This window comes from Saccoglossus kowalevskii, chromosome 10, assembly GCF_978046115.1.
Source record: "Saccoglossus kowalevskii chromosome 10, keSacKowa6.1, whole genome shotgun sequence".
In the NCBI taxonomy this organism is placed as follows: Eukaryota; Metazoa; Hemichordata; class Enteropneusta; family Harrimaniidae; genus Saccoglossus; species Saccoglossus kowalevskii.
In genome coordinates this window covers 9012301-9076165 of record NC_140650.1, presented here as the reverse complement: position 1 = coordinate 9076165, position 63865 = coordinate 9012301, and the positions used below count along the sequence as shown (strand labels likewise).

The window sequence follows — 63865 nt, the reverse complement described above, 5'->3', positions numbered from 1 at the left end:
ACGAAATTAGTATTACATTTATCATATACCTTGTATTGCCCGGCCTCGTAACACTATGGGAAGTGCGCCCTCATACCAGTGCAATCATTTCCCATATCACGCCTGGCCCAGCATGTTCTGTTTTCATCAATCAAAAAATAACGCGTCATTCTATATTACACCTTTTGTTTAAAGTCACACCATGGTGAAACTGTAATTACATATACGGTATATGATAAACCATTTATGGACTGGATACGGCTTTTGCAAAAGCCAAATCCAGTTCATTAAAAATTATTGGTCACCATCTGTCCATCCAAATATAGCCATGGTATCCTTCTCTATGACAAAAACAAGTAAATGCTCAGCAATATGATGGCCAAATGAACCATAATCACATATATATGACCAAAAACATGATATATCTGTAAAGTATATCAATTAAACTTATAATATGATAGTGTTGAAATTCGAGCATACAGGAAATCAAATCAGGATTTTGTGGCATCTCTGAAAGCAAAGTCACTAACACTCCAAAACCCAGCTGAAATGTTCACGACTACAAAACTTCATGATTTTTATTGAGAAGTTGGCAATTTTTTGGGTTTGCGAAAGTGGTTAACAGTGCATTGGTTGTATTGGAATTAGCAGTTGATGACTAAATGTAAATATCACCCACTCTAACAATGCTGTGGGTGCTGAACTGTCATGCATGTAAGCATATTGTAAGCTTTGCTTTATAACATCAAATGTGTGCTTTGCCATGAGACAGAGATATAGCGCCCTCACAGTTTTATCTAGTCATTTCTTCCTTTTAGATTGTCTCCTATAAAAAAGGCATGTATGTAACCAAAGTATTTCAGAAAAAGAAATGAAAGATGTTTACCATTGGCACTTCTTCTTCCTTGTGAGTACGGCCTTGCCTTCATCAATGAAAGCCCATAACAAAACCAATAGAGCGTTCGTCATTATTATATCACGTACATCTAGAGTAATGAGGAAAGATATAAATTCAGATCAGAATAATTTAAGACTAACAGCTCAAAGAAGAATTCAAAAACATCATTTTCTACCAGAAGTATTTGCCCAAAAAATGGAAATCTGCATTAAAACGGCGTATGTCGCCAAAGGAGACGAGCCCTATTTGCGAAAACTATAAGCGATATAGCAAATTCCAATGTAATGACTACTACAATGTTTTAAGAAATTCAAAATTTGAGAAGACCACTGCATTAAGCACCTTTGCTAGTAAACAATATACAGATGATGTTGACTAGCAGGAAGCCTGGAAACAAATTAAACAGATAACAATCAACGAAAAAATGCGTGGATTTTAGTATAAAATTTTGCATCGAATTCTCGCGACAAATGTTTTTCTATACAAAAATAAGAAAATTGACGATGACAAATGCAAAAACTGTGACCTAAAAGAAGATTTAGAACACTTGCTGTAGGAATGTGAAGAAAGCCAGTTATTCTGGAAAAAATTTAAAATATTTTGGATAAATATATGTGCTGAAAATATCAATATTTGTAAAAAAGAGGTAATCTTTAATTTTGGTGGTGAAAGTAACTTTCAAGCCCTGTGGAAGCACTTAATTTTACTTGGGAAAGACAAATTATATATTGCGAGATTCAATAATTCTAAACCGAACTTAAACTTATTCATTGAAAGAGTAAAACAAACCTTTAACCTAGAAAAATTGATCGCAGAACAATATGACAAACACGAAATATTTGTTAACAAGTGGGAAAATATAATGAAATACCTAGAAAAATAAAAATACTGTAAATATATATATATATATATATAACATGAGCGACTTTGACCTTGTTTTTTGTGTTTTTATATTTGTATTATGATCAACTGTTTGTGTTCATTTTTTTGTGTATTTGTATTTAAAAAAAATAGTTAACCCTTATTCTGTTAGTTAACTATTATGCCAAACTGCAATATACGAATAATTAAAATATGTGCATTGTATTTATTACATCACATTTTAATATACGAATAATTAAAATATGTGCATTGTATTTATTACATCACATTTTAATATACGATTAATTAAAATCTGTGGACTGTATATTACATCACACTTTAATATACGATTAATTAAAATCTGTGCATTGTATTTATTACATCACATTTTAATATACGATTAATTAAAATCTGTGGACTGTATATTACATCACACTTCAATATATGATTAATTAAAATCTGTACATTGTATTTATTACATCACACTTCAATATACGATTAATTAAAATCTGTGCATTGTATTTATTACATCACACTTCAATATACGATTAATTAAAATCTGTACATTGTATTTATTACATCACACTTCAATATACGATTAATTAAAATCTGTACATTGTATTTATTACATCACACTTCAATATACGATTAATTAAAATCTGTGCATTGTATTTATTACATCACACTTCAATATACGATTAATTAAAATCTGTGCATTGTATTTATTACATCACATTTTAATATACGATTAATTAAAATCTGTGCATTGTATTTATTACATCACATTTTAGAATACGATTAAAAAAAAAAATAAAAACATATCAAAGCAATTCAAAATATTTGCCAAAAATAGAGAATTGAAAATATCGTCTCACAGATGTCTACCCAATGTACATACAAATCAAATATCAAAGCAATTGAGCTAGTAGTTTTCAAGAGGAAGTTGAAAATGCAATTGTTGACAAATGATGGACAATCACCCATATGAACAGCTATGCTCTGTCATCTACAATGACAGCACAACTAAAAAATTTTCACATGGGTATTACCGGTACTAGTGTTCTCTGTTTATATACAATTGTCAGGACTACTGGATATAACATACATGTATAAACTCACTTTTAAATATTATACACAATTCCGAGCATAAATGTTTTACCAAATAGTGGATTTTATGGATTTGTTAGCTTCAGCACTGTTTCATTAGTGTTGAATGGTGAAAAATTTTGGAGAGATCTTTGTTTCTAAGGAAACAAACCTTGAGTAATGTATACCCTACCAATGACTATGTGCTGGTGACCTACTCTCCACTAGACTGGCGTACCAGTTGGGATGATTGGTTTTTAACAGGTTAACCATTAAAAACTGAGATGGTAAAAAAAACTCCAATCCAAACGATCTAGACAGATACTTTTTACATCACTCTCATCTCATTATAAGATGCATTTCACGAATGGTTATTTTGTGTGTACACTTAGACTGGCGCAGTCGGGGCGATTAATTTATTTTTGTAGTTCAAATAAAATACAAAAATTCGCGAAATGGAGGTGTTAGCGCGAAATCCCCTGTAACTGTGAAATCACCCCGACTGGTTTATTCTGCATGGCCCTCTATCGACACTGCAGGAACCCGTCGATTTATCAATGGGTAATTATGTTAATGATGTTCTAATTGACAATCATCTAAGCCAATCACAACGTCTCTTCAACTGATCTCTGACCGAGAAGACGTTGGCTGGTTGTAGCAGCCGATTTTTTTTAATTTTACGACTAGTACAAGTTACTTTTTTACAAATTGTGATGAATTAGAAACAACGACTACGACAAACTCAAATTTCAACGTGCCGCCATGTTATTTCAGCAGTGTGACTTTTACCATGTTCACCTCATTTGGCACGTGTTTCCGCGCCCACCTGTGGGCATTCATGAATATTTAATAGCAATGAATTTCCTGCAGAATAAACCAGTCGGGCGATTTCGCGCTAACACCTCCATTTCGATTATTTTTATTTAAACTACAAAAACAAATTAATCGCCCGACTGCACCAGTCTAGTGTACACTCCCAATCCACAATCATATCACGTAATTTATTATGAAAAAGGTTATTACTTTAATAATTACATCTCTCCAATATGGAAGGCTGATATTCTTTAAAATATTTATGTGCAAGAATTTTCTTTTATACATAAGACATGATTGTATTCGTAAAATCTTTATTTGTATTCTTGAAATTCATTTGTATATCAAAGCAATCGGGCTGGTACTTCTCAAGAAGAAGTAGAAAATAACTATTATCGCCTTTTGAATTCTTGTAATCGCCATTTGTATTCAAAATTTGCATTTGTATTCTTAATATCTCTGTTTGTAAGTGAACTTAGAGGGCGCTATATTGATGAAGCTGTATTTGTATGTCTTCATTTTACTCTCATTCCATTGAATAAATTCCATTACACTTCATTCATTCAATAATGGTAGATGAGCCAGAGATGCGGAAGCTTTATTTACAGACGTGGACAGAAAACAAATGTTACATTGCACGTTATACCAGGGTGGGTTTTTACTAGTTGTGATCTCCCTGTTATTTTATGTCCGCCACCTAGGAAAAACCAGAGGTTGAAACCCTATACTTTATAATGTGAGAAATTCTCTGGAAACCTGTGTCCGAAAGCAATGCAGTACATGGTACAGGGACAGTGTCGGACTACACTGTTATCACATAAGGGCGAAACTAAATGAACTTTTAAATATTTGAGGTAATTGAACTTGAACGTCTGTGAGGTGCTGAGTTGCTGACGAGACGGACTTCCTACAGCTTCCCGCTATCTGATTGCCCCACCCATCTCATCAATTACTGTCACCATAACATTGAACATTTTCCCCCTATACTATCAAAGGAAAAGATATTTATAACACTTATATTTATATTCGTAAACCTCTATTGAGTGAGTGGTGAATTGTCTGCAGATATCAGTGTTATTATTTTGTTTCAGAGCCAGCTGGCATGTGTGTCCTGGAATGTAGAAAGAATGCGAAAGCTGCAAAACCAGAATTTTCATCCATTTACATAAATCTAAATCTACTTTCTTCAGTTATTTTCCAATATGAACAGCTTTGATGACAGTAGAGTGAAACATAGTGTAACTATTTCAACCTTGCCCATTGAGAATGGACATCAAATACTGTAAAAGGGCTTAATTATTCACTGCCTTTTATTTGGCTTATTTTGCTGACTGCAAGATGTGCTAAATTAAAACCCAGTGAATATGTAAAATTTAGCATAGAACACATTATCTAAATGATAAAACTGTGAATTTAAAACCCACTGAATATGCCTGAAATGGTAAATCAGCGAAATTTAAACCCATTGAAAATTAGTCATTTTACAGTAAGAAATAAGAAATCAGGATGGATACTAGACTGTATTCATCACACTGGTGATTATCTAACTGGGATGACATAAATTGAATAAACACTTTGGTATGTATAAATATTTGTATGATAACATTTTGTATATTTTTAGTATACAATCTCAAGGTTTCTTAGAGAATAATATAACATGAATTGGATAAAAGTAGAAAAACAGTGCAGCAATTTATCTCTTGGTGGAGAAAAATATATGCCAGAATTTATGGCGAGAAAAAAAAAAAACTTTTAGCGAGTGAAAATGGCTTAGGGTATACTACATGAAAACAACATATCCAGTTACTGCATTATCTAATAACAGATCTAGTATACTAGTGCTGTCTGGTTCTCATGTTATTTTTTCCCTGATTTGCAGGAATCTGAAAAACTTGTTTGTCAACTTTTTATTTTCAAATTGTATTCAAGATGGCTGCTTCATGTAGTAAATAACGGTAGATTAATCCAATGCTCTCTTCAAATGGAAATCACAAGTATGAGGTTTGACCTGGGCACGACTAGCACTGATTACCGCCGGTGACTCCTTCGATACCTTCCAATCACATGAAAATTACCCAATTAAAGCTTGGAAATGTGTCAGTTCGTACTCGTTGATCTGCGCAACAGTCAAAGTCACCATCTTTCTTTATATGAGACTCATATATCTTGTACATGCGCGCTTTAATCACATTTATTTGATTATCACTTGTACGCCAGCTGACAACGACGACATGTAAATTTCCCTTCATTAACATTATGGGCAAGCTAATAAATGAGGTTGTTACTAATTTACATAAATTCCGCCCTATATCATATGCATCTCATGAATATTCAATAGCATCATGTGTGTGCATCATCAATCTGTGTGCATCATCAATCTGTGTGCATCATCAATCTGTGTGCATCATCAATCTGCAATCAAAACAACCAAATTTATAAGAGGTTGTATAATCGTTCCAATCAACTCTCCACTAATGTTAGAGTTGCTGCTAATATATTGTTCATTAACTTTGTAAATTTATCATGAAGAATGGTATGGTTGCTGTTGATATAGCAAATAGGGAAAATGTAAAAAGTGTCATTTTTTTTAGAAAATCGGCATAATCAGATTCAATCGTGTGCAATATTTGTCAACAAATCAATGTCACCTATTAATCTATTAGACATAGTGACATAAGCAACCTCACTGGAGAGCCCACCTGTTGTATCTTTACCATGCGTTTCTTGTACTTTTATTCATTGAGTTAGTGTTACATAATCACGTGTCATGACCATGACCTTATTAGCTCATCACATAACACCATGTATGTTGTCATGAGCTGATCACGTGTTACGCAATAAAAAGTGGCACTTCACCGCTAACCTACGACCCGTTAACTTGTGTGTGTGTGTCTCCCTCTTTATTCTGATACGTGAATTTTTCACGCAATTAAGTTTACTTTGTAGCAATGAAATCAAAACAGTTTCATCTATCTACCCATGTGGTTGTGCTCATATACAGAATCGTATGAGTCATGCATAATGCCACGGCTGTAACTGACCCACCAGGATCAAGTGATAACCAATCGATATATTTGGCCCGGAATTTTTTTCATTTACAAATTTGCAAAATCATCTGAAATAAATATTAACAGTACACTTAAAACATGGGACATCATATACTACCAGTTATAATTAATATTGCTAAATCTAAAATGTCACACTAACTTGGGGAGTGAAATATATAACCATATATGGCACCTCCCCTGGTGAGTGACCAACAGAATGTTAATCAAGAACTCAGGCTTAACCTCATGCCTGTGGATTAAAAAAATTAGGTAATACTCCACTAAAACTGTGAATGTGATGATTGCATTAAAAGATTTATATCAAACTCACAGGCACATTAGCCATTATATATTACTAGTAACAGTGTCAGCAGAGCTGAGTGCACCATGCACCAAAGTCTTAGCCTAGAAACCATAATATGTTACACGGATTAGTTCCCTCTCTACAATATGATCTGGACTTGCTTCATTTCAACTCCACAGACAGTGGATGACGATAACGTTCATTGGCTAACAAGTATTGCACACTGTTAATATGAACACTGAAGAGAGAGAAATATGCATCGTCTTTATTATAATACTATTAAAGTTTTACTTTTATTTAGTTAGTTTTATTATTTTAGTCTTGTTATTTGTTATTTTTACCATACTAAACCCCCTGATGGTAACGGTTGTGTAATAAAGTTATTATTATAATTTTTAGCGGATTTGATATTGCAAGAATATTCATTTAATTTTTAAATTCATTGGTTTGTGAAGGAGGCAGCGTATTGTATTGTTAAGATATGGCATATTCACTAGTTTTAATGTAGTACATCTAGCTATCAGTGAAATAAGTGAAAACAAAACACAACTAATAAATCATCAGGCTGTGTGTATAGCACTGATCAGGAAGCTGCACTGATATAGTGTTGCGTCACTTCCCTGGCCGGTTTTCCCGTCGTAATGACGTAATACTATCAACTAGAGGCAAATAAACAACATATATGTGTGATTATGCTATGATTGTTTTACAATTTTGTTTTTGTTTTAATTTCCTCTGCCGAACTTGACATTGTACGTGATTAACATAACTAACAATATCTTGTATCGGTAATTTATCATCAAAATATGATAAATTAGAAGTCATCCTACAAGAAAAGTTCACGTATTTGGAAATTTAGTAAACCATTCATGAATTTTGGAAAAAAACATCTAATCACATACCGATCAGCTGAGCGCGTAGCTCAAGTTCGCAGTTCCAAATAAATTACGCATGCGCAGTGACATGTCTTTTTCCGACGCGTTAAATAACGTAATATGAATAGAACACTCCGCCAAAACAAAAGCCGTGAAAGTCAGACGCTTTTGTAAGACATCCCGGATACTTTTAATTATCTGTATTCCCGAGAATATCACACTGTATTTATACTTTTTTGCCCATTTATTTGTTATTTGCGATTCTCTGAGCTGCGGGTTTATTTTACTGTATATATTTCTGGCTTAGGTTTATTTGAGTTAACCGTCAGGTCTGAATTTGTAAACAGTGCGAACAACGATTTTGGGAACCTGCCGGACCTGAACAACAGCTGACGACACAATACGACAAAGACCCGAGAAACGGACCGCGCACAAAGATACTGTAGTAATACTAAACTTACATAATTTTGAGGTAGGTTAATATATTCTGGTATCGAATTCATGTAATCATACAGAATAATATTTTATGATGATCGCCCAATAATATGTGGTGTCGTCTGTTTTTTGTAGTTTCACAATACTTATGAAATACATAATTCTGGGACTGTAATTCAATAAGGCCGGTTGAACCATGTCCCAGTATTTTTCGTATTCGTCTCGCAAAATAATTCAAATATTCCTATATAATGTTTTGATCATGATTTTCTTTGGGGTAAAAAAGTTGTAGTTGTGTACGTGCGCACTTTAAACCGTATGTTGACGCCTTAAAAACATCACCAGGCCGGACCCCAAATTTACGCCATGTCACCATTACAGTGACACTACAACAATATCAACATATTTACAAGGCATTGGACCAGTTTGTTCAACCATGGAGCTAAAAAAAAGATCTTTTTTTAGCTCCATGGTTCAACATTACAAGTAGTTCTGTGACTTTTATTCTCCCTTCCTAAATATTTCGTCTGTTGACATTTTCTTTTTAAAAAACAGCTGCAGCCGAGCATAACAAATAATATGTACAATTGTATGCAAATTGTGGTTTGGGTTGTATTTAGGTCACTGTTGTTTGTCAGAGTTTGTGAGAATCATTGAACTTGTACTATCAGTTATATCAGCTGGTTACTTTGACGAAACCCACTAAGTACATTAAGGAGTTTCTTACCCAAAACTATGTGGGTACCTGAAAACAAAAATACAGACACATTATGAATTATTGTATCCAGCTGTTATACACATTACAAATTCAGTTTAGTTCAATTCTGTGCTATTTATAACATGGAATGTAAAATAATAATATTTCTATTCAGTCACTTAAAATATCAAGCTAATTTGGATAAAAATTGATAGAGAGTCATTTTTGGCATTTCTCAAAAACACATTTGAATTGCTTGGATGAATGTCTACTTTTACTAATACATTTATAATTGTAAATTTAACCATGCTCCTAGACTACAAACAAATTTGTATCTGTGATTTAAAATCATATAGACACAATAAAATTAAATAAGATTTAAGAGTAAAAATTCTGTTACTTTGGACTTGCATGATAACATCATCTGTTTTTAAAATTTTTGAAATTAAAAAACACATTAATATATCTCGTCAATAAAATTGCTAGTATCTCTCACTACCCCATTTCAAAAAGTCCACCACTTGAATGCTTTGCTTTATAAAAAGAGATAATAAACATAAATCATCATCATAAAAATTCTTGCATTAGGATTACCAGGTATTTTGACATTGAATTTTACGCTGGTCTCTTCAATAAAATTCTTTTTCATATGTTATGAACCATGCATACAATTTCACCAGTGATAATGTAGCAATGAGAATTAGGAAAAAGTAACTGGGCATTGTGTTTATCCCAAAATTATATTACTGTAACCAGTTTTTACTTAAGTACCAGTACTTTTTTTTGACTGGCTGTTGGCATATTTCTACATTGCTAAAGAATGATGTTGAGATTAATAATGGATTGTGTATTAATCTTTATCTGTGATAATAATCTTTATTATCTATTTAAGTTGATTTTTTGTGCACGCTTTGCCTTTGCTGTGTTTCAACAGTTGATTCTAAGCAGCCCACAAGTGTTGGTTTTAACCTTTTCACCACCGGACTTTCTCGCCCAAATTTTTCTGCATTTTTTGTTTCTTATATTCTTCAATATTTCTTGGAATGAACCCTAAGTTTGGAGCCAACAGACAAAATTTGGCTATTTTTGTCCCAATCTTCTGAACTATTTTGTGGAATTGGTGGTGAAAAGGTTAAGCCATTCTCTAAAATTTTATTGCACATATCATATTTTCTGTAATAGAAGTGTGCACAAGGCAAAAATTGCATTTAATGCATGCTGGATCATAAAAATATGACTTACCCATGACAATAGACACACCAGGGCTGTTGGATTCCTAAGCTTCAAATTGTAAGATACTAAGAAATAAACTATATACTGTCAGATTGTAGGCTGCTTGGAAACCACTTCTTAAAGTTGTGTAGCATCATAGTGGCTGAATAGTGCTTTAACATACTGCCCACTGAAAGTCTCCAGTCGAAAGGAATGGGGAAAGATGTATCAGCGGGCAATGTGTTAATAAAAATGCTTTGATGTTCAATATAGTTTCACAAAGACATTGAGAATGTTCTTATTATAGGTGATACTTTTTTCTGAAAATGTTGAGATTTTCTGTTGTTTTGCGCAGAGATTCATGGCGTGTGGTGGTTGTCACACAGCGTATGTTTGAATTTCATGTAAACAAATCAGTATATTTTAAACGCTCTGTGTACGTTGCTATATCAAACAGGTCGCAGTGCGATGACCACTATTCTTTAAACTTTATACAGATGTGGAAAAACTAAATTGAAAAAATAGAATATTGCTGAGATAAAATGAAAAAGTGAGACTGTATCGTACATCCTTATAGTAGAGTGTTTAAAAGTAGTTTATAAATCATTTTATAATTTGTAGGATTGCAAGGCTTTGTGTGTTGATGCTTAGAGTTTCCTGCTTGTGTTTGCACAATTTGATTGCATAAAATGGCTCATAGGTTGGTTACTAAGCATGTTTCCTTTGATGACTGGATGGTTTATGATTCTTCAGTAATGGACAATAACAGACCAACCATGACGTACAGTGATGGAACAACTGCCAAGAGGTTTCGAAGAGACCCAGCACATAGGGTGTTTGTCAACCGGAGTCTTGGACTTGAGAAGATTAAGTACTTTGGTTTTGATATGGATTACACATTGGCAGGTAAGTGTTACATATGTCAATGCAAATGATATAGTTATAAAACTTGGACAGTAGGGGTAATGGTAATAATGGCAAATTCAAAATTTTATTTATACATCAGTTATTTTATATTGAAAAATCATAATGCATGTGATAGTTTGGATAAGGTACTCTAATGATAAGCTGCATCGTTTAACTGTATGGACACTTGTTACTTGATATCCTACTGTCTTTATTATTATATATTAATGAATTTCTTGATTAATTGCGTGTCATTGATGCACTCTGAAATGGTCTGATCATTTCAGACTTACCTGTTATTTGTTCTCATTTCAGATATTACGTTTGTGGTTCGCCACGTCCGTGTATATTTTGCAGGACCCTCAACTGCTTGAACTACATTGTGGTAGATCTGAGCAGTCTATGCCTGTCAGAGTTGAAACAGTAAAACATATGTAATCAATCTCTATTATGTTTAACCCTTTCACCACCAAGCCCTAAACTACCCCTCTCATGTGCAAGCACTCCATTGAAAAAATACAAATGTATATTCAAGTTTTTCAAAATCTTAGTACAGTAACAATTTTATTTTAATGAATTGTTTGTAACATTCTTTTGATATTTGCGAAATATCATTGGAAAAGTTAAGACAATTCAATAAACTAATATTAGCGCGAAATATACCGGGGGTATTACAAAATTGAAGCTGCATTCATTAAATGTGATTCAAATTATGTACATTTTTTCTATATAAAATCATGATCCATGAAACAATTTCCTCTCCTATTCCTCCTGTACATGCTACTCCAGTGAAGCGTGTGCAATCCCATTAAATTGGTGGAAAAGGGGTTAAAATATGATGCAGTGCTAACCAATCCTGCTATGAGAGAAAAACAAACAATCGAACATTTTTGAAAATCAAGCAAGTTTGTGAAAGTATCATCATGGCCTTTGTGTGTACATTTTAATTAACAACAACTCCCTTTTGTTCCCTTACAATTAGTACTGTCAATTTAAACTACAATGATGAAGTGGTTATTTGAGAAATTTATTCTCATTTGCAAAAACTTGTTATTGTTTATTGGCTTGGTAAACTAATTTTCTATGATACCTTATTCTCTTTATCTCTTATTAGTGTATAAATCACCACAATATGAAGCATTGGGGTTTAATCTGGTCATACAGAGGTTATTATCTATTGGATATCCACAGGTAAGACATGACTTTGGATGGTAGAATCAGTTTTGATATCTTAAGGTAGCGAGAAGGGAAATTTTCACTTTTTTCTTGATTTTTCAAAAATTGATAAAACGGTTACTTTAGACCTTGATACATCACCCCAGGTTTACAAAAGATCGAAATTGCGAAATAACGTTGCTCAAATTAGTGTTTTAAAACACTAGCAGAAAAGACTACAACTGCCGTTTCGTGGATATTTGCATAGTGTTTATCTTTGGAAGGAATTAAATGATAACATCTTATCTGTATACTCTGTTGTTGACGATTCTGATATAACGGGTGATAAGCTTCCAGTTGCAAACAATGCGTGTTTATCTAACGTCCATTGTCAGCATTATTGTCAGTAGAGACTTCGTCGGAGAAACATGGTCATACAGTACTCATTTCGCCCAACCTTCCGCTTTTACATCGACCGCTTATCGCTTAATTTCCGACCACGCGGTCTTGTCCGACCGGAAACCGACCGCATTTTAATCGCGTTTTTTTTTTCGCTCGCTCGCTCATTGAAAACATTGACCGCTCGCCCAAACACTGAAAACTGGCACATGGGTGGTCGAAATGGTGGTTTTGATAGTAAAGTGTGAACATACAACTAGTATTAACTATTATTACATTCTGAACGACACTTCAAATCTAATAGCTGTATTACACTTGTATCGTGAAAGCAACTAACCTGGGACTTCTTGTTACGTGTTTTGGGTGCTTGTTCTAGATGTAATATTTTTATTTTTATTTTAATGAGACAGTTACGTGAAAAAAAGCCTAGGTAACTCCTTTTGACAGAGCAGAGAAACGAGGAAATGTTAGTGATTAATTCCAAAAATCGGTCCACGTCTGGTAAAATTTGACATTCAATTTTTAAAATTAAGTCACGATCATTGAATGAGCTCGGTCTATACCGTATACGTACCGCAAAAGTGTTCCCACAAAAAATATTTTCGGCTAAAAACGGCCACATGCCCTGAAAAAATCGAACAGAGCTTGACATGTATGAATAATTTATTGGGCTTAAATGAAAAACGTGTCAAATTTAGTTATAGCCATAACTATTTGGTGGCCAGTCGATGAACAATTCAAAGTCCTTCAGGGCTGAAAATCATCGACGCTACTCTGGTTTACTTTATTTCACAACTTGCAGAGAAAACTGATTCGCGTGAGCTCTAATGTATCTTAGCCTAGTATTTTCTTTTTGAACTAAGGTCAAATTCCATCAGTTTGTCAAAATATATGTTTTTCAGCTAATAATTTTGAAGCCTGTCACAGCACAAACAACTATGTGAATCGACGCCGGTGATTGGATTGTACGACGACCCTTCAATTAGCGTCAAATATGCTTTGTTACAACATCATTGATTGGCTGAGAGTCACCTGATCGGAGCACGAACTGGGTCACAGAACCATATTTGTCCGTATTATCAACAGGACTTTGCAAAATAACCACACCCACATTTTCAATCCTTTTTAGCGCGGAAGTTGCCAACAAATGTAAAAAAATCGTGAATTTCATGGATTCGAATAAAATAAAGCAAGCGATTGATAAGGATGATTATTAATATTTTCCCCGATGCTCTTCGATTTTTTTTTTTTTTTTTCAAGGTAAGAAATGGCTAGCTGAAGTTGCATCGTCTTCAATGCGGTTGTTTCACCGCGAACAACTCTAGCTCTGTTTTGGGCATGGTTTAGTTTTGCGATGTAAAATAAAATATATATTAAAATAATAATACTTGATTAATTATTTGGGGTTTCAGCCCACAAATTACGGACATGATCTCCATGAATTACGGTCAATGTTTGTCTTCTCTCGGCTGATTGTCACGGTGTTGATCGACGCCCTTCCTAAACTCAGTATGGAGAAACCAACGGGGATCGACATTCCAAACAAACAATCGAAATTATCAACGAAAGACGAGATTTTTCTAGATATTTACAAACATACTGTCATGACAAACATATGTAAAATTAACAAATACACAAAGAGGTGTAATATTAGGTTTTATTTTAGGCTTAGAAATATTTTCTCTCACTCAGCCCATGCATGTAACTGCCATTTAGCTTTACGGTCCTTCAGCATCGGGGGAAACAACAATAATTATACAAAACACATTGCGAAGACTCAACAATCAGGAAAGAAACCCAAGACAACCCTGTCGTACTTGTGTTGAAATACATTTTGTATTTCACGTCAGAATATTGTTTAAAATAAAATATTCAGTCCAAGCCAAATCGAGGTCAAAGGGTCAGGTTGCGTGCATATAATTATATATAGTTAAAACAAAAAGTATTTGAACTTTTGTCAGCTGTTCAACATCTATAAAAACCAGAAAGACAATTATAAGACAATGTGAACCTCGGAAATTATTCTGTTAGTCCGAATTTTAAATGCGCGCGAGCGAGCAGGTGGGCGGTGATATTTCGGGGTTTGCGCGGTCGAAAAAAAAGCGGAAATTGTCCGGTCGAATTCAACAAGCGGTCGCAAAAGCGAGAGAAAAAGGTGATTCGGAAGCGGAAGCGGGCGGGAGGTTGTGCGAAAGGAGTACTGTAACTTTGCACAACTTTCTTTTAAATCGTTTTATTTTCCAAGTCAATATTCTATTTTACTAATACATTTTTTTTCTAACGCAATGGCGAAGAAAAGAAAGAAAGCGTTGACAGACGAGGCAAAGAAAAATCTGCCACTCAGTGTCGCACTCTGACACAGCAATTTTTTTTCAAACATCGGCCATTTTATTTCACAATGAAAACCGTTTTATTAGATGTCTTATCTGAGACACTTGAAGGATTAGCTTGTTTGTAAACTGTCAGCGTGTACAGTGGGACAGTAATGTTTGTCAGAGGATTATCCCTCGTTGTTCGTTTGCATAACAATGGAAAATCCGAACGTTCCTGGAGTACGGACTCAAATGCCAGCAGTTTTCTTCATTTTTCGCGCTCGAGCTTGAAATTATTCATTATCTGACACTCTTTATGAGTTCTATGATATCAGTGGTTAATATGTTTGGCCATTTTTAGTGTATATTTATAATAATGCAGCACATCTACAGTGTTTATTAACCAAAACTGTTTTTCGCGTTTTTCTCGAGTTGAAGTTTTGATCGAGAACGACTCATTGGGACCGCCGCCAAATCAAGTGCGTTCGGACTAGGACATTCAAACTCGCAGTTATCGTTCAAAAGATAATGATGGTGCGAAATATGTCTGGGTTTTTAAAGAAAATGCTTTGTCACAGAATAATAGTCTGTTAAAGGTGCCAAGTATGAAATAATTAGGGGACAAAAAAACAAACCTGCATAGAAATCGGAATAATAGGTCTTTTGATTATCCGAGACGCATTTCAATGGACTTGATTACGGACAATGCATAACTTAAATTTCACCAGGAAATTCCGCAGTGTGCTCTCGCAATCGCGTACTTAGTCATTTTTACAAGGTTCGCCATTTTTGATGTCACGTGATAATTATGTAAACAATGTCTGTCCAGTTTGTGCGAACTTGCACCTCTATACTCAGTCTTTTGATATATATAACCTAAATTACTGTTCTGAACGAGACAACGGATAGAGAATGTTTTATTTAAAAACGTCACAAAACCTTCTCGCTACCTTAATAGTGTTGTAGTTGTCCAAGTGTAGCTCTTGCTCATTTTACAACTATCCAACCCCATTCTGCTTACAGTCAAATTCAGTAACAGTGCAGTTTTGCTTATCTTTGGGGCGGAGCTATATTACAGAACTTTCTCTGTTGCTGAGATGCGCACTACTGTACCATGTATTTCTATAGGCTCTGGGCAAGCTGCTGTGGAACGCCGGTCGAAGAGCCGGTGAATCAGCTAAAGTAAAGGAAACAGTACAAATTCAACTTTGAAATGATCCTTAGCAACCAAATATATATATGTTGCATACACTGTTCGTGAGAGTCTCAATAACTAATGACAGTATTCTGAGAGTTTTTGGCTTTTGTTTTCACCATGATAGTTGCCAGGTGGTGAATATACCTGGGTGTCCAGAGGGTATACAAGATTTGCTCATGAACATGTATAAGGTGTTCCCCACCTCATTTCAGCCAACAAGCTAAAGATCACACATACTGTCACTTTAAGGATATTATATTTAACAATAATTTCTAATAATGTACTATGTATTTTTGACAAGTTAAACTGTTCTTGAACTTCAAAAACAGCTGCTTACATTTAGATGGAAAATAATGATTCTCATTGATATGGTCCCTTTAAAAAGTTCTAAAATGTGTCACCATTTTTACATCTTTACTGTAAATCTGGACTCAAAAGGAAGTTGAGGGGTGTTAGCATTGTTGCTCAAATAAATTAACAACTGTGTTTGGTTATGTAGCTTATCATTTAAATGAATATCTGTGTTGGATGATTGACTTTCAGGAATTGCTGAACTTCCAGTATGATCCATCATTTCCTATCAGAGGTTTGTTGTTTGATAAAGAGTTTGGTAATTTACTTAAGGTAAGTAATGTACAACAATCTTGCATTCCATTTCCAATTGGACAAAATCTTAAAAGGAGGTAGGAATTGGATGAGACAGTCTATTCTACATAAACGTGGGATAATATAGCCTAAGTATGTTAACATTTCAAATAGCATACTTGTTTATTCAAGTTTTATGCATGGTAACAGAAGAGAACATTACAGAAAAAGAAAACTAAAAAGTATGGTAACAAATAGAGAAATTTAATTGTCATGAAATTTTGTGGCAATGAACTTTTTACTGGGATTAGTGTGTCACTGTGTATTTGAGTAAAAGTTAATGATTTATTATCCCCCGGCACATAGTGCTAGTGGGAGATATAGTGGTTACCAGTTGTGATGGATACAAAATGTTAATTGCATGCTGATTTGCATATATATGTTACAGAATCATGGAAAGAAACTTTTTGTAGTAGTGATCATTAGTCCCTGTTCAGTCTTTGTCTGTGCGCCTGTCCGGAGTCAGGTGGTTTAGCGATTTGATTGAAGATGGCCGACTGGCAGTTATTTTGTATTTTGAAAATGTGGCATGCTGTAGTTTGTTCAAATTTAGTACACACTTTATACATGTTAGGATACATGTCCAAGGTGGTCTTCTGCTGGTAATCTTCTTTTGTGGTCATACAACTATATTTATGACACCCATGTAAATTCTCATATTTTTGTCACATGTTCTTCATAATACACAACTGTGTGTATTTGTAGGAATATCTTTCAAAGGTTGTAATAAATGTTCATAGTGAAAAATCAAAATATGAAAAAAAAAATGTACATACAGTAGAATACTTTATTTTCGCTAAAGGGATGATTCCGTGAAAATAAAATTCAGTAAAAGTAAATTCCATACAATACAACCAAAAAGCCTTTTCAGCGAAAATTAATTTCAGTGAAAATAAAGTATTTCACAGTATATCATTTAGGATAACATGAGTGAGTCTGGTTGCAAATGAATTCATGAATGGCAAGATTTCCTCATGAGATACATAATAGCTCGTGCAACAGATCACATGTAAGATAAGTGTGAGTAAACTTTAACTGACACTTCAAGTTATCATCATCATTATTTCCTTGTCTCGTGGTGGAGAATAGGGCCAGCATCTCTCCTTCTCCATGCTTCTCTGTCTTGAGCCGCTACTTCTGCCTCTGCCCAAGGCTTGTATCCCGGTTGATTTCTTCTCCAATTTTTCTTTGGTCTTCCCACATTCCTTTTGCTCATGTTAAAGCGATTCTTGGTATATCATTCCTTTCCATGCGTAACACATGTCCAATCCACTTCCATCGCCTGTTTTTTACTTAATTTTACTTATTGTTTGAATGTCTGCACGTTATCACATTTGACTTGAAATTTTGCTTTTGATTTTATGTGCTAATTGTCCACTCCTCCATATCTCTGATAGCTTGTTTACGGCACACTTCAAGTTATAGTTCAAGTATATTCTTAAACTTGGTACATGCTCATGTTGGACATATTCTCATTAAATTTTAAAATCACTTAATTTCCCACCATGAAAACAATGTTAGAAAGAGTGTCAGTGGGTAACGCATAACAAATAAGCTTGCACATGCTTACAATACAGAAGATAAGCACTTTACTTGAGTTTGGATACAAATATTGCATAAATATGGGAAATAGCAAATAGAAATATAAAGAGTGTCAGTGGGTAACACCTAACAAATAAGCTTGCACATGCTTACAATACAGAAGATAAGCACTTTACTTGAGTTTGGATACAAATATTGCATAAATATGGGAAATAGCAAATAGAAATATAAAGAGTGTCAGTGGGTAACACCTAACAAATAAGCTTGCACATGCTTACAATACAGAAGATAAGCACTTTACTTGAGTTTAGATACAAATATTGCATAAATATGGGAAATAGCAAATAGAAATATAAAGAGTGTCAGTGGGTAACACCTAACAAATAAGCTTGCACATGCTTACAATACAGAAGATAAGCACTTTACTTGAGTTTAGATACAAATATTGCATAAATATGGGAAATAGCAAATAGAAATATAAAGTTTGTGACCATATATTGGATTGCAAATTTAGAAGTCCTGTATTTTTGTTAATATTAGATTAGTCTATTATTAGTCTGTTATTAGTCTATTATTATAATTCGGTCTCCGTCCGCGTGTCCGTGCGTCCGTCCGGAGTAATATCTCAGAATCCTTTGGACCGATTCCTTTCATTCTTTGCATGTGCCTAGTACTTTATCTGGGACATATGCACATGCAGTGGTTTAGCGAATCGATTCAAAATGGCCGACTGGCAGCCATCTTGTTTTTTGAAAATGTTTTGTCAGTTTTCATTCAAATTTGGTACATAGATTATACATGTTAGGATACATGTCCATGACGATTTATTTCACAATTGGATCAAAGATGGCCGACTGGCAGCCATCTTGTTTTTTGAAAATGTTGTATTTAGTTGTACAAGTTAGGATACATGTCCCCGACCATCCGTGAGTTCCTAAGTCTGTCCGTCCGTCCGTGCGTCAGTCTGTCAATAGTAATATTTCAGAAGCCTGTTGACCGATTCCGTTCATTCTTTGCATGTGCCTAGTACCTTATGTGGGGCATATTCACATGCAGTGGTTTAGCGAATCGATTCAAAATGGCCGACTGGCAGCCATCTTGTTTTTTGAAAATGTTTTGTCAGTTTTCATTCAAATTTGGTACATAGATTATACATGTTAGGATACATGTCCATGACGATTTATTTCACAATTGGATCAAAGATGGCCGACTGGCAGCCATCTTGTTTTTTGAAAATGTTGTATTTAGTTGTACAAGTTAGGATACATGTCCCCGACCATCCGTGAGTTCCTAAGTCTGTCCGTCCGTCCGTGCGTCAGTCTGTCAATAGTAATATTTCAGAAGCCTGTTGATCGATTCCGTTCATTCTTTGCATGTGCCTAGTACCTTATGTGGGGCATATTCACATGCAGTGGTTTAGCGATTCGATTCAAAATGGCCGACTGGCAGCCATCTTGTTTTTTGAAAATGTTTTGTCAGTTTTCATTCAAATTTGGTACATAGATTATACATGTTAGGTTACATGTCCATGACAATTTATTTCATAATTGGATCAAAGATGGCCGACTGGCAGCCATCTTGTTTTTTGAAAATGTTGTATTTAGTTGTACACGTTAGGATACATGTCCCCGACCATCCGTGAGTTCCTAAGTCTGTCCGTCCGTCCGTGCGTCAGTCTGTCAATAGTAATATTTCAGAAGCCTGTTGACCGATTCCGTTCATTCTTTGCATGTGCCTAGTACCTTATGTGGGGCATATTCACATGCAGTGGTTTAGCAATTCGATTCAAAATGGCTGACTGGCAGCCATCTTGTTTTTTGAAAATGTTGTATTTTGGACATGCTTTGTCAGTTGTCATTCAAACTTGGTACATAGATTATATATGTTAGGTTACATGTCCATGACAATTTATTTCGCAATTGGATCAAAGATGGTCGACTGGCAGGCATCTTGTTTTTTTTGGTTTTTTTGCGGTATCTTGGAAGTGCTCTGTCAGTTTTCATTCAAATTTGGCACATACATGTACTTTATACATGTTAGGATGCATGTCCATGACATTTGTTTCAAAATCTGGTCAAGGATGGCCGATTGACAGCAATCTGACTTTTTGGCCTTTCTAATTTATGTACCATTTTTATTCGTATTTGACACATACATCATACATATTAGTGTGTTTCATAATCAGATCAAAGATGGCTAAATAACGGCTGTTTTTATTTTTGGCCATATTACTACTACACGAAACACGTGTTTTGATGTAAATAAACAATCTGTTGTATACGCTACTTGGAACTCAAGTTTCAAGGACACACTCGCGAAAACCCCCCACTTTAATATGACAAGCACAAAGAGAACTTTCAAAAATTTAACGGGGACATTTTCAATGACTTGTTTCTCCTATTTGCAATAGGAACTGTGTCATTAACAATAACTTGTTTTAACACAAGTAGTCACTGTGACACTCAGATACTTTTTATTCATCACAAATCCCCTGAAATTAAGAAATCATAAAAATCTTTAGCAGCTGAAAATAGAAAACAGTTTACATTATTCACTCAAAGCTCAAATTTTGTTGGCAATTCACCAACAATCACATTGATGCAAAGAGTGTCTGGGTATGCAAGTCTGGGTTGGGTTGGGTTGCTTTGTATGTGTATTGTATATATATAAATGAACATTCATGTATAGAATGAATGAATGAATGTCTCGATGTACAGCATAATGGGTGGGAAGGTCATCTAAGGGATGGACCAGTTAACATTGGGGGGGGGGTAATAAAATATGATGTGATGTACTGTTTTGAGTCTAGTATCTAAGGACATATTAAGACTATTAAAACAATATTTTCAAAAGAGTGGAGATTCAAACTTGATCTTATAAATTACTGAGACCAACTGGTACTAATTGAAATTGTAACCAAATATCTAAGTAATTTGAAGGATTACTAAAACAGTCAGATGCCACATTCATCGCAATAAATATGGCCCCTGGGAATTTGAATCCTCCAAACCCCCCTCCCAATGATTTTGAGTGGTCCATCCTTAAGATTATACTCAGTATGGTAACTGTTTAATACTTGTAGTGTAATGAAAATGCAGTGTTCAGCAGGTTGATTCTGAGTATTGTAATTGTATTATAATGATTCTGGAGATTCAAGGATGTACTATTCACTCAATGTCATTCTTTTAATAAGAATAATCGAAGTGAAAGTCCTCCAACTGTGGTATTCAATCAACTTTGTGTCAGGGACATTAACTTCTGGCTTAACCCAAGATGCAAATGTTACTTGTGTCTATAAATCAACAGTGCATCATGTATATAAAACGTACCTACACATTATAGAATTTATTATTGTAAATTAAGTGACTCTTTTATCATAGTGCAAAATTTTCAAATTTGTGCCCAAAATATTATAGGAGAAATATTTAGTGGCTTTAATTTTAGCTACTGGTAGTTTAAAGATGTTCCTGTTCTGTGCAGGAAATAGCACATTCTAGGGTTAATTTTGCTAATTCAGGTGGGTTTTATTTTTTAAAATAGCACATTTGAGCTATCAGCAAAAAAACAAACAAAAATAACCCAACGAATAATCTAGATAACACATACAGTATTTTTAGGTCTGAGATAGTATCAGCAAAAAATTATGAAAACAAGCTTATTTTTAATTCCCTCATTCTAATTTAAATCATAAACAGGTATATATATACCATAATAAGTCATATTTGAATTACCCCAGTATACAAATGTACAATAAATACAGCTGTTTTTTCACATGCACTTCTATTGGAAATGTGCTTCTAAGCAAACACAACTAAACAACACTTGAGATTGTATGTGATAATGTGAATTGTTAGTTCAAAATGGTAACGGTAATACAAAAGACAAGTTTTGAGTTCCCAGGTGTGTTCCTTGATTGCCACATTACTGAACGCACTTGTGACAGAAAGAGGGAAGCAATTTTTCAACCGTGAGCCTGTTTGCATCAGATTTGAATATACAAGTTTGTATGTTGTTCTCCAGAAATATTTTGCAAATGCATGTACAAATACCAAAGGGATATAAATAATATTTTATCCATATTTATGTTTTCTATTTAAAATGAACATTTTGTGAATTTCAAGGGAAGGTTTGATTTCTACAATACAAAATCATTATGTACAGTACAAAACTGAAGCTGGTATAGTAAAATAATTGTCTAAAACTGTGTATTTCTACTGAACGAAAGTGAATCCATGTTGATTCAACCTTTAAACTTATAGGAAACAACTAAGAAATATGCCACTTAAAATTATATGAAAACTTAACAATATATTTAATTGCGTGTTAATTTTTCTAATAGGTTGATGCTTATGGTAACATATTGGTTTGTGTTCATGGTTTTAAATTTTTAACTGGAGCTGATATTCAGGAATGTTACCCAAATAAATTTATTCAAGTTTCCAAGGAGACAGAAAACAGAATTTACATACTCAATACTTTATTCAATTTGCCAGGTAAGAGACTTAATGTAAACATTTCTATTGATGAAACTAAGACATGTTGTAAAAAGCATACAGAAAATTGGGTTTAAAAATGGAACAAATTTACATATACACCTAGCTAACATGATGTCCAAGGAAAAAAAGATGTATTCATTAACCTGACCAGAGAATGAAAAAATGCTTTAAAAATATTGTTAAAAAATGTACGCTCTATGGTGAAAATGTTGGGATACTGAAAGTACAATACTGCATTTTCCCAGTGAAGTTTTTAGATCAAAACAGTTTGTTTTGTTATATTATAACAGAAATGGAAAAAGGATTGAACAGACATTGGCCTAACACAACAATAGATTTTCAAACAGTAGCCTGATATATTCTTCTCTGTACTCTGCATTGATATTCTATTATGCCTGCAGTCATATAGAAGAAATCTACATCAATGGTGTTAATTTGTACACAAAGTGAATATATATTCAAAACAAAATTAGAAAAAATTACAATTATTGATCTCAAGCAATCACTAATTTAATAAATGCAGCTCAGTCTTTTTAGTATTTCTATGGTACACCTAACATGTGACATAAACAATAGAGGGACTAGGAGTTATCTTCCTTTTTGGAAAGACCAGAATATTTCTATTAAGGACTCATTTTGTTCTTTTGTTATCAGGAGTTTTTTGATGTTATCGTTCTTTGTGTTTCCTTGTAATTGATGTCATCATTCTCTGTTTCATTGTAATTGATGTAAAACTGAAGTAAAATAAAAGTACTACTACTGTGTAGTCTTTATTAATAAAGTACATGTAGTAGATTGAGATCTGTGTATATACATCTGGTATACATACATGTATATTCTTTTGAGAACAATCATACATTCATACATTCATAAACTAATTGCATTGTAGTGTCCTCTCCTCTTTTCATATGAGCTATTAACTATTAAATTTAATATTTCAGAAACCTACTTGTTAGCTTGTTTAGTTGATTTCTTTTCCACCTCTGAGCAATACGTGCCAAATAAATGTGGTGTCTCTCATGGTGATCTATTCATGACATGGAAAGGCATACATCAAGATGTTCGAGCAGCAGTAGATTGGGTTCATGACAAGGTAATATTCATATTTTGTAATCACCAGTGTTTCTGGCTTCAATTCATGTGGCGCATAATCAACAGTAAACAAAAAGAGAACACAAAGTCATTGTTATTTGCGGTTCCTGTCACAATGAGTAGTAGTACACTGCAAGATTGGTGGCACTTCTTCTCTACAGGCAATACACGGCTAGTGTAGGTGTTTGCCATCTGTTTGGGTTTACAGACAAGCAATACAAAGAATAGGATGTTTTATTTGGAATGTACACAATACACAGTTGGCAAAGTCCAATAAGCCTCAAAAATACAGTAACATTCCAAACAATAACAAACTAAAATAAATAGGATTTAGTAAAAAAAGATTTGCCACAATGTTATAAAAAACATATCTTTATAGGAGAAAATATTGATGACAAATCTTCCATGGAAATGTGTTGGTACTCTGGTACACATATAGATCTGCTAGAAATATATTCCTGCAATAAGCCTCAAAAATACAGTAACATACCACACAATAGCAAACTAAAATAAATCTAGGAGTAAAAAAAAGATATAAATAAACGTTTACTGTAGAATACTTTATTTTCACTTGGAATTTATTTTCGCTAAAGGGAAGAATCCGTGAAAATAAAATCCAGCGAATATACTTTTTTTCCTATATTTCACATTAAACTCATCAAAAATCAGTAAAAATAAATTCCATACAAAACGCCCAAAAAGCCTTTTCAGCGAAAATTAATTCCAGCGAAAATAAAGTATTCCACAGTATTTGTAAAAAAAATCTTCCATGGAATATGTTAGTACTCAGGTACTCATGTAGAGCTGCTAGAAATGTATTCCTACATTCTTTAACCATACTATGGTTACATTACAATGTTAAGCTTTTCACTGCCAGACTTTCTCGCCCAGATTGGCACTTTTTTCTTATTTTCTTCAATATGTCTGGAAATGAACCCTAATTTTAGAGCCAACGGACAAAATTTTATTCAACTTTTAGTTTTTACTCAAAAAATTTTGCTATTTTTGTCCCAATTTTCTAAGAGAAAAGGGCAGACTAAAAATAGGACTATTTTGTGAATTTGTGACAAAAAAAGGGAACAGGTGGTAAAAAGGTTAAATGATCTTCAGCCACTTTTGTTTGCTTGGAAGGGAGTTCACACCAAAATAAATGTTTATGTCAAGAGTAAATTTAATTTTAATTTTATTTATTTATTTATTAAATTTTAATTATTAAATTTTATTTTAAATTTTATTGATTTTAGGGCACCCTAAAGCAAGATACACTGAATAACATTGAACACTATGTTATAAAAGATGCCAGACTACCAATGTTAATGCACAGGTAAGATCTAAATGGCTCATTGTATTCGACTTATTAGTAGCACGTCTTCTATAGAGACAAATGTAAGGGAGGAAAAAAAATCTGTTTTGGTTATATTGGAGGCTATATTTAGGTGCACAAACTTTATAACACTAACGATTTATTAATTATTTTGACACAGCAGTTTACATGAATAGATGTGGCTCACTAGTTAAAATGCAGAGAATTTAAAAGCAGTAGAAATTTTTACTGAGAAAATGGCTTCCTCAACTAAATAAAAAAAGAGCAATTGTAAAGAATAAGTACCAGTACCCAAACTTGTTGTCATAGCAACAGTAACTTTGTGATTTTTTTTTAGTGTTAATCCCTACTCTGGTGCCCATTTTATTAAAATATATACTAGTAAGATTCATAATTCAAAATATTATTTGACTGTAACTGTCACTTATATATTCATGATGCAATAGCGTTGTGTAAGTGAATAACCATGTGTGTTTTATTGAGTATGTTAACCATCATAATGTTTGGTAGAATAATTATACAAATCATATGCAAATTTGGTAAAGTTTCACAAGACTACATTTGGTCAAAGTAGACCAACCAGTCAGTGTATATGCATTCTAACTAAATTATTTGAATATGTTTTCAGGTTAAAAGAAACAGGAAGAAAAGTATTCCTAATAACAAATAGTGATTATAGTTATACACAAGTGAGTTATCATTTTTATCCAGCAATGCCTCTGTGGTACATATTGAGTAAATATGCCATGCCATGGGCGGTGGCAATTGAATGGAAGATTCAATGAAAATAAAATCTGACCGTTTTTTCTATACATATATTTTTCATTCAACTCATCAAAAATCAGTGAAAATAAACCTTCAATAAATCTTTTTAGCAAAAAATTAATTCCAGCTGAAAATAAGTATTATTTTCTGTGCATTTCCACAAATACATTGCAGCAAAATACCAAATTTGTCATTCTGAGAATTAACATTATGTTTAATACTGTAAAATGACTAATTTTTACTGGGTTTTAATTTCACTGATTTATCATTTCAGGCGTATTCAGTGGGTTTTAAATTCACGGTTTTGTCATTTAGATAATGTGTTCTATGCTAAATTTTACATATTCACTGGGTTTTAATTTAGCGCATTTTCCAGTCAGCGAAATAAGCAAAATTAAAACCCAGTGAATAATTAACCCCTTTACAGTAGGTCATTTACTTGATCTGTTAACTGCAAGATCCCACAGTATGTGTGAATTCTATCATAAAACAGAATAATCAAGGGTCATAGTGTCATAATGACATCAAAACATCACAAAAGTATAACCAGTTAATAATGTGCAATACCCATTTGTTGATGGTTAATTTTGATGAAGTAAGAGTATCTCAATGCAATATGCCACTCTGAAAGATGGGCATTTCCGCAGCTATAAAAGATAGTGAAGTTTCAAATTAAATAATTGATTTTTGAGGCACACTTTTTGTCAACGTCTTTCATGCAATACACAAGATTTCACAAAGAATGGTAAATCACCTATTGCTAGTGTATGGAAAATTTATATTGTATTATGAGGTTTTCATGTAACCATCAGTCACTGTCTGCTGACCTTGGCTTGATTCAGCTACATTAAATTAAAAATGGAAACAATTGCCATGTAGATCTGGAAACCATTGCTTGACTAGTAATGTCATGTACAGTACAACTTATCTTAACCAAAGTGACTTAAACAAACTTGTTGTGAAAGACGACTAAATAAGATGGTTGGTTTTCCAGTTTCATGCATGTCGGTTAAGTCATCGGCATACCCCTGGCCAATCTATACATATCAATATTAGTGATCTTTGTCTCTGGCAACCAGATTTCTGACTTTGCTTTATATTTTGCAGGCAATAATGACATATTTATTTGATTATCCACATGGACCGACAGTAAGTTTCATTATAATTCTTAGCACTAAAACTCGATAATAATAATATCTTCAATGAGTTGAAAAGAAGATTCCAAACTGCTGACATTTTACATTTTAATCAGCTATCATATAGTGCAAATGATTAGGTACTTGTTCTGACTTATTTAAAAAATCTGGGTTTTCAAAAGTGTCAAAAAATGCAACTTTTCTATAATATTGTGTTCCATGGAAGTGTTCTAAAAATAGTGATTTATGACCAACTTTCCCAAAAGTTATGAGTAGATCTTAATCATTCATATTTAAACAATCAAGTTTATCAAATAATAAACCTAGAACTATCTTCTCAGAATGCAACTTTAATATCAAATGGTATGGTGGTATATTAACCTTCATTTCTGTTCTTTTCAGCCTGACAGTGCTCATCGGCCGTGGTGGAGTTACTTTGATGCTGCAATAGTTGATGCTAGAAAACCATTATTCTTTGGTGAAGGGACTATTCTAAGACAAGTAGACACAGTAAGAAATGAAATTATCATTCTTGACTCTATTGTACAATTTGTGTAAACCCAATTTGCTCTATTGTCGGAAGCTAATATCCAGGCATTACCATCACCAGTAAAAACAGTGGTCGAGAACTCCCACAAAAGTTTACTTTGAGCTAGTCGTTATCCGGAACAGTAACACAAGACTACCCTCTGAAAGTGCAGCTCTTTGACCTGTGTTTCACAGCAGCTTGCCTACAGTCCATAGACATGAATGGTACAGTGGTCCAAGCAACATAGAACCTATGTTCTTTGACATAGCTCCGTCTCCAAAAATTAAAAGCGCATGCATTTACGTACATATCAGAGGCGTGTCTATGACCAGAATAATACATATTTTAACAAATAGTACACAATGAATGAATTATTGGTTCTGGTGTGTTTCTTTTGGAGATGTGCTTCTAATAGAGCAAATACGGTATTTATAGTACACATATCTGTTTGGTGACATGATAATAACTTTTGACAAATCCAATTTCATTATGTATTGAAAAAAGTACTGTTTCTTTTATTTCAAACTGGAGGCTCTCAAAGTTGAAAGTCAGGGAAATGAGTCAGGCTAATCTGTCTAGCATTTTTTTCTTAGAACTGAAACTTAATTGGTGGAGTACTTCTTCTAAGTTATGTAAAAATGTTAGGATTTTAAGATATTCACAACAATCAATTCTCATCACCATTTTGAGCAAAATCAATCAAGTTTTTAAACTGTCATGTCTACAGCGAACGGGTGCATTGCGGATTGGTACACATGTTGGCCCATTACAAGAAGGGCAGATATACTCTGGTGGCTCCTGTGATGGGTTCTGTCAGCTGATGGGTGCTACAGGGCGTGATGTTCTTTACATTGGAGATCACATCTTTGGAGATATTTTAAAGTCAAAAAAGGAAAGAGGATGGAGGACTTTTCTCATTATACCTGAGTTATCTCAGGAACTAAATGTCTGGACTGGGAAAAGAGGTAAGAATTTATGAATTACTGTAAAATACTTTATTTTAGCAGGAATTAATGTTAGGTGTTTTGTATGGAATTTTCACTGACTTTTAATAAGTTGAATGTAAATTATAGGGGAATAGGTATATTTGCTGGATTTTATTTTCACTGAATCACTCCTTCAGTGAAAATGGTGAAAATAAAGTATTTTACAAAAAAAATTGTTCGGTCTATAGAAGTGTTCTGTATAAGATTATTAATAAGGATTGACAGCTTTTCCTCTGCCTAATTTTCATGGTATATTACAGGTAAAAGGTCATTGTCATTAACAATTTTCTTATGCCACAATAACTTGATCATTTTCAATCATGGTTATCTTGTCATCAGTATTAGATCTCAAAAAAGTTCAGTTTATGTGTGTCTTGAGTATATGGGTAAAAACGTGGTTTGCACATCCCATTGGTTAAATAAGTACATACATGTAGAATAAAAAGACTCTGGCTCAATTGCTAGTGTAGGTGATGACATTTTTTTTGTTACAGTATTAAATTTACCTCCAATAATTGATGTTTCCTATGTAGACACTTTCCCGTGGTCACACTCAGAGTTGATCCCTTTTAGTATTTATTCCCAGGTGGATATACACACTGGCAATAAATAAAAAGCCTAAAGCAACAACCATTTATTATTAAAGAAAGATCTAATTTTTTAATACATTGTATTTTGATTTTCTCTTTATTCAGATCTGTTTGCCACTGTTGAAGCGCTTGATGATCAACTTGTAGATTTGTACAAGTAAGTAGTACGATATTGCATTTCCTTTAAAATGGAAATAGTATTCTCGGCGCAACAAAATTTATAAATTTGAATGACAGTTGAATCAAACCAGCTAATTAACAAGCACAGTGCAACATCGTCGTTTGACCACTTGTTTTAACTGGTATTGTGAAATTCACTACGTTCAATTACCCACCATAGACTCCAGTCAGTCAAAATGACTATTTTGAACTGTAGGCATTAATCAGCGATTCTGCCGGTGACGGAGAGATAGAATCCAGGTCAGGGGAAGCCCCATGACCTCAAGATTCTTTTACCCCTTACGTCACGAACCCACGTGACCGAGGCCACCTGGCAACGCCACAGGTAGCCGTCCATCACTCTTAATTTCTCTCCGCCTCGAGTGAAGATGAAATTTAGCGAGCTCTGCTGGATCGCCTGCTTTTTTTTCCTGTCCGGATTTATAGCTTGGGTTGTTGCCGCTGCTCGGCATCCGACATGGTAGCTGGTAGGATAAGTTTTCCTTGTCTTTTTTTACCCTCGTGTCGTTTTCCCCTTTGTGTGTAGTATTTTTCACAGCAAAGAAATCAAAATCCGGCGCCACTACGTAGTCACATGTTGATTTCATGGCGGCACCTTTTACAACTGTAATTCGTTTCCCTCATGCATGTCGTCTTTTATTTTTAATGTATTTAGCAATATATAGGTGTAATGACAGCACCAGGGCTCGCTGCCGTTTTTCTTTCCGGTCTCCTCGTGTTTCGAGTCGACCGTGCAGTGGTTATATTCAGAACTTACCAGCATAGAAACCGCATCCGAGATACTTTGTCGTAGCTACGTGCGGGTTTCGGGGTTTTTGCGTGAAAGCGTGTTTTTTTTTTCACTGGAGTTCTGAGGCCTGAGATTTTCTTTCAGAGCCATCAAGATCGCTGAGACTGCATGACCGCGTCACAGCAAGGCCGCGCGTCCAGTAAACAAATCGGTTAAAGTGAGTTGCGTGTTTTGCATGAGTGGAAAGTCCTCACGCTCGGCTACCGGTACTTCATGTACCGGGACGTCGAGTAAGAGGCCCGACGGTGGAGGTACCGATATTTTTCTCGGTCTCCTCCGCCGATCGGAGGGCATCCTCACAGTCTGTTTTTTTTTTTTTTTCAGGCGGTGGTTTACCCGATTTTACCGGCTGCAGCGAGGCTGTGCCCCTGGAGGCTTTCCTCCTATGGGGCCCGTTGCGGGTCTCTTTGTGGACCCTTCCTCGCACGGCACCGGGTTTGCCTCCGAGTTGAGGGCTTTGGTCGAAGGACTGTCGGGGCAATTGCGTCCCTGGCAGGCCGGGTAGATCAGACGCAGTCGGAGCGAGCTGTCTCCACTGTGTCCCCTCGGTGGGCTAGCAGGAAGAGACACGAAAGCATGTTTGCATTCAAACACGTCTCTTCCGGGGAACCCCCGTTCCCAGTCACGGCTCTCCCACTATTTTGGGGGGTGGCCGAGGCTCAGGCTAATTGCACCGGTCCTTCTCTGGATCCGCGGGCACTGAATGCCAACGGGGTGCTGGCAGCCAAGTCTCCGATCTCGGGGCAGGGCTTTCAGGGCAGGGCACGCGTTGACCCCCCCCCCCCACTTTCAGCCAGCTAGGGTTCGTCACGCGGTGACGGTACAACGGTAACGAATTTATCCTTGTGTCCGGTCCCCGCTGTGGGTTTTGACTCCTTTCTTACCGGCCCACGGGCGTCCCCAGAGGAAACCGACCCTGTCATGAGATGCACAGTCGAACACGCTCCCTCTCACATAATTTAAGTTAGAGGAGACGCAGTTCACTCGCGTTGGATACAGCCGGTACTCCGGGCGGTCCCTCAGAGTCTTCCATCTATATGACTCGGTGAGCCTTGCTTTTGGGGTGAGGCGGAGTATCATCGATCCCAGTGATACGATGTATATACCCCCACCCTTGATTCTAAAGCGACCACCTAAGGTTGCTTCAACGCTTATGGGATCACGGGCGTCGGGATCCAAAGCAACCCCGTCGGCACACGGCCCTGTCCGTCTGAGTGCGGAGTGGGGCGCAGAGCACGCAAACGGTGTTGATGGGCAGCGTTGGTCAGCCGCGGAGGATGTAATGCTTAAGGCCCCCGGGTGGGGATAACGTTAGGCAACATTTCCCACTGGACCAAACGCTACCCGGTCGGTGTATTTCGGGATCAGACCCCATAGCGTGGGATGAGACCAAAACACCCCCAACCGGATTCCAAGGCTCCTTCCCCAGACCCCGGTACCATGAATTTGGCAAACCGGGCAAAGGGGGATAGCCGCGTTCCATGGGTGTCTTTGCCAATTGAGGACGACCCATTTAGCCCTGAGGGCAGAGTTGCTTGAGCGCATTATTATGCGTGCCCAGCACTCTGGTGACCTTGGAGGCAGAACGCACCAGCCTCCTAGACCAGGCGACATTTTTACTGGTGGGCCACCGCACATCTACGTGCGACACCCCCTAGTGTTGCCTGGCTCGCTTGGCCAGGGCCACTACTGTGCTACGAGACGCGGCCTTAGACGCATGTGTTTTCGCCGACAAGCTGAGCCGGGGTACGTCCCCACCTCAGTGACGCAGACAGGATACCCTCCACCCTCTTTGTTCAGGGAATGGTGGGTACAGTCTCGGAGCTTCGGAGTGCAATGAATCAGAGGGTTCAGATTGAATCCGCTAGCCAGTTGGTCCTGCCATGGGCAAGCGGAGGGCACCCCAAGCACAGAAAACACAACGCCCTAGGGTGTTGCCCGCTAGCCAGAGTCAGCCAGGAGGCAAGCGCTTATACCCTTCCATGGGAGGGAAGGGTAGTGGCGTGCCCCCAGGGAGGTAAGAGCCAGGTGGTGGCTCCTCACCCTCTCTGGGCGGATGTCTACCCGGCAGCAGGGGAAGCATGTTTGACGCTCACCTCTGCAACCGGGGGAGACAGGCACGTGTTCGGTGAGTGGCCAGGTCACAACTTAGTGACTACTTCAGGCCTTGGGGAACTCGCCTCATGGGGGAAGGGAGCACCCTCCCCCCTTGCAACTGCCGAACACATGGCCACACATCCCTGTCGTACACAGATTGCGCCGGTGTAGTCCGGTTTGGAGACGGCGGGTGAACGACCCCTGGACCTTCCCAGGTGGTGACATCCATTTACGGCATACCGCTGAAATCTTCACTTCCCCCCGTCAGTGTCTCCCCTGTTGGGCACTGCCAGGGGACTCCCGCAAGGCGGAAGCAATCAGACAGGAAGTAGCAGTTTGCTGGGGAAAGACGCCATACACAGGGTACATCAGCCGGAACTAAGTCCAGGCTTCTACCCAAATGTGTTCGTAGTACCAAATCTACAAGTGGCAGGCGTCCAGTTTTGGACCTAGACAGACTGAATCAGTACGTGCCCCTCGATCGGTTCCACATGGAGACACCATTCAGGGTTCTTTTCTCCATCCACCGTTTTGACTGGCTAGCCCCGCTAGATTTAAGCGGAGCCTACCTGCATGTACCGATGCACCTAGCGAGTTGCCATCTCCTTCGAATCGCCCAGCTGGGCCAAGTATTCGAACTTCGGTGCCCCCCCCCCTCCGTTCGGGTTAGGCACAGCGCCCTACGTGTTCACCAGAGGGATGAAACAGGTAGTGCTGCTGCTTCACCAGATGTCGGTACACCTCAATCCGTACCCAGACTACTGGTTACCAACAACCCGGGCAAGGGGTAATAGCCAAACGCATCAGGCTAACACAGGATTTACTTCACCAGCTGGGCTCGTTAGTAAATCGACAAGTCCCACCTCGAGCCAACGCGCAGTTGGTGTCCCTGGGCATGGAGTTTTGACACAGAGGTAAGCTTGGCTTAGCTATTTCAAGCATATTGCTTAGCGCTAAGCAGCCTAGCCGAATGCCTAGTCAGCGTTCCCTCGGTGTCCCTCCGTGAACTAATGCGGATCATCGGAATGATGACCTCGGTTCGAAGGGTCGTTCCCCAGGCCGCACTACGCAGCCGCCCGGTATAACACTTGTTATATCGCCGAGCTCTTCTATGGGAACTAGATAGGCGGGTTTCGATCGCGGACCAAGTGAAGGAAGCCCTGCCCTGGCGGTCGTCACTGACCAACCTCGGGCAGAGGGGCCCCCTTGGACCCGCTCGCCGCAGGCATGACTCTGGTAACAAATGCCCCCCCCCCCCCCCCCCCCCCCGGGTTGGGGAGCGCATCTATTGGACGAACAAGCCCAAAGATATGGCTCCCACATAGTTTTGGGACCACCATATCAACCGGCTCGAACTGTGAGCAGTGTACAATTAGCACGACCACGCTTTCTACCCGTAGTTCGAGACCACAGAGTCCTGCTCCGCACAGACAACGCAGCGGTGGTCTCCTTCAAGAAGGAGGGGGGGACGCATTCCCCATCGTTGTCAGTCCTAGCGGAGCAAAATCCTCCTTTGGTGCCTGGAATACAATGGGGAGCTAACCGCACACCACCTTCCAGGGGTGAGGAACAGTCTGGCGACGCCCTTTCAGGGCGACTCCGTCTCCAGAACACGGAGTGGCTGATACCCCAGTGGGTAGCCTCCAGGCTGTTTCGGCTGTGGACGGTCCAAGGTTAGACCGTTTGCCGCACCCCGGAACACCAAGCTCCCGACGTACGTAACACTCCTGCTGACTCCAGGAGCCTGGGCCAGGGTCGCTTTGCTACCCCCCGGATCCACTTAGTTGTGTACGCTTTTCCTCCCTTCCCGCTAGTCCACCGGGCACCGGAGAAGACTTCGACAGGTGCACACCTGCATATTATCATTGGTTGCACCCAATTGGCCGAACAGGGCCTAGTTTCCACTTCTGTCGGAAACGATAGTCGAAACACCAGCAGTGCTTCCGGACTTACCGGACATGCCGTCCCCACCAGACGGTGCACTACCACGAGCCCAGCGGGTATCACTTACCCGCATAGAGGCTCTCATTAGACCCGCCCATACGAAAGCTTTATCTGAGCGGGCTGCCAACGTCCTGGCCAGGGCGAACTGGGATTCCACCAATGCAGCCTACATTTCTAGGCTGCGAGTATACACTGGTTAGTGTAGTGGAAGGGAGATTGATCGATACCATCCCTCTATTGGCCAGGTAGCAGACTCCTTCGTCCACCTGTTTGACGAAGTGGGTTTGTCCTATGCAGCGATCGTTGGCTACAGGTCGGCCTTGTGCCCCACCATTCAAACGTACGGGAACAAGACTAACCGATTGTCCTACTATTAGGAGACTATTTACTGCTTTCCAGATGCTGAAACCCCATGCAAGGGAACTGCCCAACTGGGACTTGTCGGCTGTGTTGTCCGCTCTAAGCAGACCGCCTTTTGAGCCTCTCCAATCAGCACCACTCAATTTTTTGAGGTGGAAAATAGTCTTCCTACTGGCCCTCGCCTCAGGTAGGCGCCGGTCAAAGCTAGGCGCGCACTATCCTTTGCGGACGGTTGTGCCGCTTTTATGGGCGATCAAGTTGTACTAAGACACGAATCGGGTTCTCGCCAAGAACCAAATCCCAGGACACGATCCTCAACCGATCGTCATCCCCCGGCTGGCAAATATTGTCAGTCCGGAAGATCAGGAGGAGTTGCTTTTCTGCCCGGTCCGAGCACTGAGTTGCTACGAGAACCGTACCAGGTTTTCTAGACGGGGAACCAAACACATGTTTTTGGTGTTACGGCCCTGACAAGCGGGATAAGCCGGTTTCCCCGACTTCCATCCCCAGGTGGATTACTGCGACTGTACTGGAGGTCTATAATACACTATCCTCCTCAACACAGACCTTGCAGAGACACCAAGTACAAGAACATGAGGTCTGTGCGATTGCTAACTCACTAGCGCTAGCGTCAGGTGCCCCCCTCAAACACATTCTGAGGGCAGGCTTCTGGAGAACGCAGAACGTCTTCATCAACTACTACCTAGGAGACACCCAATCTATTGAGCAGGGTCTCTTCAGGTTAGGCCCCGTCGTAGCGGGTCAGGCCTTGTTTGCTGACCCAGCCCGAACGACTGCAGGGGCCTCTGCGCATAGGCGATAAGTCAGTCTCTGCATTTTTGCGGGCAGATTGGCTGTTCCACTAGCACTTCCTGGAAGCTCCCAGGTTTCGCTTCTGTCGACCTACGCCCTCATGCGAACTGTTTCTGTCCTACTTTAAGCTTATCACCCCCGAGTTCGGCTTGGGTCTAGCTTTCTCGGGCACACCAAACCCTGTCACCACAGCAGCATTGGCTTCTTGCTTCTGGGACAGCACAGGCAAGGTAAGACACCACCCTTCTTGGGTCTTAACTTAGGTCTTTGGGTTTGTTTTTCATCCCGGACTGGGGGAAAGTCTTTCATCATTCTCCTTTTTTTCTGTTTGCTCGGCAAAACCCGCCACCTATCGGTGTCTGACTCTGCCTACAGTTCAAAATAGTCATTTTGACTGACTGGAGTCTATGGTGGGTAATTGAACGTAGTGAATTTAGGCGAGGGTTCTTCGAACCCGCCTATTCACATAGTTCATACCCACCATAGACTCCGGGTCCCCCCCCCCAACCTCCCCACTCTTTCCGTCGCGTTGGTCTAAGTCCTCGAGGCGGAGAGAAAGGAACCAGAGTGATGGACGGCTACCTGTGGCGTTGCCAGGTGGCCTCGGTCACGTGGGTTCGTGACGTAAGGGGTAAAAGAATCTTGAGGTCATGGGGCTTCCCCTGACCTGGATTCTATCTCTCCGTCACCGGCAGAATCGCTGATTAATGCCTACAGTTCAAAATAGTCATTTTGACTGACTGGAGTCTATGGTGGGTATGAACTATGTGAATAGGCGGGTTCGAAGAACCCTCGCCTAAATTTATAAATAAGATGAACTTTCCTGATTTGAAACTGGGCAATTTTGTCTGTTTATCCGAGTAATAAATAAACATCTTGTTTGATTCAGGAACTTGGATTTTCACTCAGATGCAAGGCCTGATATTAGCCTTATTAAAAAGCATATACAGGTATGTCTTGGACACCATAGTCAACATGTATCACCTTTCACAACTTAAAAACCTTCATATTTTCATCAACATGTGTGTGTACAGTGTATATAGCCACAAATCAACAAAAACCTTTTAGAAAAATACTAGGACATAATAATGTGAACAATTTTGGTGGTGGAGTTAAACCTATAACACAGACTACTTTATGAAGACTATTTTTGCTGTAGGAATAATTTCAACAATCAAAATTTTGAAGTTTTATCCAACTCTGGGATTGTCATTTTTTTGTCATATTCTTTCAATGGTCTGTTAAAACTGACCTGATAGCCTCAAATAATCATTATTTTCACATGAACACCACAGTACTAGTAATCTACATGCATGTGTTCTCTGCAAATAACTTTAAATAGGTTCATCTAAATAAGGATTAAAATTCCATTAGAACCAGTTTTGAACAACCTTGAGTATTCTACCAACAACCTGTTACTACACTATACACTAATTCATAATTCTTGTTTGTCTTTATAGAAAGCAGTTCATGAGATGGACATGGCACATGGGATGCTTGGTAGTCTATTTAGAAGTGGTAAGAAGAATTTTACATACAAACTTTGTGTAAATGAATAACTATACCTAACACGCATTGTGTGAGATCACTACTTGTTATAAAATATAAATGATTATTTTGTAGTAATGTAAATATATTATAATTTGTCTTTGAAGAATTTGTTATCTGCCCTTGGCTCACTTTCTCAAATTGTTTAAGATGGGCAAATCCTTCTGGAGAAATTCTTTGAGAACTATTATGTGTTTATTCGGTGGCATTTCAAAGTTTTGACACTATATATCGCCTAAGGTTATTTTTCATGCCAAATCCTTTTTGGAAATTTCCTTTAATTATCTTTTGTAGCTGAAAAAAAATTGTGGTAAGATTTAATTGTTTTATGACTGAATAACAAAAAAGAGTGTTTTGTTTGTAAAATCTATAAAAGTAGTTCAAATAATTTTCATTAATTTATTGTTCCAGGTTCAAGGCAAACATTTTTCGCTAGTCAGGTGACAAGATATGCTGACTTGTATGCATCGACTTTCCTCAATCTCCTTCATTATCCATTAAGTTACTTTTACAGAGCTGCACCCATGCTGGTAAGTCTACGTTATCAACTCAATTCTACCATGAAACACTCCTTGATTCTCTCCTTAGCTCCCACACATATTTAGCCCCCTTTGAAAATGGAAACTGAATAGCATCATTTCTGTCCGTCCGTTTGTTTATTTATTCGTCTTCTGGATTGTTTCAACAATGAATTACTGGCACTAGTATTGAACGTGTGAGGTTCATATTCTTGCTTTGGTATACAGTTATAAACCTGTATTATTGACCACTTCTATATAAAAAAGACAACCTGCCTATATTATTGCTGATTCCCCTTTGTTGACAGACCCAAATATTAATTAGCATTCCTTTATAACACGCTTTTAAAATTTTCTCAAGTTATACGATCAAGTTATTTCGATCAACTCAAATAAATGTGTTTTTGTTGCAATAGTACCATCTCATTATTTTTTGGACAATTATTTCATCAAATGTACAAGTTGGTGATCCATAAAACAAATAATACAACCTCCATACAAAGATGACCTGTCTATAAAGACCATTTTAATGGAGTCCCTTGGTTGGTTTCTATACACAGGTTTGAATATACTAGGTGGTATGTCATAGCTAAGCATTTTGTATATCACAACTCCTATTCTTTACAGTTGCTATAGTTCATTATTCTCAATTGTATACAATATACAATGTTTTTTCTTCAGATGCCACACGAGTCAACTGTTGACCACTCAGATGAATTCCATGATGATTCTCCAAGTCCGCTGGTCTCCAGGGCACGTTTTAACAGCTTTGATCCAAACATAACGACAGAGAAACGACCACCCGTATTGCGTTCAAATACAATTGGAGCTACAAACACAAGAGCGAAAACACCAATAAATATTACTCATGTTCATGATGATGATGATGATGAGGAATGAAATGGTTACCACGGTTACTGGGTGATGATATAGGTGTACATTGAATTGCTCGCCGTTTGTGGCCATCATTAAATCCAAGAATCTTTACATCAAATATTATAATATTTATTATCATTTCTGTTTGTTATTTTTTTCTTCTTAAATTTTTATAAAGATATTTACGAAATTAATTTGCTTTAGTTAGTGTATTGGCTTCTGATTATCAGAAATTTTAAAAATATGTTTGCCCCAAATTTTGTGAGTAGATTCGCCACCCTAACATTACCAAGTGATTTTTTCTCACTTTTTATAAGATTATCATGAATTTCTATTTTAGATTAAATTGGGCAGAAAGTACCGTATATATGGTCGCTACTTACATGATGATAATATTCACTTACAAAATAAAAAAACAGGCATAAAGTCTGGAACATAGTTGAAATAGTTAATGAGCTTCAATGTTGAAATGTCCATTGAAACTATTGAATTCTGAGTTTGATGCATCAAAAAATCCATTTTTTAGGCAAACATTAACACTTTTAAATAGTGTAATATAAATAATCTGCTGTTCACCTTTTGTATTTTTCAAATTTAATAGCTATATTCATGTGCAAAATATCGCCTCCAAATTATTTTGCTATGATGACGACTATGAAAATATAAAAATATAATAATAAAAGAACAACCCCAGAAGTGTTCAGTTCACTACCCTTTTGGATATCATCATATATTAATGTCGAAGCGGTATTTCTTTTTACAATGCTCGGTGAGTTTTATTCATTTTAAATCTGTCTCTTAATATTGTAGCAATATTTGATACATGATACTTGAAAACAATAAGTCGCATTACTCCAAATACATTAAATTATTTAAATAGGGTGGAAAAAAATAAGGTTGTATATCTTCATTGTTATAGAAAAAGATTTATACAGGAATGCTAAGTATAGTAATAAGACATATGTTAAATAATGAATTATATTATTATTATATATACTGTGTAGTACATGTATATTGCGATGTAACAAAATTTCATACTGTGTACTGAAAAATAATGTAGATAACTTTAAGTAATTGATGAGAAGGACTTCCACTGTATTTAGTGTATACATCTTTTTTTTATTATTCTATTTCATATTCAAATAAAAAATCTGTTGAAATAATGATCACCATTATCATATATATATATATATCACAATATATTAGTGTGGTATAATAGGTGAAGTTTTACTAGTTAGGAAACTCGTATAAATAAAAATATGGCTGCATGCCATAATAAATGTTTATTCTTACAATATTTATAGTAATTGTATGAAAGATTAGAATTTATATAATAGTTTTTAATATACATGCTCTAATGCTGCAAATATTTGTAGTGATATTTGAGTGATATATGCTGCTATTGTATCAACAGCTTTTCTGAAGACAAATGTAGTAGTGGCCATGCCAGGTCAACAACATAACAAATTACAGTAAAGAGTAGTACTTTTTAGACTAACTGAAATCAAAAAGGCATAAGGTTTTGTAGCTACCTGTACACTCTATTTTATCAGATGCATGGCGAGGAAAATAGAAATGTTCTTTCGTCATCAGCGTTGATGTCATTGTCACTGTCTTTAGGCTATGATAACTTCAGCCATTAATGAGATGGAACGTAATTGAACCATTGTCTTGAGTCTATTGATATCAATCATTGCTGAAATTACCTTGCACAAGGCTCAATACAAACATTTGATTCCATCCATCAAATCATCTATGTACTACTGTTATAGTATCTTGATTATAAATTTTAAACCAGTTACCATAGTTTTATTGAACTTTTTCAACATTTTTTTAAAAAGCAGTATAATATATTGTTTTGTTTTTTTATCAGAACAATACTTTTTTATGCTGAACATTTATTGATGGTAGATGTTTATATTTTTTTTCAATTTTGTTAATATTATTAATTAAAAATTACTATAATCTTTAAATTGGATTTTAGTTATTATTCTGCATATAGGTGTAATAAGTGGTCAACTAAAGCATTTATCAATAAACTAAATTTTTGAAAAATGTTATACAAAAAATTATTCCATAAATACTCTTTTTTTTTTTATGGAAAATAATTATTGCACTCATCCAGCACACCAATTTAGTTTATTTTTTCGATGAAAACTAAACAGAACATTGTAAGTAAGTAAGTATAAAGTAAGTAATTTAATTGTAAGTTGTAAAACATTTTAATAGATATTGACGTATTATCCCAAAATCTTTACTTCCCACGTAACTTTGTTCTTTCTTTCTTTAATTTTAAAAATATATATAATAGCTGAAAACAAGTCAGAAAATTATTCAAGTTTATTTCTGAGATGAGCTGAGTTGACAAATATTTTTTTTTAGAACACTGTTCAGTAATTCACTTGTGATCATCTGCCATGTTATTGTTACTTTTATTTTTTATTCAAGTCATGGTGCTATACTATGAAGAACGTTTTCCATTTTAAAAAAAGCTTTGAACCATATGTAGTGTATATAAATATAATTTGATATTTGTATTTATAGAATATGAAGTTTTGATAGATAGTGGTCCAAAATGCTTCATTGTTATTTTCACAAGTTGAAAAATTTGGAAACTGTGTATGCTTTCCCATGGTATATATTTCCCTACTTTGTACAGATTCTGCTTCCTTATTTTGGGATGCATATTATGTATGCTTTCCTCAGGGTACCCTGTTAATTCATATGGATTCCCCTTCCTTGTCTTTTGATGGATATTATGTAATTATGTATACTTTCCCGGGGTTTGTACATTCTTAATTCGTATGGATTCCACTTTATCTGCCTCTACCTACACAGACTTTACGGTAATATGAATATATCCACTCTACAAATGTCTGTGTACGGTTAATTCTAGAACCTTATTGGCCATTCTGATTCTCTGCCAATACACAGATCACTGCAGTGATGAATTAAGGGAAATGAAATATCTACCTTTCTGCCAATTTAGTGATATCAATGATCTTTGCATGATTTAATGTGGTAATTTCCAATCTACTAATCAAGTTTACGAAAAAATCAACCATGATTGCATTATTTTGGTATCATAAGACATAATTCATACACATCATACGTTGTGTTACGCTTTGACCCACCATGTATGACAATTTTAGTTGCAATGGATGCATGTTCATCTCAATTTATCATAATTTTTTCCCATGGGGGAAATTTTTGATTTCAGATAGCAATAATTGTTTTGTTTCTGGAAAACGTTGTATGATATAAGGAGCTTGTATATGTATTCAGGTCATGTACTGAAATAAAGTTTATTGTTAACATAAATTGTTATTGTCTTGTGTAATTTGAGCACCACATTTTGTGAATTGGTCAATTTAGCACATGTACCAAATCTCCTGAAAGCAGTTCAATTTCAGAGCCAACTGTGTTTCGGTAATTGAAACCAAGTGCCTGAATCTTACATTCATTCAAATTTTAGCTGTGACGCCTGGAAGTGCACTGTAATCCAAGTAGTCATTAATGAACAACAAATCTCCTGTACTGTACTTTCACTGACAACAATGACTGGCCCATATCCAGTCAATTTGTATGACATTGAAAACATCAAATTCATTACTTTTATTTAGTGTGACAATATACTACACAGTGTCCAGTGAAAAATGTAAACAAATTTTATTACGACAACAATATACTGCCTATAAAAATATGGAATTTTAACCAATTGCCTGCGCCCCTACAATTTTTCTTTGTATAATGAATCTATAAATTTGGTCCATAATTGTCAACATAAACCAGCAATGTTTTTTTTCAAAAATGTTGATCAAGACCTGCATCTTCATTTCGTCCAAAATTTTAAAAAAACATAACAATTTTATACCAAAATTATAGCCCATAAGGGGGTTAAAGTTATTAGTGGGCACACATGGACAGAACCCATCCTATAAGCTCTTCATTTCAGGTCAACTAGTTTTACAAGGGAATAACAATGCTTAAACTGAATTGGTATTGACACATCATACACTTTTCAACCCCCCCCCCCCCCAATATATTAGTGATGAACTGGCATGGACATGGCATTTTTGTCCAAATCTCCAAAAAACCTAAGCATGATTATCATCCCATATTTGATCAAAATTGCTTCAGTCATCATTGAAAACAGCTCCAGTATGAAGGTGGCGGCAAAGTATACCCTTGGCGGTGATAATGCATGTGGAATCCTTTCGGTGTACAACGATGGTGTATTAATTTTACCAGCTCATCACTATGTTAGCAGATTGCTCCAACAAGCTGGTGATGTTGAATTGAATCCAGGACCCGATACCAGGCAATCAACATTAACCAAGTCAGGGACTCTTCAACCGGCATCCGCACCCAGTAAACAACCTGAGGATGGAGCCATGATGTCAATTTTGCGAGACATTCAAAGCAATATGAAAGACATGAAAATGGATATGAAACTAGTAGATAAGAAGATCGATAGGATGGAATCCAAGCTGATTAGAGTAGAAGAGACAGTCACAGTAGATGAGGTGAGGCAAACTGCTGATGGAAACAAAGAACGTTTGAATAAGGTAGAACACTTGGAAGACGTTATCGGTGGACTGAAAAATGATATAAGCGTCCTAACAACACAGAAGTCAGAACTGGAAGACCGTCAAAAACCCGGGTCAAAAACGAAATAACATCGTAATTCGCGGCATAGATGAAGATCCAAACGATTTCTGGAATCAATCAATCAATTGTTAGCCGAGAAATTGAATATTACAGGTGTTGATTTTGAAAGAGTTCACAGGGTTGAAACCGGAGTCCGGGGTAGGAGACCACTTATTGCAGGGGGGGGGGCAAGGGTTATTTTCGTTCAACGTAATTGCAATATTTTTTTGTTCGTACAACGTAAATTGAAAAAATAAATTCCGTAATTCTGTAATCACAGGCTAGACGTACAACGTAATCAATCAAATATTTTTTTCGTACACTATATAAATGTGTCATTTTTCTCGGTACGTACAAGAATTTACATCCAAATAAAAAAAGTCGTAAAGAATAATCCAGGGAAATTACATTTTCGAAACTGTGAAATGACTAGATGACACAATTCACTGCAAAATTCAATTTTCACTGTAAACTGTAAAAAAACGTCTTTTTTTCCTTGTAAATTGTAAAAAGCCCTTTTTATTTCCCGTAAAACTGTACCAGCTACCCCTTGCCCCCCCCCCCCATTGCAATGTGGATAAGCAGAAAAAAGAACATTTTTATTGATGAGCATTTCTCACAAGAAACCAGGTATATCAGAAATAAACTATTTGCAAAGAGAAAAGAACTAATTGCAAACAATATACGTGCCTTTGTTAACTACAAAAAGCTTGTCAGCTATGAAGGTGGGAAAAGGTGTGTATATACTTGACTCTGTGACTCAGTGTTGTTAGACACGGTACTGGTAAAATTAATGAAGGTATGGGTAAAATAATTAGTTACATGTCTTGGAGTGTACATGGATTTTGAGCAATCGGTTCTCAAGAGGCAGGTCTAGTGAGGGTGTTACTGTTGGTATTTCTAAAGATATGATCACTGGTATCAAGGTCTTAGATACAGGGATGAAAGATGCTATATTTCTATTATTAAAGTCACACTATTTCGGATGGGGTAATGATATATTGTTTGGGGCTGTATATATATCACCAGAAGGTTCTAGGGTGTACGAAAATGAGACTAATTGAATCAGTATCCTTGAACAATAGTTAACAAGGTTGAAAACCATTTATAATTGTACAGATATTTTGCTCGTGCAGGATTTTAATGCGAAGATAGCAGACGAACCCGATTTTATTGCAAATGTTGATACAAATTGCATTCAATTTCTCCCACATCTCTACGAGAACGACTCATTTTGTATGCCACGTAAAGCTAGGGATAAATTAACAAATAACTTTGGAAAGAGTTTAGTTTTGTTATGTTGTACTTTTGGCATACTGAAGACATACTGGGTAATATTACATGTATAGCAGACTGTGGCAAAAGTACTGTGGATTATGTAATTGCTTCGTCTGGATTATTTGATGTAGTTTATAATTTTCGGGTGTCAAATACAACCGAGTCAGACCATTTTCCCCTTGAATGTACTTTGTAATGTAATTGTAATGATAGTGGTCAGGTAATACATACTCCCCAAGCTAATGAGTGGAAAAAGTATCGTTGGAAGGAGGATATAAAACAGAATTTTGTAGATAAAGCACATGATTATGTAGGCGAAAATAACGACAGGGTAATTGATTGTATGAACAACCAGCCACCATGGTTCAATAAATCCTGCAAAGCTGCCAAACGTGAAATGTTCAGATGTCTTACGTTGTTCAGGAAAATGCACACTGACGAAGCACTGTTGCAATACAAACTTGCTCGAAATACTTTCAAAAGCATTTGTAATTTTAATAAGAAAACTCACACAGACTTGCGAGAAAAAAATATTGGGATAATGTGGTTGGTCGGGATGGTATGTGGTCTGTGATTGGACGATAATGTAGGGGTACTTCTAGTAGTCCACAAATTTCGTCTAATTGTTGGTTGGAACATTTTGCACAGATAAATAAGCCACAGGTTGTAAACAACGGGAACGTCACTTTTGATTCGTTGCTTGAGGAGCGTTATGCTGAAAATGATAATTGTGGAGATTTGAATGATTGGATCACTTATGATAAAATTATCAAAGCAGTGAAATCACTGAAAAATGGGAAAGCTACTGCACTGGTCCAGACGGAATTCCTGCCGATTTTCATTTATTACCACTCATGAGTGAATTATTCAACAATGTTTTTGAAACGGGGAAATTTTCTGAAGGGTGGTCACGTGGGGTAATTATTCCACTTTTGAAAACAATTTCAAAATCTGATGCCAATAACTACAGGGGAACCACATTATTGGATGTCTTCGGGAAAATATTCTGTAGTATACTAAACAATAGACTTTATGAATGGGCAGAGGATACTGGTACCATCTCTGGAGTGCAGGCAGAATTTCGTAAAGACTTTTGTACTGTTGACAACATATTGGTCTTGTATGCAATCGTTCAAATTTATCTTAGAACAAAAAGAAGTAAATTTTACTGTATATTTGTTGATTTTGCCAGAGCTTTTGACTCTGTTGACCATAGCCGACTTTTTATCAAATTACACAATATTAGTATATCAGGTAAAATGTTAACCATTGTAAAGTCAATGTACAGTGATGTCAAATTGTGCATCAGACTTGATGGTGGGATTTCTGATTACTTTCCTTGTACTATTGGTGTTAGACAGAGCAGTGTATTGAGTCCTGTCCTTTTTTCTTTGTTTATAGATGAATTATATAATATGATTGGGAATGTGGGATACAGGGGGGTTCAGCTAACGCAAGAAATGTTTGATTTATTTGCTTTATTGTATGCCGATGATGTAGTCATATTTGCTGATTCAATTGTGGGATTGCAGCAGCTGATTAATATTTTAGAACGCTTTTGTATTAAATGGAAAATAACTGTAAATAAAAAGAAAACTAAAATTATAGTGTTTCGGAAAGGTGGCCATAACTCAACTAAAGAAAGATGGTTTATGAATGATGAACCAATTAAAACTGTAAATTCCTACAAATATCTTGGGTTATTGCTGTCATGTAGAAACAGCTGGTCTAGGGCTGCACAAGCGCGCAAAACATTTTTTTCTTTATTTAGTTTTGAGTATAAAGTTGGTATACTTAATTATGATGTTTATTTCAGACTATTCGATGCTTTAATTTTACCAATTCTTTTGTACGGGGCAGAAATTTGGGGGTTTAAGCAATATATTCAGGCATAAAGAGTGCAGTTGAAATTTTGTAAACATTTTCTTGGGGTTGGTGATAAAACATGTACTGAAGCCGTACTTGGGGAATGTGGGCGGTTACCCGTTTTGTAAACTCCTTGTTAAAATGTATAAAATACTGGTTACGAGTCACAGAACTTCCTGAAGGGAGGGTTGTAAAGCATGCTTACAGACTTATGTATAAAATAGAAGAAAATGAAAAAACATCATGGGCCACTGAAATTAAAAATATACTTTATATGTACGGCTTTGGTATGGTTTGGATATCCCAGGGCGTGGGGGATGTAAACCTGTTTTTGGTACAGTTCAAGCAGCGGGTAATTGATATTCATAGACAGGATTGGTACAGTGAAATATGTTGCACTGCTAAACTAAGGTCATATTGTAGTTTTAAAACCATGCTTGAACCAGAAAGATATCCTTTTGTAGCTAAACACAGACATGCTCTAGCACGTATTCTCTGTTCGAGTCATATATTGCGCATTGAAGAGGGGCACTATACAGGGATGGAAATTGATGAAAGAATATGCAAGTTTTGTTTATCTAATGTAGAGGACGAGTACCATTTTGTTCTTGTTTGCCCATTACTTCACTCTATGAGAAAACAGTTAATTCCCGAGTATTTTTGGCATCTTCCCAATTCAGAAAAATATTACAGTCTAATGCACTCAAAATACAATACAATACAATACAATACAATTTTATTTCACCAGATAAATTACATTACAAAGTACAAAACGAAAATAGAGATATACATAACTATCTGGCGAGGACAAGAGAGGTAGTTCTAGTAGAACTAATCTAGTCTCTAGCCCTTGCATATTCACTGATAGCAGAAAAAAACTGATAAGGACAGTGAAATCATAAATCATATTAATATATTGTTTAAGAGTACATAATACATAAGGAGAAAAATTATATGAAATATGGTGGTAATAGTGAAATGACAATACTGTAAATTGAATGATAGAGAAATAACAATAAAATTGATGTTCAATTATTTAAAAGAAATTGTTTTAGGGTAAGCTTGAAGCGATTTCTTGATGTTAATGTTTTAATGGAAATTGGAAGATCATTCCAGTGTTTTACTAATGAATATGTTAAACTGTTTTTAGTTGAGCTTAGTTTTACTTTTGGAATTTCAAGTTTGTCAGAAATAACTGAACGTGTCAAATAAGAGTGAGAGATTGAAGAGGCATAATGACCCAGAGAACGAGCATAACGATCGCCCTTCAGGTCATAAATAAACATGCACGTTTGGAACTTGCATAATTTATGCACATCAAGAATGCCCAATCTTTTAAAGAGTTGTGAGCTACTTGCACGGGGATTTGAAAAAGTGGCTAAGCGAATAAATTTTTTCTGTAATTTTAAAATTGGATCTATAACGGTACTAAAAGTGTTGCCCCATATTTCAATACAATAGCTTATGTGTGGAAGAATGAGTGAATTATATAGTAATATTATAAGTGATTTGGGTAGGTAGTGACGCAGATATGAAATGAGTCCAATCATTTTACTAATTTTTTTAACAATATTATTAATGTGAGGTCTCCAAGTAAGTGATCTGTCGAGAGTGACACCAAGATATAGCACAGAGGAAGCAAGTTCAATAGGAGAGTTATCAATATTTAATAAACTTTGCATATTTGTCTTCTTTTGAGCTGTTTTGAAAACCATAAAATTTGTTTTATCAATATTTATGGTTAATTTATTTGCCTTGCACCATGTGCAAACCTTATTCAATTCTGAATTAAGTAGGCCAATATCAATAGAATCATTTTTAACGGAGTGAAACAGATTTGTGTCGTCAGCAAAAAGCCTAAACTGGAAAGTGTTGGATGATTTTACAATATCATTTATATAAATTAAAAACAAAAGTGGTCCAAGAATGGACCCTTGTGGGACCCCACAAGAAATTACTTTATAATCAGAATTACAATTATTTAAATTAACATATTGCTGGCGGTCTTCTAAATAAGATTCAAACCAACTCAAAGTAGACCCTCTAATACCATAATAATGTAATTTAGACAATAATATGGTATGGTTAATGGTGTCAAAAGCATTTCTGAGGTCTAGAAAAATACCAAATGTGATAAAACCGTCATTTATTTGTTTTGAAATCTCAGCAGTAAGGTCAGCTAAAGCTAATTTGGTGCTGTGATGCTTACGGAATCCATATTGGTTTTCATCAAGAATTTGGAATTTTTCTAGAAAAGCACACATCTGTTTATTTACTAAAGATTCAAACAATTTGCTAATAATGGGTAACACTGATATCGGCCTATAATTACCAACTTCAAATGCACAACCTTTTTTAAATAATGGAGAAACCCGGGCTATTTTTAATTTATCAGGGAATATACCCGTGTACACAGAACAGTTAAAAATATGAGCCAGTGGTTCAGCAATTTGTTCAGCAGCCTGCTTGATAAGTTTAGGGAACATATTGTCATAGCCAACTGCTTTATTAGGATCTAATTTATCGATCTCTTTTAAAATATCATGAGCACAAACTGGGCTGAAAAATAATGAATGTGATTGTCTACTATCAAGGTAATCATTGAAGTTGGCATTACAATTGATTTTAGATGCATAATTTGGACCAACATTAACAAAATACGAATTAAACTTCTCAGCAATATCCCTACCCTCTGTCACAAATTAATCTCTAAGTTTATGTGGAAAACGATCATTACATGACTGATTATTCCGCAGTTCGTTTATAACCTGCCATGTTTTATTGCTATTTCCAATAACATTTGCCAGCTTGCCAGAAAAGTAAGACTTCTTAGCAATTTTTAATAATTTTGACAAAATATTACGATAAATTTTGTATTGAATGTGAATTGGTGAACTGGGACTATGTCGCTTAGTTTTTGAGAAAAGTCTATGTTTTGTTTTAATTGAAATGAGAAGCCCCTTAGATAACCATGGTTTTTGTGATGATTTTGATGCAGAATAAATCATTTTCTTAGGTAGATGTTTAGTAATTATATCACTAAACAAATTATAAAAATAATCATATGCCAAATTCGGATCCAATAAATTATAAATATTTGTCCAAGAAATATTGGCCATTTCCGCTTCAAATGCATCTGAATGAAACTGCGAGAAGTCAAATTTATATCTAACCGACTTTCTGTTAAAAACATGATGTAGATCCCTGAATAGGGCAAACACTGGAAAATGGTCACTAATATCAGTTTCAATAGTACCTCCTTCGATGAAATAATCAGAAAAATTTATGAGACAATGGTCTATTGTTGTGCATGTAGTACTAGTTACTCTGGTCGGAACATCTATGATTTGTTGAAAATTATTTTCATTAAGTAAGGTAACATATTCAAATTGTGAAATATTTGTACAACTAACATCTATATTGAAATCACCGAGGATAACACAACGTTTTTTGTTACTTGAAAAATGTTCGAGACAGACTTCAAAACTCTCCAGAAATTCATGTACAGGTGTATTTGGTTTGCGATAGATAACTCCTACTGTGATTTGTTTAATGCCTATTTGTATTTCCACGAATAATGATTCACAGTGACGTAAAGTAATTGAATCAATCATAGTATATGATAATGACTGGTGTACATAAAGACCGACACCACTACCACTGGAGTAGTTGCGGCTATTATTAATAAAGTTATATGGTGGTATTTTATAAATTGAAGTTTCCGAACCGGGATGTAACCACGTTTCAGTAAATCAGCAAAGGTACTACATAATCTTGGTAAATTTCTACATAAAGTATTCAACCTTAGAAGGGAGTTTTCGTTACTTTCGGTATAAGAATTTTGTTATATATATATATATATTTAAAAAATTTCTGTATATTCTCCAGTGCTTGTGTTTGTGTTTTTCTGTTATGTCGAGTCATATGGGCCTGTGTGTGTATGTGTTATAAAAAGTGTTCACTCCAACAGAAATAGACATGCAGTTTTAGCGAATCTATCAAAGAGCTCATTGTCAACTAAGGCAAAGGCAAAGCAAAGGTTAACAATGAGCTTTGAAAGTTTGTATGTCCACTGCTTTGTGTTGTTATACCCAATCCATCTTAAAACTGAAAGCACAACGTTCAATTATATATAGCATTTGTCAAGGACATCCTCGCTCAATGCATTGCACAAATCTATAAGTTGAAGTAGTTCATGATTAGTAACTTTTGTCAAGTTTTATTATGGCTTTGTACCTACTAACAGTTTTATGAACCTATTATTCCAGTGTTACAAAACCACTTTTATTAAAAACACTATCTGGCACGACCCTCACCCAGTGCATGGTCATACTAAGCTCAAGTGTGCATCAAAACACTGAACTCAGCTGTGCATGGCTTGATATAGGCTTATTTAACACTTGCATGCAATATAATTGCACTATAATTATATTTAGATTCATTGTCAAAAAAACAAAAAATAAAGCTGGGAAATCCATGATTCACCGAGACTTTATGGACAATATGCGCAAGAGCTGATCATATATATGTCTGAAAGCATGTAGCTAGGGATTGTGGTGTAGCCCAGTAGTAAAAGTAAGCAAAACTGCTATGAAATCCTGGAGCTGTCTCCAATATGTAGTAAATGTAGTAAAAGCAAGCAAGGCAAACTAGTATCACATGTCCCCTTGACAAGTTATTAGCGTAAATTCAGAAGATCCCCAGGTGGAAGTAGACATTGGAAGGTGTAATGCATGAACTTGATTGACTGTCATGGTCATGAGGTATAATAATATGTACTGTATTTGCCTAAAGTTTGAAAACAAGATCGACATATGATGCACGTTTGAGAAATGGCTTTGGACAGAAGAACCAAAATTAATAGTCAGGAACGTAGTATGTAGTTTAATTACCATGACACTTGATGCAACAAAACATATCTGAATGTAGACAGAGATTGACAATGGCAATAACAAGGGTCAACTACATGTACTGAATCAATACAATCATTATTTAAATAAACATCGTACATACATTTTATTAAACTATGAAATAAGGAGCAAAACTTTGTACAAAGATATTTTCTGATGTAATAATATTGTCAATGTGTTATATACATTTCTAAACAACTTTTCTTTGGATAATAATATCTTAAATTGTCCATTTTCAAGAATGCTTTTCTTAAATAAACTTGGCGAAGATTAAAAATAGTTTCACAGAAATTTGATGTATTATTTTTACAAAATAGATAATCAAAGTTGTAGTAAATGATGCATTTTAAACAAAACACATCCACATTTGCCTTCATCTGACTGGGAATGTGGGAGAACTAACTTGTGGTCAATAGGGCTATAAAATTCTCACAACATTACATTTGTATACAAATAGTTACAGTCTTCATTACGTCAGTTGTTCACGTCTGGACACTGTTACCATGCTGGGACCAGCAGACGTGGCTGACGGCTTGTGATCCAGAGTTTGTGATTCACGCTTCAATACATTGAGTAACGTCTGAGAACTCTCTAAAATCTGTTAATTGAGGGGAAAAAAATGAAAATATTACATTTTGGTAATAAATGAAGTTTCAGAACTATTATGTGTGTTATATTCTAAGGTTGTCTTTTCCAATTGTCTGACACAACAATGACAAATGAATTAAATGCAAGGTTCATGAGTTTACTTTGAATTGATTGTATTTTATGAATAGAATGGATGCACAAACAGGAAAAGGTCAATGGGTTCTAAACAGTCCTCCCAAATTTCTAAGAAAGTTGCAACTACACAAATGCCTTTTTGACACTATTAAAATGTTTTCTATTCAAGAATTTAACAATTTGACAATCTAACGCCATTCGTGGGAACAATATTTTGCAAATATTATTGGGAACTGCTGTATTAAAGATCCCAATGAAATGTTCACAGCTACAAAATTTCATGGTTATCCCAAACTAGTGAAAATAAAGTCTATAAACAGTAAAACGGTATATTAAAAGCCGATTATATTTAGGCACCGATCGAATTCAGTACTCAGATTCATCAAAGTCTCTGTGTTGTAACTCCACCACAGTGGAGACACGATACAAAGAAAAGGTTCATGTGTGGAGAGATCTAATGCAAGAAAGAATAGCATGACATTTTGATTTAATGTAAATCTTAATTTCATTGTTGTGTGAGACAATTTGAAATTACACATAAACACACACAATAGCAACTACAATTTACTACTACTGATATGTTCTATGTGACCACATTGCAGTTCAACCATGGAATGTTTCCAGCTGGACTTCACATCTCACTACATGCAGTACAGCAGACTAAAAACAAATACTATACTTTCAGTGCATGCAATAAAAACATCAGCCTTTGTACATGAAACATCACTGGCACAATGGTATTTCAAGAGCAGAGCCCAAGTAATATGCACTGTGCTAGGATTTTCATACCACAGGGAGGCAAGGACATTATTGCAAACATTAAGTTAGTAACTATTTTTAGTTTGCATGCAAATCTCTTGTAACGTCCAGCTACAGAAACATGGCACAGTACAACATAATGTCATCATCACAGAGTGAATCTGTGTATAATAAAAGCAATAGCGAGTGATTCCTATATAGTAACACAATTACAGCCATAATGTTAGAAACATACATGTGTATATATTTACAATTTCAGCATTATGACCATATGTGACAAGTCTTCTTCATTTAAATCATAGATGTCAGTACACAATATAGACTGAGCCATCACAGATTTTGCAGCATTTCATCAGAAATATTATCAAGATAAATCTCGGAGAAGGTTTCCAGAGATAGAAATAAGAATATTCTAAAATTAAAATTAGTAATTACTGTTACACAATAAAGAGAGAAGTAATAGGGAGTTTAAAGAGAAGACAATACTATAATCAACTACGAATTGATAAGGCTTGTGGCTTTTCAAGTTCTTTTCCTAGACATTTGTCATTTTGTACAAATCAAGTGATGAATTCCCAAATGGTTTCTGCTGTATATATAGAATATTTTTTGCAAGAAAATAATTGCTTGCACTACATGAAGAAGACTTTGTCAGTTACTTTCATAGAAAACCCTCTGTTGTTTGAATGCAGGTGAGGTGCATGCTGGGAGTTTATGTTTCAGCTGATGAAACATTCAACTTGGATGTTTGGAAGGAATAGAGCGTTAATATTATGAGATGGAACATGGAATGATGGTGGTTAGACTGCAGTACTTTTCTTTGGATTCAAGTAATGGGAGAGTAGTCTATTTTTAGAATACTACTTATCAGCTTTGAGAAGATATTTAGTTTGCATGGTTATTCAAGTGCTGAATATTGTCAGTATCACCAGTGTTAGCCTGTCTATTCTGTGATGTTTCAGTCAACAAAACATGCTACAAACACAGGACACTACAGGCTGGTTACCATCTCAAAGCATGTACAGGCTAGTTGACAGTCTCACATTTGACTGAAAACGATGACAGAATGTGACTAAGAGATGTTTACAAAATGATAGTTCACAACACAAATGGAATAATTTCTATGCCATTGTTATAATGGTATACACCCTTACCTCACATTTTATTTTAGCTACCGGTAACTTGCCGTCTTGCTTTTTCAGATTGCAGTTGATATAGGGAAAGATTATTTGAAAATGGGACTACTGGTTGAAAATGATAATATAGCTAAATTAAGATGTGGGTATATCAAGGGTGACACCAAATTCACACACACTGACACGCTGCCATTGTGACTGTTTGAATTCAGGATTGAACAATAGTCAGCATCCTCCACTTTTGATATGCAAATTATGAAACGCAAGTTGTATGTGCAAATTTTAAGAAAAGTACTTTAGGAAAACAACGACTGAATCGAATTCATGTAACCATTGAGCTTACAGTGAACTATAACATTCTGAAAACATCTCTTAAAGCAAGCACAGTGGGGAAACTGATAATTCATTTTTGAGGCAAAATGTGTTGATATGAATTATAGAGTGTGGTTTTACAAGCCATATGACTTGAAAGTACTGCAGTTGGTTCTAACGTATGATAAATGTATTCATGTACTAACACAACGTGTGAAATGAAGTTATGTCTGTAGGTTGGTGAATGCCGGAACACCTTTGTCTTTCAAGACGGATGATTCTCGTTGTAATACATTAAGTAAAGTTTGTGAACTTTCAATTATCTGTTGTGAAAGAAAAATAAAACAAAACCAGCCGAGAAGTTAGAATAAGTCATGACAACCAGGACACCATTATTGAAGATGTACAGGCTTGATATGATGTGTTTTAAATGTTCAAATAACTAACCAATCAGCTTGGGAGCTGAAAGTGTTGGATTACGGCACATTTAAAACAAGTTATATTTAAGTCTAGCACAGCCCCAATGACAAACACAGTAAAGAAACGTCATATATGATTTATATGAACATAAATTCAGTATGTATTAAAAAAACCAACTGTCATCAGCCGTCCAGATGTGTCTACCGTATTTGCTCTATTAGAAGCACATCTCCAATAGAAGCTGCCAGCCAGCTGTCTGCCTGTCATATTGGGCTAAATTTCTACAAACCTGTCAGCTTACAAAATAGCTATAAATAATCAACAAAAAAAAACTATTAAAGTTTGTGAATACAAACCAGCAACTATTATTGTGCATTTCAATATAGATTTTAGACAGGCACTATCTACCAGGGTATATCCGGGAATAGAAGTGCATGTAAACTTTTAACAGTTGTATGTATTGTATACTGGGTCATTATAAATACGACTTATTTTAACCATAAACTGTTGTAATTTACGTAAGCACCTGCGTTACTAATAAAGCAAATACGGTATATAAACTCATTCCCCAAATACTGTTTTTTCCCCCTAAACTTTTGAGCAACAAACGGTCATCATAATACTTAGGTCATATAAAAACAATTTTGACACATGTGTAGAGATGAACATTGCCTAAATTTAAATCAACACAAGTCACAGTAAGGTTTGTGGTATGTAGCGCATGGCTAGCCTACACTGAATTCAACCCGAAACTATTATCAACTATTATCTTATCAAGAAATCGGAAGTACTCTTGAATTGACCCAGGCTTGTTAGTCCAAACTATGATTACAGAACCCAAAAAACTAACTATCGTACTAACAGAATCCTTGGTCAATTTTGCAACTTCAGAATGCTCAGAATCTGATTTCAGGTAAATAATCAACATTTTACAATCATTTTAGATGGATATAATTGGAGACTGTTGTAAAAACTATTATCATAATGCAGTTTGTATATCAGGTCCATTAAAAAAATATTCATGTTTCTGGTCATTGTATGTGGCAGTTAAAAATGTTTGCATTAAATCGGTTTGGGTTTGTTTTGTTTTTTTGACAAAAAAAAAAAATGGAAGAAAAATTCCATATTCATGAAAAAATCAAAATAAATGCACTATTTTAATGGAAATTTAAAAAAAAATCAAATAAAAAAACAGGAAAAACTTTCTGGGCCTTACAGCAGTTATAGACTCCAATCCAGGCATTGTAACCAACATATAAAGTCAGGGACTCCCCGATTGATGTTGAGATTTCATGTTGACTTTACAGATTTAATAATGGTACAGATAAAAAAAAACAAAAACTGTCTTTAATCTTTGTAGAGATATTACCTTCATATATGCAGCTTCAGTTTCTGCTATTGTTTTATCATATTCGTTTCTTGCTGCAATCTTTTTAGCCAAGCTTTCGTTAACCTTGGCTAACCTTTCTGATAAAATTCTTAAATCATTCTGGACTTTTTGTTTTTCCTCCTCCTCTGATAGAATCTGTTTGTGAAGTTCATCTCTTTTAGCACACAAGTCTTCTATACCTGTGAATGATGCAAGACATGGGTAAAGTTACATGTATAAGCATAGGACTTTGGTAAATACTGTCACCCCTCTATTTAACTGTCTTTCCTGTATGCCAAAGACCTCAATTTTTTTCTTTTGCTTTCCAACTATTTCCCATTGAAATTATCAATAACACTATGAAAAATCATGAATTTCATGATTTTGAATGAAACAGGTGAGAATGGTTATAAAACTTATCCCCTTATGCCCTTGGAAGTAAATTTTTACATTTTAAAACGCTGCAGTCATTGTGTTCTATATGGTTTTTAAGCAACATGTATACAATGCATATAAAATAAAGATGACACTAAGAAGGTAAGAATTGCATTGTTTCCATGGTGACATTTTCCAGAACCAGTGTTTTAGCATGTGTAGCATGGCTGACTGCCATATTGTTTCTATTACAGAAAGCTGACTTCTGACTGTTTTTCATTTTAAACTATTTTATATCTTAACCTGTTGCTGTACACTGATAGAAATGTTATTTTTAAAGATGCAATAAAATATTATTATTAAATGTTTCATGCATCCAAAAAGTAACACTGCTGTTTCTGACCAGACTGGTCACTGGTCAATTAACTAATATTAAGTTGGTGTGCCTTTTGCTTAAATGTGCACTACTACTAGCATCATGCCACACACTAGCAACTACGTCCCCGGAACTATGTCAGTATATATTCATTTTTAATTTGTTTGGATAACTTTGTCATTTGTCATAAAGCAATTTGTCCGACTGGATGAAATAAAATGAGGTACAGAATCAAAAGCTTTCAAGTATGTAATATCCATGGGAAAACCATGCATTAATGCTTCAGCTCAAGAAAGTTAATCACTGTACTTTTGCAACGGGTGAAACTATGTTGTTCGGGACAGTTTAGACTGTTCAAGCTAATGTGATCAGTGCTACCAATGTACAAGACACTTCTCAGTAATTACAAGCTTGTTTGACTTGGTAATGTGTTTTTGAAAAACATCTTACTATATAGTTATGGAATGAGTACTTTGGTGAAATGTAAGATTTTATGAACTAAGTGTTGTATGAAGTAAATCAGGGGCCACAACATTTGTTTGTGCCTTAAGTCACCTTAACAGTTGCATACAATTTTATTTTGTTCCTGAAAACCAACCTCCCCAGCAGTCAACAAACTGACTTGATGTTTGGGGTTCTATTTTGACTCAGGATCCCCACAAAACCAGTCAATGTTCTCCTCAATAACAGGGAGGTTAATACAGTTAATACAATAAACAAGTTAACAACATAATACGATAGTTGTTATAATGTTACAGTAACTAAACTCAGTGTAACTAAATCAGGGTAGGAGTTCCTTCAGGCCCCTCATCAACACCTCTAATCCTAACCCTGCCCCTCCATTTCAATTGTATTGGGTCACTTGTAATTATTTACAAATTGAATTACATTAGGGGTATGGAGTGTTAGGGTTAGGATTAGGTTCAGGTTAGACGTGAGGGGGCCTTAATGAACTCTTTTCCAAAATCAGTTCCTGAAACATATTTTTAAAAGAGCAGTCCAGGTAAACTGTGTTTGGAATTTGACTTGTCTGTGACTATCAGAGAAACACGTTGGGGCACGCACACAATACGCATGCGAGGTGATTTTTTGGTAAAAATCGCGGTTTGAAATGACAACCATAGTATACAAGAATAAGAATAAATCAACGTACTACCGGTAATTCATTTATGCGCGTGTTACATTTGAATTGATGAATGATGTCGTTGATGGTACATAAACAATACTGTAATTAATTTTCAAATTTGTTCTGTACTCACTCGAAACGATTTGTCATACTTACACTTTACTAGTTCATTATTATAACTTTGAAGCGCAGCTCCTTGTTGCGTCATGGTGGAGTGTTATCGAAAGGCAGTCCAAAAATCGAAATAACACCACAAAATACTTGTCAAGCAAGAAACCAAAATACGAACTCCAACGATTTGTTGTTGCTGTGTGTAAAACGTCACTCGGTGTTGGTAAGAAGCTTCCCTAACTTACCATAAAAAATTAGAGTTTGTAATTAAACAATATTTTCGAATATGCACAATCAACTATTTACAGCATCAAATTTATGTAATTATTTAAGGAAAATGTCATATGTGTCAACATAAAACCAACAACACGACTTGACTAAACAGTACAGTGGGGTTATTTTTTTTATATAAACCACTAGCCACCTGAGGGTGCTTGTTATGACGTCACCAAATTCAGTGTTTGAGATATAAGGAATGCTTTATTTACTTTAGAAATTTTAAGATGGTGCGCTACTAACAAATACGTTTTATATTGTATCCTTCATTTCATAATGATTGAAAAAAGATGAACGAGGGGGGGGGGGGTACTTTTTATAATTGTCACGGAAAGCCTTTTGTTTTATAAAAAAAAAACAATATTTTTTTTTTAATTTCAAAATAGAATTTATATTGAACAGAAAAAACTGAAAGCGATTTATGTTGAATGATTAAAATATTTGAATTCAATTCAATTCAACTTTGTTGTCTAACAACACACAATTGCAAGTAAATTATAGCAAAACTACAAAACAAAATACTAGTAGTTGAAAATGCAGCTGGAGGGGGGGGGTGAATATACAAATTACGTAGTACCTGAATCACTTTTCCCTTTGAGTTTTAGCTATAAAATTAATTAAAGATCATTTATTATCTAATTTGAAAATAAATAAAAATTTATCAATGTCACTGAGGTTCACAAATTGCATTTTGCTTAAAATAATTACTCTCTCAATATCATATTTTGTACACTAGATTACATCATGTAATTCATCTGCTGATTTACAAAACCTTGTGTATAATTGACCAATTGAAAGTCTGAAAAGAAAAAACAAGGTGCAAAAATTATTTTGTTTCAATTCTCAGTATTTGTTGTAAGAATGACTACAAGAAGAGTGGAGCTGGCAAATACCAAAGTGATCAGGCTAGTAGACAGTATTTGTAAAAGTTGTGTTTTTTTTCATTATTTTGAAGTAATGCTGTTTATATAAAATCCTTTTCTTTTCCCAACCACCCTCCAACAGAAAAACCACAGATATAATCACAGCCCCCCCCCCCTTTGTGGAGGGACTGTGCTATAATGTATGTTTACCTATTTAGTTTACAGGGCGGTGCATATGTACAGCTTATTTCTAAATTGTGAAACACTTAATTCAGCTGTCATTGACAATTTTTCTTTATGGTGCATTGTCTTTTCCATCTTTTTAATAAATAAATAAATAAATAAATAAATAAATAAATAAATAAATAAATAAATAAATAAATAAATAAATAAATAAATAAATAAATAAATAAATAAATAAATAAATAAATAAATAAATAAATACATTGTGCTTTGAAACTATCGAATCACATTAACAATTTTTAAGCAACCAGTCAAATGAAAAAAAAAATGTATAAATATGACTTTTATCGGTATAAACATATATGCTCAATGAATAATAAAAATATTCTCTGTACGGTAATACATCTATAGAGGTTTATGGTTAATACGACTATTTCCACAATCAAAAACTTGAACTGAACGTAACTCAAGTTTTAAATTTAAAAACCATCCACAACGAATTAAACTACGCATGCGCATAATCGACCTTCAGGGCCGATGCTTTCTGACTGTTGTTGCTTGCATGCTGGGGTTTAAATATAAAATGGCGTCCAGTGCCATGATGGAAGGCGTGAAAAAAGGTGTAGAAGTGGGTGTCCAGATTGAAGAAGCCCTCGAAGACCTTCTTGTTGTATCCTTCCATCACGGACGTCGTATTTTTCGAGGTGTCTTGTTGGACACATCGAAAAGGTAAGCTTGTTTTTATTCGTCAAAACTTCACTTGTACATGAGTAAATCGAAACGAATGAAGTTTGATTCTCTTAGTTGCCCTTTGTCCAACTGGAAGATTCTCTGTGTTATTGAACTTCTAGATAGATAAGCATTGTCTTTGATTTGTTATTGTTTCAGGGATGGACCATTTGGCATCCCATCGGGGAAGTTATCGTCTTTAAAAGCCGAAATGAATTTTGAAACTGACAGGCAAAATCTTGGCCAAACAGTACAAATAGACAATAATCCGTCAGAAAATGGAAAACGCTGGGAACACTCTGCTATTAGTTTTCGACAGACGTATGGTCAGAACTTACCAATTCCTGCACCCAGGCCTATTTTGAAACCTAACAAGATCCCATCAAAGGATATAAAAAATAAATACCAAAGAACTAGGCATATTAGACTCAGGCCAAGACAGGCACTGTGCTCCAAATGCAAAGGAGCTGTCAACCCAAACAGTGTGGTTGGACCCAGAACTTGCAAGACTGCTGCCAAACCTGCAACCTATAATACCACACAAACCAACACACCAAAAGTTCAAGTAAGAAAGAGGAAAGCCGTAGCAACAAATGGTAAACCAAAAGATACTAAACGCATGAAAATGAAAAGGAGAGAAAACAAAGTAGAAACGCAGACAATAACTAAAACTAGTCCTTTGATCAAGATCTCTTTTGCTACGCCACATGGTAAAGGAAGGGTGATTAAAATTCCACCCAGAACACACACAACTATCAAACCTAGTAATTCATCCAGACTAAATCATAATAATCACAAGAAAGCACTAAAAAAGACAAATGACACGTTTCAGTTGAAGAGATCAACGCCTTCGTTGATGAACGGAGTTCATGTGAAATTGCAAAATTGTATGCCACGAACAATGTCTACAGGGAAGGAAACTAAGCATAAATCAAAAAATGATGTTGTTGACAAAACTCATAATACACCAATAGTACGCCAGCCGTATGTACCTTATGACTTTGAAGACTCAGATTCAGAGTCAATGGTATCATCAGATAGGCTAGCAGAAGCAAGAACCACCATGTCAAAGCCATATGTTGACACTAGCAATAACCGACTAATTCTTAGGACTTCAAAGTTTAAAACAAAAGAAGTTAAGGAGAAGAAATCTTTGTCACATGTGCTAGCTAGTTTGCCAACTCAACGAAACAAAAACTCTGAAGATTCAGTGATCTCGATTAGTAGTACCAGTGACCAGTCTGCGACATCGTCACAATCTCCATCAGTTAGAAGTAGTATCGGTACTGATCACTACGATTTTGCTGTGGTACCCTGCTCAGAGAAAAATGTAGAGCAGGGTCTTGAACAGGAAAATAAACCGCGGCCGGCACTAACAGTGCGAATTCATAAAAAGAATGTTACAAAGTGCACCACAGAGACTGGGAAAACAACTTGTGTTGGGGATATTGTGTGGGGAAAAATACAAGGTTTTCCCTGGTGGCCTGGCAGGGTCATCTCTATAACTGTTAGCAGAAATGATACTGGAACAGTTTTTAATCAGGAAGCCAGAATTGCATGGTTTGCATCCTCCACAACATCGTCTATGTCCTGCGCACAACTACACCCCTATCTGGATAGCTTCCAGAAGAGACATAAGAAAAAGAAAAGGGGCCCATATAGAGAGGCCATTAAAGAAGCGTCTCAGGCTTGCAAAGATTTATCACGAGAAGTGAAGCAACTGAACACCATGTTTGAAGTATCCTAAATGTCAAGATGTCCAATTTAAATTACTAGTAAGTATAAAAGGAACCTGTGAAAACCCCATCTTAGTAAAACACAACATAGAAGGAGCAATGGCAGCCATTTTTCATTCACATCATTGTAATGTTAAATTAAAACACTGATTCACACACACACACAACATGTACAACTTGCTTGACAGTACAAAGATTCTCTGTTTCCATGAATTTGATTCGCTTGCTTATTCATTTGATATCAGCACTGAGAGTGAAAAATAATTGGAAATTCTCTTGGTAAGTAGGGCAAAGCTGACTATCAAACAAACACTGTACACTGTCTTCACCACTTCACATTCATGTCAAATTTAAAACACGTCAGATTCTAGTTTTTATTTTCAGCTGAGAATTTATAAGAGCACTACAGCCTTTATGTTGAAGTAATTCATTTGTATTTTTAAGCCCATTATTTCAATGTAATTGGGAAAATGTTTTTTTTGCCTATAGATATTTAAATGAGCGCCAGCCTGATTACATATGCAGAGCAGTTAGAGAGGTATTATGTTTGCGCTATAAATAGATCAGAGCAAGGTGAAAGAATTCTGCCTGTTGTCACCAAAAACACAAAATTTCTCAACTGAAAAAACAAAATCTGTCCATCAATGGCATCAGGTGAAATTGAGGAAGTGTGAGGTCATGCTTTTAGTCAAAATTATGCTGATTTTCAGTGATAAATTCAAAGGAGTTGAAATTTTACAAAATGGCTGCCATAGTGGTATATTCTGATGACACCATTTGTGTATGAATACATTTCACAACTGAGTGTGAAGAATAGCATCAATAACTTTTTAATGTCCATTCAAAAAAAATTTCTTGTTTTTTTAAACTAAATGAATAAAAAATAATGACGATATTATGTTTAAAAGAATGCTTTTGTAGATGAAACAATTTCAGCTGAAAATTCAACTCAACTAAATACAACAAAAAATTAACCGCATTTTATTATTCATGTTATTGTAAATTATTCAGCATTTATATTGGAAGATTGTTGAATTTTCAAAGTACAAGCAATGTCGGGAAAAAGCTTTTACACTTTAGAAGAAACATTTCACTCTGAAATAAAAAATTAAAACCAAGGTTTTTATGATAGCAATTTTGCCTTAATGTAATAATGTGTTTCAGATAATATCGAGTTTGTGTGACGATGCACAGTGTAATATTCCACGAACACAAAATTTGAAATAGAATATACCGATTCTAGAGGAAATGATTGATCGTCATTTTTAGCGTAAATTTGTACAATTTTATGACAAACAGGAAATGAATCATAATGAACGACTCAGACATGAGCCTGTTGAAAAAACAACAATAGTTCGTTGCTCTTTGTTACACTGGATCATCTGTTGTGAAAACTTCCCATTCACATATGATGCTGTAATTTGTTGAGAACAATACATTCGATAACAAAGCATTATTCATTATATTAATTAGTACGATTAATGCCCGTAGGATAGTTAATTTAAAGGTACAATTAAATTGGATTGAAAAGATTCTGTGGAAATTCATTCCATGAACAGAAGGAGGGAAACTATTTCAATTTCGTTAGACATTTTTTTGTGAATAAACAGGAGTCAAGGGAAATTGCAAAATTTTATAGCATTCAAGCATATCACTGAGAGTCCAGAATTTCTTTTTGAGAACTCCACTTATTGAACATTTTGCAACATTTTTACCCCGAAAACTTAACACTTTTAATAATCAAGACTAGAGAACAATTGTTTGCTTAGTGATAATCTTTGGGGTTCAGATTGTAAATACTACCAGTATAAACATATTCCAACACAAAATTCACATTATGCTTCACAAAGTCCATATCATAGCATTTTGACGAGACATTTTTTAAAACAAATTTTAGGACTTAAAAATAGTGAGATGTAAACGATTTAGCAGGGTTCTGTTTCTACAGCGTTTAGAATAATCTGTCACTACATGGTCAATGTGTGTGTTTTTATTTGGGCAATCTAGGCTCAGATGACTTATAGATGCCATTGACTATACATTCCCTGCATATTTTACCAGTGAAGGTTTCCAGTAACAATCAATCCTCTGTACATGTTACTCTAGAATTCCTGCTAAACAGTAATTAACCATTTCTCAGAGTTAAAATGGGCAATCTGCTGGTGGTTTTACATTTCAGTATATTCAGTTCATGGTTTTTTCATGTTGATGGGAAAGGAGGGGATTCACAATTTCATATATCATGTACTCAAACATAAT

The 63865-nt window shown here is 35.7% G+C and overlaps 3 protein-coding genes across 7 annotated transcripts in view; 2 read left to right on the top strand and 1 right to left on the bottom strand.

The window, feature by feature from the left end:
* Positions 1-8144: 8144 nt before the first annotated feature.
* On the top strand, positions 8145-41729 carry LOC100372896 (cytosolic purine 5'-nucleotidase-like). 4 transcript variants are annotated; one of them, XM_002741346.4, is made up of 16 exons: positions 8145-8335; positions 10829-11113; positions 12228-12304; positions 16721-16801; positions 22704-22857; positions 23802-23953; positions 25197-25276; positions 25905-25965; positions 27149-27190; positions 27580-27687; positions 28434-28671; positions 29388-29439; positions 36356-36416; positions 36927-36984; positions 37426-37544; positions 38214-41729. In XM_002741346.4, the coding sequence occupies exons 2-16, from the start codon at positions 10897-10899 to the stop codon at positions 38430-38432; spliced, it is 1719 nt and encodes a 572-aa protein (XP_002741392.1). In that variant the 5' UTR covers positions 8145-8335; positions 10829-10896; the 3' UTR covers positions 38433-41729. The 4 variants fall into 4 exon arrangements, with proteins under 4 accessions (XP_002741392.1, XP_085360344.1, XP_085360346.1 ...); XM_085504218.1 differs by having other exon boundaries at positions 8148-8335; positions 10961-11113; XM_085504220.1 differs by lacking the exon at positions 8145-8335 and having other exon boundaries at positions 10989-11536.
* Positions 41730-51059: 9330 nt separating this feature from the next.
* Positions 51060-58028, bottom strand: LOC102801700 (microtubule nucleation factor SSNA1-like). Of its 2 annotated transcripts, XM_085504217.1 has the most exons (4): positions 57865-58022; positions 55832-56031; positions 54249-54365; positions 51191-51710 (listed from the first exon to the last, which is right to left on the bottom strand). In XM_085504217.1, exons 1-3 carry the CDS (start codon positions 57914-57916, stop codon positions 54267-54269), a joined length of 351 nt encoding a protein of 116 aa, XP_085360343.1. In that variant the 5' UTR covers positions 57917-58022; the 3' UTR covers positions 51191-51710; positions 54249-54266. The 2 variants fall into 2 exon arrangements, with proteins under 2 accessions (XP_085360342.1, XP_085360343.1); XM_085504216.1 differs by lacking the exon at positions 54249-54365 and having other exon boundaries at positions 51060-51710; positions 57865-58028.
* Positions 58029-59667: 1639 nt separating this feature from the next.
* The window catches only part of LOC100373643 (PWWP domain-containing protein 2A-like), a 14734-nt gene continuing 10536 nt past the window's right edge, over positions 59668-63865 (top strand). Inside the window, exons 1-2 of the mRNA XM_002741351.4 lie at positions 59668-59870; positions 60030-61645. Coding sequence (XP_002741397.3) covers positions 59704-59870; positions 60030-61617 — 1755 coding nt within the window. The 5' untranslated portion in view covers positions 59668-59703 and the 3' untranslated portion in view covers positions 61618-61645. The remainder of the gene's footprint in view (positions 59871-60029; positions 61646-63865) is intronic.

Coding starts and splice junctions, on each gene's coding strand:
- LOC102801700 (XM_085504216.1), bottom strand. CDS start 57,916: ATGACGCAACAAGGAGCTGCGCTTCAAAGTTATAATAATGAACTAGTA. Junction 56,032..57,864: donor TAATAATGAACTAGTAAAGT/GTAAGTATGACA, acceptor CATCATTCACAG/GTATAGAAGACTTGTGTGCT. Junction 51,711..55,831: donor CTGAAGCTGCATATATGAAG/GTAATATCTCTA, acceptor CTCAATTAACAG/ATTTTAGAGAGTTCTCAGAC.
- LOC100372896 (XM_002741346.4), top strand. CDS start 10,897: ATGGCTCATAGGTTGGTTACTAAGCATGTTTCCTTTGATGACTGGATG. Junction 16,802..22,703: donor AGTTTGGTAATTTACTTAAG/GTAAGTAATGTA, acceptor TTTTTCTAATAG/GTTGATGCTTATGGTAACAT. Junction 25,277..25,904: donor CTACCAATGTTAATGCACAG/GTAAGATCTAAA, acceptor ATATGTTTTCAG/GTTAAAAGAAACAGGAAGAA.